At 34.6% G+C, this 72,089-nt stretch overlaps 4 protein-coding genes and 1 long non-coding RNA gene across 20 annotated transcripts; all 5 read right to left on the bottom strand.

The window, feature by feature from the left end:
- Positions 1 to 5,685: 5,685 nt before the first annotated feature.
- LOC128205627 (cell death abnormality protein 1-like) lies at positions 5,686 to 9,604 on the bottom strand. 4 transcript variants are annotated; one of them, XM_052907403.1, is made up of 7 exons: positions 9,506 to 9,604; positions 8,473 to 8,559; positions 8,181 to 8,322; positions 7,127 to 7,819; positions 6,833 to 6,971; positions 6,514 to 6,568; positions 5,686 to 5,950 (listed from the first exon to the last, which is right to left on the bottom strand). In XM_052907403.1, the coding sequence occupies exons 3-6, from the start codon at positions 8,236 to 8,238 to the stop codon at positions 6,517 to 6,519; spliced, it is 942 nt and encodes a 313-aa protein (XP_052763363.1). In that variant the 5' UTR covers positions 8,239 to 8,322; positions 8,473 to 8,559; positions 9,506 to 9,604; the 3' UTR covers positions 5,686 to 5,950; positions 6,514 to 6,516. The 4 variants fall into 4 exon arrangements, with proteins under 4 accessions (XP_052763363.1, XP_052763361.1, XP_052763362.1 ...); XM_052907401.1 differs by having other exon boundaries at positions 6,531 to 6,568; XM_052907402.1 differs by lacking the exon at positions 9,506 to 9,604 and adding an exon at positions 9,314 to 9,483 and having other exon boundaries at positions 6,531 to 6,568.
- Positions 9,605 to 21,465: 11,861 nt separating this feature from the next.
- On the bottom strand, positions 21,466 to 24,167 carry LOC128205626 (platelet endothelial aggregation receptor 1-like). Its single transcript, XM_052907400.1, has 4 exons — positions 23,230 to 24,167; positions 22,777 to 22,888; positions 22,482 to 22,519; positions 21,466 to 21,855 (listed from the first exon to the last, which is right to left on the bottom strand). The coding sequence occupies exons 1-4, from the start codon at positions 23,522 to 23,524 to the stop codon at positions 21,719 to 21,721; spliced, it is 582 nt and encodes a 193-aa protein (XP_052763360.1). The 5' UTR covers positions 23,525 to 24,167; the 3' UTR covers positions 21,466 to 21,718.
- A 110-nt stretch (positions 24,168 to 24,277) lies between these two features.
- On the bottom strand, positions 24,278 to 25,613 carry LOC128205625 (uncharacterized). Its single transcript, XR_008256296.1, has 3 exons — positions 25,475 to 25,613; positions 24,793 to 24,936; positions 24,278 to 24,410 (listed from the first exon to the last, which is right to left on the bottom strand). It is a non-coding gene; the product is annotated as an uncharacterized LOC128205625 (long non-coding RNA).
- A 4,186-nt stretch (positions 25,614 to 29,799) lies between these two features.
- On the bottom strand, positions 29,800 to 45,431 carry LOC128205624 (receptor-type tyrosine-protein phosphatase mu-like). 4 transcript variants are annotated; one of them, XM_052907395.1, is made up of 22 exons: positions 45,363 to 45,388; positions 44,003 to 44,165; positions 42,204 to 42,340; positions 40,070 to 41,836; positions 39,651 to 39,789; positions 39,297 to 39,340; positions 38,741 to 38,854; positions 38,121 to 38,419; positions 37,843 to 37,930; positions 37,443 to 37,507; positions 37,117 to 37,153; positions 35,519 to 35,622; positions 35,192 to 35,317; positions 34,646 to 34,794; positions 33,547 to 33,682; positions 33,200 to 33,331; positions 32,785 to 32,884; positions 32,462 to 32,535; positions 31,685 to 31,930; positions 31,373 to 31,521; positions 31,126 to 31,261; positions 29,800 to 30,825 (listed from the first exon to the last, which is right to left on the bottom strand). In XM_052907395.1, the coding sequence occupies exons 3-22, from the start codon at positions 42,262 to 42,264 to the stop codon at positions 30,751 to 30,753; spliced, it is 4,041 nt and encodes a 1,346-aa protein (XP_052763355.1). In that variant the 5' UTR covers positions 42,265 to 42,340; positions 44,003 to 44,165; positions 45,363 to 45,388; the 3' UTR covers positions 29,800 to 30,750. The 4 variants fall into 4 exon arrangements, with proteins under 4 accessions (XP_052763355.1, XP_052763356.1, XP_052763357.1 ...); XM_052907396.1 differs by lacking the exon at positions 44,003 to 44,165 and having other exon boundaries at positions 45,363 to 45,431; XM_052907397.1 differs by lacking the exons at positions 44,003 to 44,165; positions 45,363 to 45,388 and adding an exon at positions 43,863 to 43,877.
- Positions 45,432 to 56,396: 10,965 nt separating this feature from the next.
- Positions 56,397 to 60,374, bottom strand: LOC128205623 (cell death abnormality protein 1-like). Of its 10 annotated transcripts, none has more exons than XM_052907384.1 (6): positions 60,051 to 60,268; positions 59,172 to 59,242; positions 58,117 to 58,809; positions 57,816 to 57,954; positions 57,514 to 57,551; positions 56,447 to 56,933 (listed from the first exon to the last, which is right to left on the bottom strand). In XM_052907384.1, the coding sequence occupies exons 1-6, from the start codon at positions 60,107 to 60,109 to the stop codon at positions 56,803 to 56,805; spliced, it is 1,131 nt and encodes a 376-aa protein (XP_052763344.1). In that variant the 5' UTR covers positions 60,110 to 60,268; the 3' UTR covers positions 56,447 to 56,802. The 10 variants fall into 10 exon arrangements, with proteins under 10 accessions (XP_052763351.1, XP_052763352.1, XP_052763353.1 ...); XM_052907385.1 differs by having other exon boundaries at positions 60,087 to 60,268; XM_052907387.1 differs by having other exon boundaries at positions 56,448 to 56,933; positions 60,056 to 60,085.
- Positions 60,375 to 72,089: the final 11,715 nt, after the last annotated feature.

The raw sequence follows: 72,089 nt of genomic DNA, 5'->3' as shown, positions 1-72,089 counted from the left end.
TTATCAAAATCAGTTGCTCACTTATGATCCATTTATATAACTAGGACATAGATAGTTAAATACTGACTGGTCTATAGTTTTTTTCAATGAAGGGTCATCTTTTTTGAAAAAATGGGTAACTTATGCTAGCTTACGAATATTTTGAAATGATCCTTGGCTTATAATTTTATTGGCCATGTTTCGGATGGAGACTTGTAAAGTATCTTTGCCAGCAATGATGATTTTAGGAGGAATCAGATCTATATAAGTTGCTTTTTTGGATTTAACCGTCAATACATTTTCAAATATCTATATCGGTGACCGGGGTGAAGTGAAAGTCAGGTGACATTTGGCAGTTTTTTTCTGTATTTTGTCAAGACTAGCGTGTTTATCTTGAAACTGAGTTCCAGATATTCCAATTTTTTCGGCTAAATTGATGTAAAATGAGTTCATTTTATTCGCCACCAGCTTTTGATCTGAAACCAGTTCCTATGTAACACTTAGAAGTATAATTTTCAAAGTCTGTATCTGACATCGACGGTTTGCGATACAAGCACAGAATACTCCATTTCCGCCTCTAGAGTGACAGCTCGGAGCACAGGCACTCAAATTGATCATTTTCCAGGTCCCCGCGGCGTTTGAAGGGGAGATAAGCTCGTGTGAAGGCCATCAGTCCTCCATCATGGAAGTTGCGATCTCGTCTTTCTAACTTGTTTCTGTCTGCATTGAAGAGCTTTTGTTGAAACTCTCATTTAGTTCGGTTTCAGCAATTACGAGCATATCTGAAATTTAATCATCAAGGATTTTAAGAATTTCATGGAATTTGTACCTTATGCTGTTCAAATTTAGGTAGCTTAGCAGCGGACATTTATGGTTTTCATTTCTGAGAGCTTCAAGATTGTCAAATAAATCTGAAGATTCACTGTTTGTGCTGCAAGATAAAACAGAATCAATAGTCATATGGGTTGTGTTGTCCGTTGGTGTGTCCTCGCCAGGTTGTAGGCAGTCTTCCTCGGTATCTGGAATATGATGAAAAGAGTCATTTATATAATAATGTCGATTTTCTATCCGAAATCATTTCGTTCGAATACTCCACCACATAAGTCGGATTACCATTTGGCTGCCACAAGTCCGCCTGTCCTGGTACATTGTATTTTCGATTACTGTTGTATACAATTTACTAAAAATTGAGGTAGAATAACGACGTGGAAGACATATGATTCAGTATTCTAGCTTTACCGAGCGCAAGCACCCGTTCACAATACAAAGATGGTTGCAGTGTGCAATTTACGCTTAATATAATATCAAGGACATATACCTGGTTGGCATTACCAGTCAAATTTGTGATATTGTTGACACTGCGCTTGATAATTTGAACATTTCTCAGGCAAGTGTATGCCAAATGTTGCATCGATAATCTATAGAAACTGGCTACCCAGTTGAAACTGATTGATTTTCTTTAATTTGACTATAATTCACTTTTTAGCATTTTAGCAAAGTGTTCTAGCCACTAAAATAGTTCACATGACATGTTCGTCTTAGACCCGTATTCTATTCAATTTCAAATATCGGCCCATAATTCATTGACCTTCACTGACCAGCTAAGTTCAATATTACCCTTAATATTAGACCAATTACAGCCGAACACATATGATAGCAAGCATGCACAAAAGTTTGCAAATTCAAAAATATACAACGATAAGTCAACTTAACTTCTGTTAAATTCAGTTCAGAGTGTGAGGTTTTTCGCCAAAGACAGGGTACAAAATTTATACAAGATATGTTTAGGAAAATACTAGACTATAGGTCGAACATAGTCGAGTTAACTCGAGGTTTGTGTTGCGGAAATCGAAAGCACGTGCTCAAGTCTCAGAAGAGTCCATTTCCAAAGGTTTACTACTGTTCCGATACATCACAATCAATCGTAACATCGCCACCAAGTCCGCATATTCTTCAACAGGTACGAGGGTTGATCCAGAATTACTTGGACGTTTTTAATAATTCAAATATCGTTGCACATACCTCATAGAATCTCATATACAATACATATAACATATCCGGTATAATCTGAAACTTTCAGAACAAAACATAAAAATTGTCTGAATTACAATCCATTAACGACATATGGTTGAACCCAAACGGCGTAGTCCAATGACGTCAATGGAGTGGCGCTCATAATGCATCACTATTTTTCGAAGTATTTGTCACCAACACTGATGAAGGTGTTACGCCGAAACGTTTAAGATAATAAACTTTACGTGTATGTGTGGTTTATTTTATTCATATTCATCAACACTGACACACTTTTCATGGCGCGTTTTCCACTGCGTATAAAAATTCGAATACAACTCCCTAGAAAACGTGGATATCGCATTTCACACATTTAGTGTCAGGTTTCATCGGAAGTAATGATCCGGTTCATAAATTGTTCACCTTTCTGTGCAAATTTTTGCAGAAAAGTTTTTCTCTCTCATTTTCACGTGACAATGGGGGGACCCATCTCGAACAAACTGTTTGCATGCCTAAACCGTCCGTGAAAATCCTTTTCACACATCTGTACCCCGCCCCGACGACGCTTGCTTCATCAAGGGCTGTCAAAGGGTGACCCCCTACGATGACATTCTTCACCGACGTCACTAACGTCGTGCTGCTCGTCTTCTTCCGTTCTCTTCCCTTATCTTCTTCTATGGAATCTCGCCCTTCTCTAAAACGTTGATGCCAGTTGAATACTAATGAACGGAAGACAGGTTGCTTCATTTTCGCCTTGGCGCTCATTTTCATAGTCTGTGTCGGGTTTTCCCCCAATCCAACGCAAATCTTTATAACCGCTTGCGTTTCTTCAAAGTCCGATGACACCATGTTATATCCAAGACTGTGCTTGTAATCAATTAAAAAAAATAACGACTTTTAAATTGAAATGACGTGAGAAATTTAAACAGTTTATATGTATGACGTCAAAGTAATATTTGACGTAATTTGGCAGAAATTCATAGATAAACGTGCAAGAAAAGCATGTTGTGAAAGATACATTTTTTTTGGTAAACGTACATTTTAGATGGTGCACTGACCGTGCGTTCCTGTTATTTTTAAACCCGTATTTTTTTCAATACTCATTAAATTTACTTAAAATTCTTATCATCAATGCAGAACACTTTGAATAAGATATTCGTGAATTTTAATGATTTAGACAAAAAAAATATGTAAAAAGTCCTTGTAATTCATCAACTCTGTCTATGACGGTTACTGGATCTGGGCCGCAGACAAATTTATTAAGAGGTTCCGTCGAATGTGTCCCTGAAAATTACCGGATGTTGGCCGTATTCGAATCGATTGATAATTGTCGTCAACTCTGTCTATGAGGGTTACTGGATGTGAGCCGCAGTTTTATAGTGTAGATTGTGTTAGAAAATGTACAAAGTATGGACATTTTTACAATTTGCATTTAATAAGAACAACGTATTAAATGAGCTGAACGGAATGAGTTTTTTTAACGAAGGTAACTTGATCTGCTGACATGTGACCATACATGGGCTGTGTAACAAATGAGCAAAACCTTATACGAGTCCGTATTTTACTACTAAACACTATAGTTTTGCACTCAAAAAAATAAATACAATGTCACCTATCTCCCTACATAATTGGTTTTGAAAGTTGTTGTGCTTTTTATGAATATTTTCATAATTAATGGACGATTAACAATCATCATACCAATTGAGTGTCTAAAGTATATATATGATATATAATACTCTTAATTCAATGTCATGTATCTTCTTTCATAATTGGTTTTGAAAGTGTTATGAATTTTATTCATTTATTAATGGACGATTACGTTTAAAAACATACGAAAAAAGCGACTTTTTTTTCTTGACTCTGATAGCCAAGACAAAATGGCAATAAAACTCATACATTATCGGTGTCCGGCGGCGAAGGCCAATCAAATGGCATTCTCATTATAATTAACGTCGGCGGTTTTTACAATTTCAATTCGTTAAATCGTCGGTATTGGGATTATAACCGAATAAAGCCGGTATATACTGTTTCATATAGACTATGTAGTTATATGTATTTATAGATATTTTTAACTTTATCAAGGAGGAAAACTGGATGTTGGCCCAGACGATTTTATTAATAGGTATGGTCCAGGAAGGCTACGTGATGTCACCTGATGACCTGGATTTTCTTCAGGTACCTTAAGTTACTACATTGATCTAAATTACCATGTATTCAAATGATTACATTGTCTATGAACCTGATCGACCTAGTTGTTCGTGCCATCGCTACTATGTCTTCTATGAGTATACGTGTTTTAATCGTGCATATATTAATCACCATAGTTAGAAAATAGTCCATGTTTTTCCGCCTTCAAAACACTCTTAGCTCCTGGTCGTTGTTAACGTACACCATGTTGAATCAACTTCGATTCCTTCTGTTTTCTGCTGCGTCCCTATTCGTTGGTTTATAACAGCGTTCAAAGAACTATACGCGTGATCCCAATGAGGTTTTGATCTGATTACAACCGTTACTGTATTTAAGCATTATTTCCTAAGTCTTTTCTTAAATTGTTATATAAATTGTATTGTTTATGCTCTTTGTTTTAACATTTGGCTCTGCTGAAAAGCATAAGAAAAAATATTATATATAGTTACGGGGTTAGTTGGGTTAGTTGGTGACCCGATATAGGATAAACGGGGTCAAGGAAATCATATGGTTTCCCGCGCCCTGTATATCCCATATCGGGTACATACTAACCCTTTAACGAATATATCACGTCGGCAGCCTGTTTACCTGTTGAAATGTTTCATTTCTTAATCGGAATCTGAAAATGGACGCAATTTTGGTACGATATGAAATTGGTGACCCAATATGGAAAAATATTGGGTCACCGCGTGACCAGTCCTGGACCAATGGTGTTGCGTCATCCATGTTTGAAGGCGTGACATTATAAGTTACGGGGTTAGTAGGTGACCCGATAAGGAATATATGGGGCAAAGGTAACCATATCGGGTGAGAGCGAAGCTCGAACCCGAATATTGTTTCATGCGCCCCGTATATTCCATATCGCCGTTACGTACATATCACGACGACAACCTGTCTACATGTTTAAATGTTTCATTTATTCATCGGTATAGAAAAATAGACATTTTGGTACGATGTAAATTTGGTGACCCAATATGGAAAAATATAGGGTCACCGCGAGATCAGTTATGGACAAATGGCGTTACGTCATATATGTTGGAGGCTTGATATAGTGGAATATGCCACGTCATCGTGCACAAAGTTCCCTGCCCACATAGTTTCCTCAACTTGTGCAATCGCCTCATTTTAATTATCGTTGGCTGTGTTTACAACATCAATCGGTTGACTGTTCGGTATTGGGATTGTAACCGAATAAAGCGGGCGTACACTGTTTAATATAGACTATGTATTTATATTCTTTGAATTGAATTGATTATGCAGTTTATGCATTTACGCAAAACACTGAATGATGACGCTAGCAAACTCAGGAATAACATCAACATACAAGTATACAGGAATCTTGGAATAAGTCAAACTTACAAACAAAACAGCAGATAGCATGATTCATTCAACATAAAATTTTTTTCGAATACATTGATATCTATATGCACAGGGCAAGAAAAATTAAGATGTTTTAAAGTTTTGACACGAATTATTCATGATCTACGTTCATCATGGCATTTAAAATACTCTTGTTTTACGTTTTATTCATGTATAATTTTCATGACAGAAGCATTAATATGTCATTCAAATTTTACACTCTAATTGATTACACCTCACAAACACATACGATGTTATGTAAGTAATTCAAAAAGAAAAACGGATTAAAAATTTGTATCAGCAAACAACACCGCATAATTGTCAGTGCCATTGTCATTGGCATTCTGGTAAATTGGTTGTTCTGTCCGTTTTTGTAGCGGTTCGTATGTTCTAGCTTCTTCGTCTGCTCGAGCGTCTAAAATATACCGTGAATAACATGGATTTATGCAAATATTAACCATTATTGTATTACGATTCGGAACATTCCCAAGTGATTATAACCCGTTATTTCACATTATATAGTTTCTTTGTTCTATTCTACGGCAGTGTGTATATGCAAACTAACTCAGACCCTTCTTTTAGGAAGCATATATGAAATAAACTAGTATATGATATGTCAATTGAACTGAAACATGCCATCACTGTATCGTCAAGATCAACAACGATCTGTATTTAGTAAAACAGCGACTTAATATCGCAACAACATAGGACATAATAATTTGTAGTAAACATGCTGAGGAAACCAAATGTGATCATCCATGTCGGGTGTCACCTGTATCAACGTAACAAGATATCCATCACTATGAATTTAGTATATATCTTGTTTGATTTACATAATTTATGATTTTGTAATTAATTTATATATTTTATATATTGTTCATTTCTGCATAAAAGGATAATGCACTTTTCTTTTCGATTTAATTATTTACAGGGATATGTTATACAAGCACTTAATACTAATACAATAAGTCCGCTTACTCATTACACATACGAACCTCCTTCTATGCCGCCGTTACTGTCCTTTCTTCGTCTTCTAAAATGCAGCGATCAATGTGCAAGTATGGATAAAATTTAAATGTATCTTTAGAAACCGTTTAGTAAAACTGATGGAATATTATTAAGTTAACTACTTGATTTATGATGAAAATTTATATGAATAATTTATTTAAAAGCACCTTTGTCTTTTGCAGTGATCAAAGCAAATCAATACCAATTTGAAATATGTGTTAATTTAAACTAAACAATCCACTTAAGACATTATTTCGTAAGGTTAACCGCTTAACGTAAAATCACATACCTCCACATACGGATGAACATCCCGATGGCAAGGGCAATTGCGAGAAGGGAGACACCACCACCAACAACGCCACCTATTGCTGCTCCAAACGTTCCAGCAGCGTCACCATTGTCTTTATCGATTGGGCTTACGTCGGATGCTTCGGATAATATTCGGAAATTAAAGGTTAAATTGAATAACAAAAATGCAAGAAATTCGTGCAAGTCTACTCAGGTATTTACCACAATGAGTTCATAATGTTTTCGCTGCAAAAAAATTCCATTTAAAAACTTATATATATATCGTTTTTTTTACCATCAATACATCCTGCATTTGTCCATTGGTACCCAGTCTCACATTCAAGTATGAATTGGCCGTACGCTTGAATGCAACCAATAAATCCACCGTCAGGAGAGACACATTTCACGGCTTTAAGATGGTGTTCTGAGCATTCGTTATCTTTACACAAGCTACAGGTAAGAGAACATGAAGGCCCGAAATAACTAACATAACATCCAAAGCACCTATTGTTTCGATTGCAATTAACAGGACAATTCTTTTGTTCACATCTTGCTCCACTAAATCCTTCCTTACAGCCGTTAATACAAGTACCATCCTGAGAGCAAGTACTGTATTTGCAATTTTCTGAACAAAACATATTGCAATAATGCCCAAAGAATCCGTTCTTGCATGATTCACATATACCCGAGCTTAAACAAGCATCGTTGTAGCAATTATCAGGGCATTCCATCTTCACGGAGCACGTGAGACCATTAAACCCTTTTTTACATGAACTACATTTAGTTGCAGAATCACAAGATAAACATCTTAGCGGGCAATTTAAGTCACACTGATACCCATATTTTCCTTCAATGCATCTATCACATGTACTACCAGTGAAATTTTGGTCAGCACATTCCAGGCAATTTCCATGTAAGTCGCACATTGATTTTTTGCACTTATAACTGCAGGAGTACGGGGAATAGTCTTGGCACAACGCCTGAAAAACTAAAGGTAAAATCAATACAAATGAGCGTAGACTTAAGCGTTTGTTTGTGCAGTTAAATTTATTTTGTTTTGTCTTGAAAGTATAACTTCAAACATGATATTTGAACCTCTTTATTATATTATTGTGTGTCTTGTTTAATATGACAGTTTGTATACATGTATGTTGTGTCTTACAGTAACACATGGCATGCACAATTTTGAGTGTACATTCAATCCGATAATACAATGCAACATAATTGGTCAAGCGCATTATTCAACATTACAAAATAGAATTGATTTTAGAAAAGATAAACAATTAAACAACTTTATTAAAAAACTTATAATAAACGTAATAATTCAACTGCCAATAAAAAAGACTTACTTAATGTCAGAAGAAGTGTTCTGAATGCAATCATGGTCGTTCCACCTGTCATCTTCATAGTTCCGTCTTTCCTATAGTAATTCTTTATTGTTCATCAAATGGACCATACCATTTCCAGGATATACGTATCACCTATTCGATTCTGCAACGGTAGCAAAGTATGTGCACAAAACAGGTCGATACTCTAACCACTATGAATATATCTAATACTGTATTGTTTAACCAAAATGTATACTAAAGAAAACGATGGTTTACTTTGAAGGTGCCATTGAAGTATGATGGGGGTATTTACCTTTCTCAGCCCCGAGTAAACAACACACATGGAATCCGAAACATAGTTTGTTCAATACCGGAATCAAGAAGACCGCTCAATTTTTAACTGAAATATGCATCATATACTATATAGTTCAAATATTTATTATAATTTCCTGCACAATTAAGGCAACCAATAATCTACTATCACTACTACTACTACTACTACTACTACTACTACTACTACTACTACTACTACTACTACTACTACTACTACTACTACTACTACTACTACTACTACTACTACTACTACTACTACTACTACTACTACTACTACTACTACTACTACTACTACTACTACTACTACTACTACTACTGCTACTACTACTACTACTGCTACTACTACTACTACTACTACTACTGCTACTACTGCTACTACTGCTGCTACTGCTGCTACTGTTGCTGCTGCTGCTACTACTACTACTACTACTACTACTACTACTACTACTACTACTACTACTACTACTACTACTACTACTACTACTACTACTACTACTACTACTACTACTACTACTACTACTACTTCTACTACTGCTACTACTATTACTACTACTACTTTTACTACTAAAACTACTACTACTACTACTACTACTACTACTACTACTACTACTACTACTACTACTACTACTACTACTACTACTACTACTACTACTACTACTACTACTACTACTACTATTACTACTTCTACTACGTCTACAACTATTACTGCTGCTGCTGTCGCTTCTGCTGCTGCTACTGATGCTGCTGCTACTATTACTAGTACTACTACTACTAATCCGGCGTACCTAACCTTGGCATCCGAAAAACGAAATCTGGCGTACCAAAATGCAGATGATGTCCTCATGCCACTTTATTGTTTTCTGATTTGTTTTTGAATTCCATGATTATTATTGAAAAGCTCTAAGATAATAATTAAAATGATAAATAGATGAGGCATAATGGCACCGTCGATAATTTAATATGATTCACTTTTGATTGTAAATCAGTTCCTTAAAATTAAATAACACACTTACATATCTGTGCACGTATATAACTTTGTAACACTATCCGTCCCCTGTTTAAATGCTTAAGACATGCAACAATCGCATGCGTATGTATTTGCTAAGAAGCCCTTAGTATTATCTTAATTACCAGCTTTAAATACGGATTTCCTATTTACATGTTCAGATAACATCAGGATTTGCGATCATCCAACCTTCATGAAATATATTTATTGATCTTTTTGAAATGTTGCTTTATAACATTATAATGCAAATTGATTGACCTGAAACAATGCGAGTAATAATGTTTACAAAATCATTAAAAACGTACACAATTATCTTTTTTTTAAATAATTTAGAAGGCCGATGAACACATTATATAAATAGCTCATTAATAATCAAATACATTCATATACATTTGAACTTTTGCTGGATACATATAGAATGAATAAATTAACATAACATTATGTGAGTGAAAAAAATCAACAATAAAAGACAGTAGAAACGTAAAGAAAGCAATTGTCTTTAAAATGAAGTTGAAGAACGATAAAATATTTATTTAAGTGGAAATATTGTTGAACGCACTTTGATCGCTCTGCTGACGAAAGTCATGTCAAGTTTATACAACATGATTAAGCCTAGGGGAATATATATGTCCTTTTACTAACGCAACTACCAATAAGCGTCAATGCAGGTTGAAATTTCTCGCAGGTGCGGTGAATTTGTTCAGTGGGTATTTACTGTTATATAACACACCAGAGATTATGTGGCGAGTCTTGTTCCATCTGGGCAAGGTAATGAGTAATATTCTACAATAGAACACCAATTTAAGATGGAAGTTTAAATGCATTTTACCCTATCAAATATTTTGTCGGAATCAAAATTATTCTAATAAAAGAACTCATATGGTTTAACATCGTCTTATTTATCAATAATATTTCTTTTTATCTATAATGTCTTTATTGAGACTCATGTAAGTACGAACATATACTGCCAAACAAACATCATCCAATACGATTTAAGCTACCACACTCCATTATAATGAAATTATACATTTTTAAGCACAAATGTTCTTGTTTTGATTATAGATGTTCCTTAATAAACAGGTACAACAATCTTGTTGACTCAGCAATTTTTAACGTTTGAATAAAAAGTCTAAGACAAGATCAAACAGTTTGCACCCTGACCAATTTATAATCCGTTTATGTGAACCAATGTGTTTTGCTACAGTTAATTTTAAATTTAACAAATCCGCACACAGAAGCGGGAAACAAAGCAGGAAAAGTTGCTCGTATTCTGTGATAACAATGTAACTTTAAGTCTTATGTAAGTGCAAATTAGTGTAAGGTTACGCACATATAAACAAGTTTAAACCCCAAGTTAAGTCGCGTTTGAGTGACAGTTCATGTTTTCCTTCAATTCATTGATAAAGCTCGTTTGATTGGGTCCTTACATTGTGTTTCTCAACAAGGTTATACTAGTGTTCAGCATGCCAACTGGGCTTATACTAGTGTTCAGCATGCCAACTGGGCTTATACTAGTGTTCAACATGCCAACTGGGCTTATACTAGTGTTCAACATGCCAACTGGGCTTATACTAGTGTTCAACATGCCAACTGGGCTTATACTAGTGTTCAGCATGCCAACTGGGCTTATACTAGTGTTCAGCATGCCAACTGGGCTTATACTAGTGTTCAACATGCCAACTGGGCTTATACTAGTGTTCAACATGCCAACTGGGCTTATACTAGTGTTCAGCATGCCAACTGGGCTTATACTAGTGTTCAACATGCCAACTGGGCTTATACTAGTGTTCAGCATGCCAACTGGGCTTATACTAGTGTTCAACATGCCAACTGGGCTTATACTAGTGTTCAGCATGCCAACTGGGCTTATACTAGTGTTCAACATGCCAACTGGGCTTATACTAGTGTTCAACATGCCAACTGGGCTTATACTAGTGTTCAACATGCCAACTGGGCTTATACTAGTGTTCAACATGCCAACTGGGCTTATACTAGTGTTCAGCATGCCAACTGGGCTTATACTAGTGTTCAACATGCCAACTGGGCTTAAACTAGTGTTCAGCATGCCAACTGGGCTTATACTAGTGTTCAGCATGCCAACTGGGCTTATACTAGTGTTCAGCATGCCAACTGGGCTTATACTAGTGTTCAGCATGCCAACTGGGCTTATACTAGTGTTCAACATGCCAACTGGGCTTATACTAGTGTTCAACATGCCAACTGGGCTTATACTAGTGTTCAACATGCCAACTGGACTTATACTAGTGTTCAACATGCCAACTGGGCTTATACTAGTGTTCAGCATGCCAACTGGGCTTATACTAGTGTTCAACATGCCAACTGGGCTTATACTAGTGTTCAGCATGCCAACTGGGCTTATACTAGTGTTCAACATGCCAACTGGGCTTATACTAGTGTTCAGCATGCCAACTGGGCTTATACTAGTGTTCAGCATGCCAACTGGGCTTATTACATAATGAAAACAAATGTTTGAAAGTACCACTATATTATAGTTTAATGTCGCTACTTCTATAATGTTTTCGTAGCAATAAAAGTTATTTACCAGATAAAATGTTATGCCTGCATAAAACAAAGTTATGTATCTGCCGGTTAAACTGAATCAGGATTAAGGTAATTCTGTGCATTGAGCCGTACACAACTTAAGCATGACTTTTGAGCAAAGTTATCCAATGATAAGACGGCCAGCGGTCAGGTGGTGTGCCTAGACCAATCATGTCCATTGCCCATCATCTTACATCTTAAATCAAAACTTTAGTTTAAATGCTTTCAATTTGTATTTTTGTTATTTTCCAGTACCAAAGTATATACAAAACGCATTATTACCGATAATTTTTTCGTCTAAATTATTGTGTAATATTTAGAGGTAGCGATCATCATTATCGTGTCAATCTTATATTAGGTCACAATTATTCTGGATATGCCCACCACACGTTTGTTTGAATTCTGTAACGAAAAGAAACGATGTGTACAAAAGAAATATTTTAACGACGTTATTTATGTTTAATATTAAATAATATAACCATAATGTTCGCTAAAATCGGCGTTTCACTTTAAGTTCAATTGAAAAATGATAAAAGTCATCACCCATTCCAACCATCAATCGACCCCACACTTGAAATTTGGGACACCGTTCATTATGGACTGGAACATAGAAAACCGCTCAATTTTGAACTGAAATCCTCATTATTTTCTACTTAGTGTAAATATTATAATAAAATATTTTATACCATACTATGAAGAGTTTGGTAATATTCTCAATATATTGGTTTGGTAATATTACCAAATATTTCAAGATCAGTTTGTTTATATTACTAGAAAACCTGGACATTATATCCAGGATGAATTTAAGAATGCTAGCAGAAAATGTTCATAATTTATTTTGGGAACATTATCAAACATTTGTGGCTATTACTAGGTTTAGAATATTTTAGAAAATCCCTCTGCTTAATATCGATAATTTGGGGAATATTCCCACAAATGTTAAAAAGCCCTGCTAAAGTTTTCAATACCTTACTTGGAACTGTTTGGTAATATTCCCAGAAATAATTATAGTCCTACAGAAACACTGTTTTGAGTTTCCAAAGATTTCTGTTGGACTATTTTGTTTCAGTTCATCTGGTAATATTCCCAAAATGTTACCAAATATTTCAAAATCAAATTGGTAATATTACCAGAAAACCTGGACATTTTATCCAAGATGAATCTGATAATGCTAGCAGAAAAGAAAATGTCCATCATTTATTTTGGGAATATTACCAAATACTTGTGACTATTCTTAGTTTTAGAATTTTCTTTAGAAAATCTGTCCACATACATAATATCGATAAGTTGGGGAATGTTCCCGTAAATGTTGAAAACCCTACCATAACTTCCAAATCTACAGTATGTATTGTTTGGTAATATTTCCAAAATGTTTTGGTAATGTTACCAACTTTTACATTATAAAATTGAACATATTTCCAGAAAACCTGGACATTATATCCAAGATGATGTTTAGAATTTTAGCAGAAAATGTTCATAATTTACTCTGGGAATGTTACCAAATATTTGTGACCATTTCCTAGCTGTTTTTCTCGGCATAATTTTGATGATTATGTTTTTGTTTCAATTCATCTGGCAATACTCGCATAATGTTTTTGTAATGTTACCAACATTCCAAGATTCAGTTGGTAATATTCCAAGAGAACATGGACATCTCTTCGTATAATATTGATGACTTTGGGAATATTCTCCAATATGTAGAAAACACCACTATAACCTTCAATACTATACTATGAAGGGTTTTGGTAATATGCCCAGAAATATTTCAAGTCATACACAAACCCTTTGACGAGACTGCAAATGGTTTCTGTTGGATTAAAATGTTACCATGCTGAAAAGGGAAAGTTGCGTTTTCCCTTTTCTTTTTGCGGTTTGTTATATGCAAATCCATAATCATGTCTGTTAACCGTTTATGTGTTTTGCATATTTGCTTCCATGGTCATTTCTAATATTAATCAGCTGCTGAAATAGATGTGTAAGGCCGGCATGGTAGGGATGAGAAAAATATATATTAAAGTATGCGCGTTATCTTGAACCTCGAGCGATTTTATACACTTTACAATAATTTTGTCATAGTCTTAAATGTCTACGTTGAACTAAAAGCAAAAAGATGATAATTGTTAGTGTCTGTGAGTTAAATATTTCACTGATATTTCACTGATAAATCTCAGTTACTTCACACAATACATAAATGTCTAAGTTGAACTATAAATAAATAGAGGATAACTAGTTATCTAGTTATATCGGTGTAATACCCCAATATATTTCACAGATTGTGCGCTCACGGTGCTCATTGTGCGATTATGGCTAAATATAATATATAATCACTGCTAGTTTTAGTATCTTCAAAAAGCGCGTCAAATTGTATGTGTACCAACGTCATTTTTAAAGTGACGTCGTTGAAACTGTGTCTGAGCTCTGTGATCGCTGGCATTTTATTTGAAAGTGAGATCAGGTTAAAAGATCAAAACAGTGACTAAACGTATTCACTGATAAATCTCTATGAATTTCCGGAAATCATATAATGATTTATATTTAAAATATAAAATTTCCTTTGATTTCGAATATTATAAACATAGTTAATAAATCAAATGCATTTTTTGCAAATCACATACTTACTTAGCTATCATGCCAAATGAGTGTTTATAGCATTGATATGATATCTAATTCAATTGTGACTCAGCCACGTCGATTCTGTGCGTGCATCCATACCCTACATGTCTTCATATAATTAAACAAAAGGCGCAAGTATATTGATGCAATATCAGTTCTTAGCAGGATGGAATTAATACTGTTTTATCTTTATTTTAGATTGATGTTCACTTGAACACTTTAATGTACATTGTCCCAAATGAAACATTTCTTTCAATATTTTTTCATTTTACCAGATTTCACTTAAATATCTAGCCAACGTGAACAGCGTAGGTCCATGTATTCGACGTTGGAGCCGAAGAAGTTTTGTAGAATTCTCTCTCCAAAAGAAAAATAAAATAAATGTGCTGTTGTTGGTTCTGTATGTTATTTTACCAAATGAAGCCAGATTGAAGAACCCGACGTTCCAAACCTTGGCACTAAAACAACATTAAAATGGGCTGGAATCCGGCGTACCTTACAATGCAACAATGGGCTGAAATCAGGCGTACTTAACCTCGGCATCTGAAACAACACAATCATGGGCTGGAATCCGGTTTACCTTACATCTGGCGTGGCGTGTGATGCCCTCATAACGCTTAATGTTAGCTTATGCTAAGGGAAAAATGTCTATTCTAATTCGTTGTAACTAGTTAAAATCATAAACAACAATAAACACTTAATGAATCAGAACACGTGTGTACACTCTCTTTGACTAATTAACAGTATCCGTCTGGTTATTACGGATTTCCTATTTATTCACTTCCTTTGCTTTATACTTATTAATGTGAGAAAAGGCTTTACCATTGAACATTTTCAATAAGACAACAGGAAATAGAACCAATTTAAACTGTATTGATAAATAAAAGGTATCCATGTTTGCAGTTCTTAACTTATTAAGTATTAAAAGTCTAGAATTTCAAATATAATCAGCTTTATAAAAATATGAGCTTTTTCATAGTTTATTGCAAAATGTCAAATTAAATGATCTTAATTGAATATATTGAATTTAATTGATTCATGAAGAGAGGGATATGTTGTATTATCTACAAACAAAGCAACACCACTCAGGACATCAACAGTCAGATATTAATTGTATGCATTAATTCCCTTTAGTCATGAACGAGGTAACACGTATTGTTTACTGCTTTTGAGTAGTTTCAGACCGCTTGTTAATCGGACGCTGTTACGTTTAGTATATCTATATCCCGTACAGGCCAAGTCCTTCATTGTTATGTCAATGATGCATGTATTGGTAGTTGTCAGGTATTTTTTTCGAATTTTAGTGAATGTATTCAAGAACGTTAAAAATGGTGATAAAGGGTGTCAATTGAATATTTTACTTTTTCTGGAATAGGTACACTATCATTTATATTTAATCTGTTTATTACTCGAATATCGATTTAGAACAGAATGGCGCTGCTCGTTCCATTTGCAGGAATAACGTCATGTGGCAGACGAAAACAATGTCTTGTTGGGCTAAAACAGCGCGGTCAGATAAAACAGCGACCAATGTATATACTGATATACTCTATATGAATATATATGTGAACTGATATGCTGTAAAACAAATAAGGGATTTCATTAAGATTAATCATAATAAAGTTCAGGCCATTCTGCTTCATGTTTAAACAGCTGCGGCTGAGTATACGCTTTGTCAAGATGGCATGATGGCTGAGCACGCTCTTGTCAGGTATCCATGAAATACCTTACTATTTCTTATACGGCAATGCCTTATTGATGAATGTTGTGCACTCAAAGTGTTTTGTCTTTTATCACATATTCGTTTCGTGTATTGCATATCTTTATTATTTCACCTTCCTTATTCTGACATAAAATGTGTGTATACCTATGACAAAAAGAACTCACGCAATACTGAAATGCACCATAATTGATTGTACATTCAGGGGGAAATTTTTATTTTGAAGGATACCTATCATACTATCATGTAAATATATTAACGGTTTTGGCCGAGTATACACATTGCCCGGAACGCTCGATAGCTGAACATATCTCTTGCCATTACTTCAACGAATTTCCACATGCGGAAGCACAGGGTTGTGACTGTGTGTGGAGCAACTAATCTATAATATATCATTTCCGATTTGGTTTGAATTTGCAAAAGATGCACATGATAAATAATTTCTCAAATCGGTCAAATATATACGTATTAATTGTTGACAACGACTGATAACATAGGTTTAAAACTTCTGTAGCATAACGTAAATCATTGTCGTACTTAAAAACCGAGTAGGTTGGTTCTGATTTAACTGAAGTAATCTACTGTACAGGTTATTATGTTGAATGTGACGTCATACCCTTCACCATGAAGAAGACAGATTAACTGTAACAGTCCACATAAATGGTCTGAAGTATTGGTCATGCCTTTCTCCATGAAGAAGAAAGATTAAATATTAAAGTCCAAAGAAATTGTTATAAATCTTGGTCAGATTAGATAACGAAATGTTGTGCAAGAATCACACACCATCGGCTATTTGAAATAGTATGTGATCAGAAGAAAATATTATTTCTATCGTTGTTTTTAAGCATATATTTTTTATATTTGAATGACGCAGAATGACAGTTTTCTATTTCTTAGTAAAACAAATGTGTTAAATGTTGGTGTGCGATCAAAATACAGTTCTTTCACGTCACCGAACAATGTAGTTGTATCCTTGACTGTGTCTCGTGTAAAACTGCTTTCTCTTTTTACATGTTTAGCTATCGATCGTTTAACAGAATAATGTAAATATATGTACTATTTACTTCATTAATATATTATTATTATTTATTCTTCAGCGTGCATGTAGAGAGATTGTAGGGCTTCTTTTTTTATTGAAATTGGATGAGAATAATTTCATAATAGACAGAGTTAGATATGAACGTAAAAAAACAACAACATTTTCTATTCAAAATGTAACACACCTATTTGTTATACAGTTTTGTTACAATCAGCCCCCAAATAACGGTCATTTTTTACCACTGAAATACGAAAACGTAGAAAAACGAAATCTAGCAAAAATAAATAATAACAATAATTTCAATTGAAGATCTTAATAGAGCAGCTCGAACGCGTTTGGATTCAGATGATCGGCTTGTTTTCAAAAGAATGGAAATGTTGATGTTGTATGCCTCTGAACACTTAAACTTGATGTTGAATATACTCAATGAAATAGTATAACAAATTTACTATACCAGAAGTTAAAATCTAACTATTAAGAATGAGGCTATTATTATATATGCCTTAAATCCCACTATCTAATACATCTTGATATATACTATATGTTATTCGTAAACTACTATAGTTACGTGATTTTCCTTTAGATCCCAAGCCAAATTGGGAAAATATGTTTAGTTGACTATTTTTATGTCTATGAGGTGTAATGGTTATGGGCCCAAGACCTTTGGTCGACTATGCCTTGAAGTGGTACCTGACCTGGGCCCTACACCAATTAGTAGAAAGGTTTCGTCACCTATGCTCATTAGGGATACCGGATGTATTGATGGATAGGTTTCGTCGACTATGTCCATGGTAATATTAGATGTGGGCCCCAGACGAATTAGTAGAACGTTTTCGTAAGCTATTCTCAGGAGGGGTAACGGATGTTGGCCCCAGACGGATTGATGGATAGATTTCGTCGACTATGTCCATGGGAATACTGGATGTGGGTTTCAGTGGAATTGGTGGATAGGTTTTGCCGACTTTATCAATGCGGGTTACTGGATGTTGATCCCAGAGGAACTGATAGGCTTGACCGATTATGTCCATGGGATTACTAGGTATTGGTCTCAGTGGAATTGGTGGATAGGTTTGGCCGACTATGTTCAAGAGGGATACTGGATGTGTGCCTCAGTTGAACTGGTGGCTAGGTTCGGTCAAATTTGTCTATGAGAGTTACTGTATGTTGGCTGTATACGAATTCGTGGATAGTTTTGGTCGTCTATGTCTATGAGGGTTACTGTATGTGGGCCGCAGACGACTTTATGAATGGATTTGGTCGACTTTGTAAAGCAAGGTAACTGGATGTGGGCTGATGACCTGTCTTCTCTTTAGGAATTTGAAGGTTCTACATTGATGTATATTTCCATGTATTCCAAACATTACGTTGTCCATGAATCCGGCCGACGTAGTTGTTTGCGCCACGGCAACTATATTACTCATCCGAGTAAATGTTGTTTTAATCGTGCAGATATTTATTACCATCGTATTTATTACGACCATGCTATTTCGTTTTTAGAATAATAAGAAATGCTAAACGGCACCAGAACTAATCCCCTGACCGTTGTTCATTTGAGCTGTCGATGAATCAACTTCAATTCTTCCATCTGTTTAACTTAATACATAGTCAATGGTTTTATGACAGCATTTTACGAACTACACGCGTTTTAAATCGTTAACAAGTATCACTCTTCAATATCATTATTTCGTGTATCTTCTCTGATTCGATTCCCGGCCTGGGCGCATGTGAGTTTGGTTTGTGGTCACCAAGTCGGACAAGTGGGTTTCCTCCGGGTACTCCGGGTACTCCGGTTTTCCCCACAAACCACAATCTCGCGCAACACCGTTTCAACGAAAGTGATTAATATAAGTTGCAAAAGCTTGTTTCACAATCACTGTAAAATTAAATAAGTTTAAACTAAATGATTGCATATATGGTACGGTTTATGTTGTTGTTCCCCTTACATTCGACAAAAGAGCAAAGTGATGATTGGCTGGGATTCGAGCAGAAGCCTCGGCAGCTGGGAAACATGAGCATCATTATATTTTTGAATAAATTATTTTATAAATTGTTTAAAACATTTATACAAATGTATAACATTAAATATTTTTTAGGGATGTCATATTTTCTCGTATGAATATGATGGCGTTTTCACCTCGAATAACCTATGCGTAACTAATTCATTTTAACATGAATTATAATGAAATTGTAAGAAAGAAGTCATTCCGTCTTCTAACATTCTAAACGACAATTTATTTATCTTTCAATCGTTCAAGATCATATTTTTATAATTTGTTCAGCTGCATATTCACGTCTGTTTTAAACGTATTTATAAATACCAATGTTGGCAAATTGCAGCTTCAAAAAAATAACCAAACGTTTAATACGTCCGCAACCATCTAGTTATATATTGATTTTCGTTTTTTAAAAAATATAAAGTATGCATAGGATTTCCCAAAGTGTCACATCCGTGGTCAATATTCGTTAATGGACAATATATCATAATCATAATGTAGAGGGTGTTAGAAAATGTATAACGTATTGACATCGCTTTTACAGCTTGCATTGAATAAGTCATGTCACTTATCAGACTAATTGAACAAAGGTTACATGATCTGCTGACACGTGCCCATACCTGAGTTGCGTTACAAATGAGCAAAACGTAGTTGGTCTCAACTTAAAGGTTGACCTTATACGAGTCCGTATACAACTCATTTACACGATTATTTTGCACTCAACATGATAGAAACAATGTCACATATCTCCTTACATAATTGGTTTTTAAAGTTGCAGTGCTTTTTATGAATATTTAAAAGGACGATTCCTTGCAAAACATATGATAAAAAAATATACGAGAACTATTGGTAATTCTTTACTGTGATAGCCAAACAAATGGCTTTGCTGAAAAGCATACGACTGAAGAAATATATTCGAATCTGCCAGGTCATCGTTCGCAAAGTTCCTTGTCCATATTTTATCCTCAACGTATGCAGGCATCTCATTTTAATTAACGTCGGCGGTGTTTAAAACTTCAACCTATTGAATCGTCGGTATTGGGATTGTAACCGAATAAAGGCGGCGAATACTGTTTTATATAGACTGTGTAGTTATATTCATTGATTGATAGTTTTGCTCGACTATATCGAGAAGAAAAACTGGATATGGGCCCCTGACGTATATATTAATAGACTTGGTCAACTCTGTCTAGGAAGGCTACTGAATGTGGCCTGATCACCTAGATTCTCTTCAGCTGTCTTAAGGTACTAAATTGATCTATATTGCCATGTATTCCAATTATTACTTTGTCTATGAATCCGGTCAACCTACTTGTTCGCGCCATCGCTACTATTACTCCTCTGAGTATACGTTTTTTAATCGTGCATATATCAATCACAATATGTTTGTATGAAGACAATGTTACTCCGTCTTCAAAACAATAAAAATATACTTTACGGCATCCGAACTTAGTTTCTGGCCATTCTTCGCTTACAGCCGCCTCAGTTAATGCTGCGTCCCTAGGAGTTTGTTTATAACAGCATTTGAAAAGCTGCTCGCGTGATCTCAATGAGGATTTGATCTGATTTCAACTTTTACTGTTCTTAAGCATTATTTCGTTTGTCTTATCACAAATTATTACAAAAAGTATATTAATTGCATTGTTTATGTTGTTGTTGTTTTAACAATTGACTCTGCTGAAAAGCATACGACTGAATAAATATAGTCGAATCTGTCAGGTCATCGTTTGCACAGTTCCTTGTCCACATATTATCCTCAACGTGCGCAATCGTCTCATTTTAATTAACGGCGGCGGTTTTAACAACTTCAATTCGTTTACTCGTCGGTTCTGGAATTGAAACCGAATGAAGCCGACGTATACTGTTTTATATAGACTATGTAGATATATTCCTTGAATTAAATTGATTATGCAGTACATACTTAAACGCCAAACACTGAATGCCGACGCTAGCCAACCCAGGAATAGCAACTACTTACAAGTATATTTAAATCTTGGAATTAATCAAACTTACAAAAAAACAGCAAACAGCATGTTGTATTCAACATAAAACGATTTCCGAATACATGGAGATATATGTGCACAGGTCAAGAAGAGTTTAGATGTTTTAAAGTCGTGACAATAATTAATCATGATCTACGTTTATCATGGCATTTTAAATACTCTTGTATGTAATATACATTACAATGATTATATCATCAGAAGCAATACTATGTGATGCACCTTATACACTCTAGACTACATCTCACAAACACATGTGATTTCATGTGAATGATTGATAAAAGATAACGAATTAAATATTTGTATCTGTAAACAACACGGCATAATTGTCAGTGCCATTGTCATCGACATTCTGGTTCTGGTAGATTGGTTGTTCTGTCCGTTCTTGTAGCTGCTCGTATGTTCTTGCCTCTTCGTCTGCTCTTGCATCTGAAATATTCCGTAAATAACATGTATTTATGCAAACAATAACAATTATTGTATTACAATTTGGAACATTCACAAGTCTGATAAGCAAATAACTATAATGATGATAACCCGCATTATATAGTTTCTTTGTTCTGTTCTACTTTAGTGCGTATATGTAAACAAACTTTCTCTTAAGAAGCATATATGAAATAAACTAGTATACGATCAATTTAACTTAAACATGTCATCCCTGTATCGGCAACATCAACAACGATATTCATTAATTGTAACGGCGATTTCATATCACAACAACAGAATATAATAAAATGTAGTAAACATTCTGAGGAAACCTAATGTGATCATCCATGTATATATCGGGCTTTGTGCTGTTCTGGCCATGTTTCTTGTTTGTGATTTTATGTTCTATGTCTTTGGCGTTTACCCAGTGCCATAAAACCCAGTTTTTTTGCTACTGAGCTTATTTTTGTAACTTTTCGCATAAATATTCATTTGTATCAAAGTAACAAGATATGCAAGTTATGCATAAAAGGATAACGCATTTCTTTGTCTGATTGAATTATCTATAACGATGGGCAATAAAAGCACTTAATATTAATACAATACGTCCGCTCATTCATTTCAAATACCTGCTTCTATGCCACTGTTACTGTCCTTTCTTCGTCTTCTGAAATGCAGCGACCAATGTACCCATGTGAATAAAGTTTAAATTTATATTTAGAAACCGAACAGTGAAACTGATTGAATAGTATTTAGTTCATTACTTCATTTATATTGAACATTTGTATGAATAATTTATATAAAAGCACCTTTTTATTTTGAAGTTGTCAAAATAAATCAATACAAATTTGAACTTAATGTTCATTTAAACTAAACAATCAACCTTGTTTCAGAAGGTAAATCGCTTGACGTAAATTCGTATACCTCAATATGAAGATGAACATCCCGATGACAAGGGCAATTGCTAGAAGGGAGACAGCACCACCAACAGCGCCACCAACTGTTGCTCCGGACGTTCCAGCACCGTCATCACCAACTTTGCCAGCGACGGATGGAAATTGTTCGAAAATTAAAAGTTCAATTAAAAAAGAAAACATGACATAATTTCTTGCATTCACTTAGGCATTTGCCACAGTGAACTTATAATGTTCCCGCTGTTAAATATTCACCATTAAGCACTTCAAAAATAATTAGCATATTATAGTATAAACCATAATTTTGCTGCAAACTCAAATCCGTTTAGGCGTTAGCAATCTTGTGTTTACTTTAAAAACAGTTATTTTTTGTAAATTTGTGTATAGCACTTACAAGCGCATGTTTTTTGTTTGTTTCAATATTGTATGAGTATTCAATAACATATATAATAAGAAACTGTACCATTAATACATCCTGTGTCCGTCTGTTTGTACCCATTTGAACATCCTAATCTACACTGACCATCCATTTGGTTGCATTCAAGAGCACCATGTTCAGAAACAAGGCAATGCTTGTCACACAGAAGAGAACACTGTAATCCATGTGATTCAGGTAGGCACCCATGTTTGCAATTCCCGGAATTTATATCACAGCTGGACATTGAATCATTCCCGTGTTTACAGTTGATGTTGCAATTGATTAAGCAGTTACTACCCCAAAACTCCTCTTTGCAAAAATTGCATTGATCGTTAGGCATGATTTACAATTCGACGCACATGAAACGTTACAGAACGACCCCCTATATCCATCTTCACATGCATAACATACTCCCGTGGATGAGTTACAGCCTCCTGAACAATTCGTTTCACATGGAACGCACTTCCCCCTGGATCCTGGGTATGACCCATTAGTGCACCGTGTACAAGAACTGAATGTGTTTTCATTTGAAGTACAAACGAGACAGTTCGAGTCAACGCTTGTACATGTATAAAAACATTGAAGGCCATAATATCCGTCATCACATCCGTGAACACATGCAGCAGTGTTCCTTTGACATGTTTCGTTCAAACAATGTCTTGGGCATTTATTGATACAATAAATTCCTTCGTATCCATTCACACAACCTTGGTCACATTGACCGTACCAAGTCTCACACGTGTTGTTCAGACAGTTTTTATTGCAATGGTTATTGCATGTTAAGTACTGTCCGTCATTGCCATACCTGCCAGTTTTACAAGATGGACATTTATTAGCATTCCATTTTTGACATGTTTCACATCCTGCGTTACAATGGCTATCACAAAAATTGCCAGTGAGACCATCAGCACATACACTATAACAGTAGCCGTCACTCTTCCTACAGTTTGTTCCTGTCTTACAATGAGTACATTCATGTTCACAAGTTACACCATAATAATATGTTCCAACGCACATGTCACAGCTATCTAATGAAGTACATGTTGAGCAATTAGCTGGACAAGTACTAGGCACACATTTGTCACCATCCAATTTGTACTCTTTTTTACATGTACATGACCCATCGTCTTGGTTGCATCTACTATCCAAACAATGTTGCCCACAAGTTTCATTACAAATAGTACCATATTTTCCTTCTTCACATTCCTGGCACCGCCCCTGGAAAACTAAAAGTACGATTAATCAGATGTGCTTGCTGTTTATCATATTTTGGTGACGACATATTGATATCCATACATATACCCGGTCCATATCAGTGAGTCTTTAAACTAAAACTTGGAACTTGAAAATTGAACTCCGCCATTAGACTATGTTGTTTCATGTTAACTTTGATAGTTTGTTTACATCTATTGCGTTTTTACAGTAGCACATGACATGCATTCAACGTTATCAAAACGATTACACAATGCACCACCATAAATAGTCAACGTTTAACGTTACACAATACTATCGAATTTAATGCTCAAGTATCTTAAGTAAGTTTGAACCACATCATTTAAAGCCTTATAATACACGTATCAATCCGAATTGCTATTTAAATAAGCTTACTTAATATCAGAATAGTTGTTAATGCAATAATGGTTGATCCGCCTGTCATCTTCATCATTCTCTCTTTCTAATAGAAGTTCTGAAGAGTGTATCCAATATACCTTGCCGTCTCGTGGATATACGTATTACAAGTGCGATCCGATTCTGTAACGGTACGAAAGTATGTTAACAAACAGGTCAATTTTTTTAACAACTTTCTACTACTACTACTACTACTACTACTACTACTACTACTACTACTACTACTACTGCTGCTACTACTACTACTACTACTACTACTACTACTACTACTACTACTACTACTACTACTACTACTACTACTACTATAGTAGTAGCTTAGCTACTATAGCTAATATACTTAGCTTTTATTTCGGTATATATTTATAGATAAAATATAGATTTCGAATGATATTGCATGTCCAAATGTACTTCATTGTTTTCTTGTTAAATATGACAGTTTTTTGTATTCATCAATACATGTTGTTCATTGCATATAGTTACCAATGAAGTACATTAAACTTAAACAATTAGTTCGACCATACAATGTGCCACAATCACTCAAACGTAAGCTTAAACGTTAAACATTAATTGCATGTTACTATAATTGTATTTAAATACAATTTTATCATTTTTAACAACTTCTTTAAATAGTATATTTATGTATAAAATAAAACAAACTTACCAAATGTAAGAATAATCGCTTTAAGAGACCTATTGGTTGATCCGTCTGCCATGTATCACACAGAACATTTTTATTCAAATCTGCACATTAAATGAAAGCATGGCGATTAATATTTACTGGTATATATTATATGTTAGCATTTCAGTCCATGTCGATGGTGAAAGATATATTTTAATTCAAAACATGGCCTTGAAGAACACAACCCTGATAAATCATGATATCAAAATTGTGATCTGGCAAAAACAATTCGGAAGAGTGTTTATATTACCACATAAGTGACCTTTTAATAAGTTCCTTGACCGGTTTATAAAATGTTGATCGAAACAAAACAGCATTGTTTAAAGAAATAAAACAATAATGGGAAGTAAACTATTGTATTGACAGGAAACCATAATATTCCTCTTATTTGAAAACAATATAGCATATCAATGCATTAACGTCGTTATACTCATGGAGTGAAAGGCTTTGTCTAGTATGTACTTTCGATTTATATTTGTCCTTAACAGATGTATACCACAAAGGAAGCACAGTTGAGCATATCAAAATAACGAACAAAGTCTTATGATATACTAGTACAGCAAGATGCTATCTGGCATAATAATTTTTCAAAATGTCTTTAAATAGCAATGTGAAACTTACTTAAATGTATTAGTAAACTTGTTATGCAATAAATACTACTATAAACAAAACGGCAGATTAAAATATTTTTATCAAGCCACGTGAATCATTCCATAAGATGACCATGCACTAGTTACGGCTTCATGTTTGCCGATAGTTGTTTTAACAACTGAGCAATAACATGCCTTTGCGTATATGTATATCAAATATTATATTTGTAACCAATGAGAGCATCATTAGTCCTCTGAAGTAACTTACTACAGAAAACATTTTAATTGCATGTGTTTTACATATTAACTACAACGAAAACACCTGCTTACTTATCACAATGGTATTATCTAAGGCTGCTGTTTACGCTCCAAAAATTAATACTTTGCTAAACTCTTATTTGCAAACTTTTACGGATAAGCCTTTAGTTAGTACATTTATATAAAAGGAACTACAAAAGCAAGTGGTGACGTATATCTCCTATCACCTCTCAAACTCTGCATACTCAAAACATACTGTAAGCCTTACCTTAATGTCCATTTTATACATAGTTTCTTTTAGACGTTTAGACTGTTTATCCGATTTTGTTCGTTTTTTTTTAGCTCTCTAACAATCAGAAGAATACAGTAGCAATGTGTCTCATCTGTTAAAATGATTTCCGTTGTGGTGTTGGGTATTTTAACCACTCATTGTAATTTCAAATGCATGATTATCTGCTGTCAATGAAAATTATTTCTTGTATCAAAGTCACTGTAAACTGCATCATCCCAACGGTAGAACGGAACAGAACGGAAACATAGCATCCGTGTACAGTTGTTAAAGCGGACAATATTAGTTTGAGTAAGTTGTACATTTTATATACATAAGTATTGACACAACTTTAAATATGTAATTTATAATAGCAATCGCATACATTCTGTTATTATCGGAAACTGTAGACACTTGAATCTTGAATTCCCGACAGGCATATAGCTCCAACAGTACATAACAGGGATTTCCACTCACTATCCGCTCTAGCATTATATACATGCAGTATGAAGTATAAATAAAGATCCGTTACATGACTAATCCATGTCTGGCCAAGCTTAAACCTTCCAAAATAGCAATTTTAAATTGCTACAAATGTGTTACTTAAACGTCATTGATACAAAAACATTATTTGACTAAGAAGACTATGATAGTCCATGATATATATACCACAGGGAACGCACAGTTGTATCGTATGCAATTGTTTAAATATCAAATAAAAATTCAATAAAACTTGTTACATTGACTGTCTTAGAAATGAAATAGAATCTACAGGGACAATTCCATCATAAGTAATGTATTCTTCTACAGTACCACTAGCAGTAGCAGTAGCAGTAGAAGGGGCAGCAGCAGCAGCAGCAGCAGCAGCAGCAATAGTAGTAGTAGTAGTGGTGGTGGTGGTGGTGGTGGTGGTGGTGGTGGTGGTGGAGGTAGTAGTAGTAGTAGTAGTAGTAGTAGTAGTAGTAGTAGTAGTAGTAGGGCACGGCATATATATGCAAGTTTGTTTAATAACTGTCATTAAGTTTTAAAATTAGATTAATTCTCTATTACAAGTATTAGGGTTCCAAATATATAATTAACAAAACAATCCATATCGTCGTTTAACAGAGCTACGCCCTTATGAAAGTACCTACAAATGAGTCGTTATTTCATGACAAAGGATGTTTCGAACAAATGGCTGTCGAAAGCTGAGATTTTTAATAATATTTGCTAACGGTTTTTGTCTTCAAAGACAGCAAGAGAGTTTATAACTTTTTAAGTTCAAAAGTTTATATAATCAGTATATGTGGATGATTATTCATTATGCTTTCTTCAAGCCATAAAATTGGTGAACATTAGAAGAAGATAATAGTGTAGCTTGGTGGAGAATAATCGATCGTTTTGAGAAGTTTTAACTGTCGTTGAGTCAACATATATCAAGTTTTATCAATTTAGTATTATCTTCCTTGTCTTTGAACATTACTTAAAATGTTGCTATTTTAACGTTCGACTTTACATAACTTTCTTATCATCTCGTAATTGAAAATAATATTATCATAATATTATACCTTACAGAAATGTGTCTCTTCTTTGTATATATAAAGTCGCTCGGTCCGTATATCACTGTATTTTGATAAAAAAACAACAGTTTTATGACTTCACCGGTCCATATCATATTTTTGGCCGGTCCGGACCTCGCCAAAAATTTAATATGGACCGCTGACGTCATAAAACTGGTGAGGGCGGCATGTTGTTTTCACAACGGCGAAACTTTATCGAAAGTAAAGATTATTAGCTTTGTACAATGAAACACATCTTAAGCGCTTTATAAATATTTAATGGTAATATAAAATGTTCAGTATACTATAAGAAATATTTACACACCACTTCGGGCCATATGGCATTTTAAATATAGTCGTTATGATACCGAAGTAACGCTTTGTACCCTGAGCTAATGCAAACATGACACTATGCAATAGGTCCATATGTTCCCGTCCCCAACATCCGCCGAAATGTCCGGTACCTCAATGAGATCCCCGTCAAGAATCTTGCTGCTCAACAACACTGCCAACAGGAGTGATAAAGTATATTGATAATATGAAAAATTGTGAGTTGTACAGTTAACATAATACTAATAATTATGTTAACTATAAAACTCACGTAAGAGTCAGTGAATTAATTAAACGAGTTATCATATCTCAGTCAGAAGCATAGGATGTACGAGTTAATGTAAGAGTTTCAGCCATGTACAGCGTTACTTTATTTTCGGTGCAAAGCAAAAAGATTACCATTCATCAAATCATAAGCTGATACTGGTCTACAGAGCCTGATTGGTATAAAAAAGTCAAAGAAATATATAATGCATGATGTCATGCAAATTGCATTATACGTCCATATAATTAATCCATTGAGTTTATATCAGAACCATGGGATGCAAAAGTCAATGTTTATATTTAAAACACGTGTAGTGCTATTTTTTTGTGATCCAAAGCAGAAGGATTTTCTTTCATTGTACTTCAAAGTGAATTTTGTATACATAGCATACGTGGTATTTTACATGATACGAGTAAGGAATAATAGGTAATGTCAGTCAAATTGTATTGTTTTTATATTTAAGCAAGTCATTAAAACTAAACACCAGCATGAAACGCTAGAAGTCAAAGCTTTGATGCAGATCATGGTAAATACAATTTTGAAGTTTGAATGCTAGGAATTGAGAGAGAATTGATATCCCTTTGTATCATTGTATCTCCGTCAGATGTTGCATGTTAAATAAATACACGAAGTTTTCGTGCAAAAATCAATTGTTTAGGATCATTCAGCTTTAGGAAGCCGACAAAGACTAACGTAAATATTAAGTGTTGTTATTGCATTTTGAAATGGTCATTGCAAAATTTGCTAGATAGGACAAATTGAAGGTTTAGAGAGTTAATGATATATATGATGCAGTTTCAATTTTCTTCTTAAGGTATTGTAATATACATGTACAAACCAGTCGGTTGCCCTAGTGCTCAATACAAATTAAAATTTAGTCCGATAAGGGAGTTAAAGTGTAGACGATAATTAACATAAAATCTGAAATACTATATAATTGTACGAAATGACAGCGTAACTTCATCTCTAAATAAAAAGAGAGACAATTCTACGCGGCCTTCGTCTGATAAATCTTCTCTTGTAGCCGCCCCTTTTGCGTAGTTTTGAATTGCTGTTGCCTTGTTACTTATGACTTTTATTTTAGATTAAACATATTTTATTGCATGACGATACATTTACCCATTATATGATGATGATAACAACAAAGAAACAGAAACAGTACAATGTAACAAAGCTTGCGTTAATATAAAAAGGACATGCAAATGTATTGGGCCATTGGTTTTTCCAACATCAGTTACGGCCCTTTTGTTATAAATGGTTATGTCTGAAGTGCATAATAACGTCAAATTTTAGTAACTTTGTGTTTGAGTCTGACATCAACAAACTTATTCACAATATTTCTCGCTCACTCTGCTTGCTCTTCATTAATATAACGTATACATGAGATTAACAGTATTACCCGTAAGAGGTATTAATATCCGTTTAAACACAAGGACTTCACTTCAAATAAACTTGAAAAATTAGAAAGGGAACGGCGATAAATTATAACACTTATAAATTTCATGTTATCACCATTTGCTCTTGATATAAACAAACAGAACATCATTTACTCTTATAAATATTAATATGAAAAACATATTTATATGGAAAACTAAAGAAACAAGCTCAGTAGCCGTAAACTTAAGCATGAACTACTCTATATGGAGACAATACCACTAAATGAGAAAATATATCAAAGAAGTATAAATATATGCAAAACGTTGATATTTTATATATACTTCTTTTGGCTATATACACTGTGTATGACAAGACCACCTGCTGATTAACTTGTTCACGTAATTTGCATTATTTAATTATATACACATTTAATTTCATAACAGCAATCAAATATACATCAATCGTACAAGGTTATAGTTTGTGTTTCCGTTACAAAAGTATTAGTATGCACCATATGATTGCAAACAGAACATAATCATGACAAAAACATCTTTACAGTGAGTCATGTTCCACATACGTATGTTTCATACGATTGCATATACAAATGAACAAAATAATGGCAACTTAAATTGTTAGGAGAAATTGGAGTAGATGTCGAATGATTGCAGATACTCGCGCACACAATCGTGACAAAATGCGTACTGCTCCTGAAAAATATTTTTTTTATACTTAAATATCAACATCCTATGATGACACTCACTTCTGGCCTTAATCGGAATTAACACCAAACTAACGTATGTGCATGACCTATAATAAAAGTGAATGCAATCATGAGAGACTATTTTGATAATGATCTTATATCTTTAATTTATCAATGTCAAATAGACATTCAGACTTATACAAGAGTTATTCTAAATATATTGATCAATATCATATTATTTGAGGGTAAAGGTTGTCCTATTCTTTATACGAATTCTGCCCAATTTTTTTTTTTGTTAAGCACTCACTCTTGTCCTTACGACATTTGGCCGTCTCGCCCGCAGCTGACGAATTGTGTTAAACACCGAAACCTCATGCTCTATGCCTGTTTTCTCCAGAAGCGTCCAAACAGCCGCAAACAGGCCGCAGCGCCCTCCGCCAGTCCTAAGGAATATGTAAGATTTAAATGAATGCACTGATTATGTGTAAAGCTCCAAACTGAAAAAGAGTATGCCAAAACATTTTTAGTCTTAAAATAACGTTTCAAATACATACTTGCAATGCATAATGACTGATCCAGATGCGGCCTTTGTCTCTACTTCCTTGACAAGTTGCAAGAAGTGTGTTGCGGATTCGGGAGCTTTAACATTGTCTTGCCAGGCCGTCACTTGGTAGTGTGATACCGTATGTTCAGAAGATCCTCCCTGTAAACACAATAACTCAGGATATTTAGAAGATTCTAGGTTACATGTGAAAATGGCGAAAAATATCTCGCCTAAAAAGTGAATGCCTAATAACTTTTAATTATCATTTAACGCTTTATTTTTCAACTTTACGGCATTATATTATTTGGAAGAAATCTCTTACCAGGCCGTTGTAGCTTATTCTAAGCACCCTGTTGACACTGTATATTGTTGACTTCTGTTGCAGATTGTCTACTGTATATAAACCAAACTGCGTCTGTGTGTCAAGATCAGGAATGTACAAGGAGCGTTCTTTCTCCATATCGACGATGCAGGCGGCTTTTTCCTGCATCGTGAGGCAGAGAAAGTCAGCCACGGTGTCTTCAATCGGGGTCATCGCGAGTACTAAATGATTCCGTTGTTTGTAGCTCTGGAACAACGTATTTGGCTATATAATACTGACAAAATCCAAGTTGATATATAAATATTAAATGTTACGGGGTAGTACATGACCCTATATGGAATATACGTAGCAAAGGAAACCATATCGGTTTACTACAAACCTGTAACGTATATATCACGTCGACAACTTGTTTACATTGATAAACCTATGTGAAATAGATTCATCGGAATTGGAAATGGACGCTATTTTGGTACGATATAACATAGTGATTATGGAAAAATATGGGGTCAAAACGTGACCAATCCTACCTTAATGGCATTGCGATGTTCATGTTTGAGGCGTGTTATATATATGTATGTTTATTACCTTTATGTTGGAGGCAAAATATGTTGTCTACGGAAACATGAACAGCATTACAAAGGAATGTTTTGTTATAGCTTTTCAAAACCATAACTTGTTTGATTTATTATTAAGCGTTGAGCATCAATATTATGTTTAATATGTATAACGTACATTTTAAATTAAAATACGTTTTATATAGATCTTTGTTAAACTTACATTAACATACATGGCGTTGATATAACCATGCCCTGGTTCTTTTCCTAAATGCAACCTAGGTCTGTACAAGTTACCTGAGAAAAAGAAGCACTCATAAATAAACATAAATATTAATTTTGTGTAGCAAAACAAAATGTACAAGTGGAAATGAACATCTGAAAACGATTTAACACTTTTGAGCCGTTTTTAGATAGCATATTAGGTTACATTTCTAACTTAGTGTCAAATGATCGAATAAATAAATGCATATTGGAATGTTTCTCAAAGTTGGCCATTTTCACACAGATGCTTCATCAACATAAAAGGCAACTGAATATTGTAACCTGGAATGTCAGCGCCCTCCCTGTTGGACTTTGTTAAGGCTGAATTTCTTTCAGATGCTTGTTGCTCCTCTTCAGATCTTTCCATGGTAATCTCCAGTTGCTTTTCAAAATATAAACTTGTTTCTAATAATGCATTCCTATACTTCTTATTTCTTATGAAACAATTGACGTCAATATATATCATTAATAATATCAATTGACAACTTTAAATATGAAATAAAAACTTATCTAATTATCGCGGATAGTGTGAATGAGAAAGCTTTGGTGGCATCGTCCTTTCCAGGAAGTAGCATAAGCGGCTTGTAAGGCGATACACGTTAAAATAAACATAGTGTTCTAGATAGTTGTGCTGATCTATTTGATTTTTAATTGTTTAAGAATTTAAATCTTAAATAATATGCCAAAATATGAAAACCTTGAATTGTTTGATTAGCCTCTGTTCGTTCTCCGAATCCGACATGTAGGTCGCAAACCCCTCCGTTTGAACGGGTTTACTGTCAAACGCTAACGTGTGAACAATTGCGTGGTGCAGGAAGGCATATTGATCCTTTAAAACATGGATGTATTTACAAATACATTTTTGGCATATTTTAACATGTAAATGACCTAGAAAAAGACCGTTTTTAGTATTAAGCATCACAATTGTTGCAGTTTTGTATCTTGATACAATTTGAGTTGATGCAAAAACTTTAAATAATGTAATTAACCAAATAACATATAATTCGGGTTTTTATATGTTTATAGAAATGTGTCGGATCTTACAGCCGTTTGGACCATACGTGTACGACGATGTCTGAGATTGGTGACACAACCATGTATGTCAACGGATCCTTCCGCTTCGCCCTCTCTTGTCAACAAGTCCATAGCTATGTACGTTCCCGTCCTGCCAACGCCAGCACTGTAATGTTACTTAATATAGCTTTCTTTCCATTTTTCGTAAAGTATATCACATGATTAGTAGACTTATTGCAATAATACATACTGCAAATATTGACTCAGTCAAAGTTTCATTGTTCACACGGTGAAGTCGTGTCAGCGAAATCAACATGGTGATTTGTAGCTTAGCAATGTTCGAATATGTAAAGATTAATGTTTGTTTGGGAGTTCGATGGCAATAAAAAATATTATAAATTTTAATTTTTAAAGTAGCAACGAGTCATGTTTTTTTTCTCTTTGTGTTTACAAGGAAAATAAATTTATTTCGATCTTACAATGAAACAAAAATATTTGTATATGCCTTAATATTATACCTTACATAAACGTGTCTCTTCTTTGTATATATGAAGTCGATCGGTCCGTACATCACTGTATTTTGATAACAATTCAGTTTTATAATGTCAGCGGTCCATATCATATTTTTGGCCGGTCCGGACCTCGCCAAAAATGTAATATGGACCGCTGACGTCATACAACTGGTAAGTGCGGCTTGCTCTTTTCAAAACGACGAACATTTGTCGCAAGTAAACATTATTAGCTTTGTTCGATAAAACACATCTAAAGAGTTTTATAAATATTGAATGGTAATATAAAATGTTCGGTAAAGAGATATATTTACAGACAAATTCGGGCCCTATGGCATTATAAGGACGGGCTAGTCAGCCTCCGAGGGTAAATGGACATCGGCTAACGCCTCGGTCCATGTACACTTTCGGTGGCTGACTTGCCGGTCCTTATAATGTCATATGACCCTCAGTGGTGTGTAATATTTCTTAAAAAGTATACATTACGACAGGTAACTGTAATCATTGCAAAAATAGTGCAATTGAATTTTCTGCCCTGAGATATGCTTGATTGGTGGAATCTTTAGAATTGTTTTACGGGATTCCTTCGGTGAAACGTGTTATAAGAAGTTTACATGTACCTGCAGGGAACGATTGTAGGTCCACCAAGTGGCGATTTTGTTTGTAAAACCCTGTGACGGAAATCGACCAGGGAAGTTACATCATCGGGGACCCCTTTGTCAGGCCAGGTGGTGAAATGAAAATGTTGGACTGTCATGTCCTCTTTATCCTAGGAAGAAATCCGTAACTCGTTATAGGTTATAGTAAACTCACATAAATATAATGTTAACATGGTTATAAAGCGCAATTGAAACCTAAGGTAGCTGTCTTAAATTTCGGTAATACTCTCTCATGATCAAATAATCAGAGTTACTCCGAAACATATAAGGCTAATAGAGATAACAGACGTGAATATTTGATTATCGTTTATCTGGTCGGTCTACAGAAACACAGGAATGTTTAACATATCAAATATTTTTTTTTCAGTATTATTAAAATCGCAAAAAGCAAAACAAAACAAAAAAACAATGCATGTCAAAATCGCCATGTATTAACTAATATCTGTTGTTTAATTTTTATTCACTGAATGTATTGCAATATTAATGAAATCATGACTTGTCACGTACCATTTTCACTAAAAAGGTCCTCATCACGAAGTCGGCGTACATGTCTTCACTTAAACCCGTCACATTTATATCGCTGCATTTTTTGGTGAGTCCATGGTCAGGCCAGTATTGGTCACATTTTGGTTTCTTTGAATATAAATATCAATACATTAAGCCATTAACTTATATATAAAAAGATTATCTGAAGTTCAATCTAAATGAAAACTCATATTCATGTTTAATGACCTCTGCATTTATTAGAGATATAACATGTTGCAGTGTTTATAATTCGCTGTGTGACAAAACAGAATTATCACATCAATTGTACTGATCAGTACGAAACCCTACCCCGTCTTCCACTAAATTGGTGAGCATGACGATCTTGCCCACTTTCTGCTGCCAAACCATCCGCCAAAACACCGAGTAGTCCTGCATGGTCTTATCTGTTGGACCTGATAAATACCATACATATGTTGAACATTAGAATTGTGGAATTAAAGACAGCATTGCTCAAATTAACTTGCAAGAAAAAAAATTGTAATCGTTACGTACTAATCTAACTTACTACCACAAAACACATTTTAAACTAGAAAGAGTAATTCATCATTTGAGCATTTCAAAAAATTGGGTCGGGTCTAAATTTGAATATCTTGAAGCACATGATACAAATTAAAATTGTAGTGACTTTGACATGGCAGAAAATCTAAAATGTACATAACACAGAGAACATTTCTAAAAAAAGGCCTTGGAGAGCATTGGGGGGGGGGGCAATTTAATTGAAGCAGTATCAAACAAATCTGCAAATGTGGCACTGGTCATTATATTAAGTGCAGGTGATGAATTAAAGCTGTTTTCGTTTCAAGACCACTCCTTGACCACGAACCTGGTTTATAGGTTCGTGCCTTGAAAAAGACAAACAACTAACATGACAGCCTCCATAGCTTTAATGCCCGTAAAAAAACAGGCCACATTTATAACAGACCACTTTAAATCTAATCTATCAAATAAAATAAGTGCAATAAGAACAAAGAACTGAGAAATTTAAAACAGTCATTTTACTTATAAAAGGTTTTATTTTCTGATTTTACTGATGTTATTAAAATACTGTATGTGTAAATACAGACGTTTATCAGCAAATTAATACTGAGAAATGCAGTTTAGAATTTAAAAAATAACTCATGAAAACATGTTCAATGGTTGCACGTCGTGTGTCAATGTATTTGAATATTTGCAATCAAAATCTGATTTAGTTATAATATAGCACTAAATTTTGAGTACAAAACAATGGATAACTGAAAACACATAAATAATTATTTCTTTCGACGCTGTGAAACTGCTGTTGTTTTCTGAAGACTATAATCCATGACTATGACACTGATATTCACTTAAAACGTGTATTTTACATTACGAAAACTAAAAATAAACCCACAATTAATACCAGAAATAAATAACAACGGTGCGTCCTGCAAAATATTCCCGACAAAAAATACTGTCAACAAATATCAGCTATTTTGCGGTTACCCGGACCTGATTTTGTCCTGACACGAGGAAAGTTTGCTCGCGAATAATGTGAAGCATGGAAATGCCTCCAAAAAAGGAAGAAGTCGACGTTACAGGTTTGAATTCTAAGTAAAAGATTTTTAAGAAAATAGGGAAATTCAGAAGTAACCAAAAATATATTTAGCGGGGCCAAATAATATGTGTTTTTTTTTATTTTCGAATTTTAGGTGCGGCAAATCCGACGAACAAATGATCAAAGTGTTGTTGCCTGAGTCATATCTTAAATGTCAATAAAACGGAACATTAAATACATCTCATCCAATGAATAAGTGTAACGTGTGACGCAGTAGTATAACAAACATCATACTTTTCATTACAAACCTATGACAAATTGAATTTTGGACGTTAACGGAATTCGTTTACAGATTACCAGTCAGTATACTCACCTTGAGATGCAATGTATGCATTTTCCTGTTTGTATCCCTAGAAAACAAATGTGCGAATCGTTTTCATAAAACAAATCAAAATATTCAAAATCAATTATCACATTTACTAAAAACATCGAGCTTAGTTTTTATTATCACAACAGTATCAATACCATAAGTTTATATAATCATTTTTGCTTTGCATGAAACACCATCGCTTCTTTTAACTTTCTATTGCATCATATCAGTTTTACACTTCAACTGTTGTCCCACTATATCCAGCCTTATGTTTTAATAATCCAATAAAAAGAGATAGTCACGATAGTTATATGAAGTGTATTACTTACGTCTACAAAGCTGGCGTTGATAAAATCCGTATCTCCGCCCGTCAATTTCACTCTGGTGTCGTCATCTGCATTTGTTGACATATATGAATGGGAAATACAGAATAAATCAATACATGTAATTCATTGAACAAGCCAAAGCTTCCAACAGCAAAGGTTGCACGTATTATATCGATAAAAGGTCGCATAGATCATAATTAACATTTTAAACATAATTCGGTTTCCTAAATAACAAACAAAAACTATTAAGCAATATTGATGATCGTTTTAAATCTTTCATACAATGCCCTATAAAATGTCCAAGTTTCATTAGATTTCTACAAAAAAGTCGGGTAAAGTGATCTTTATGAACATAGCAAACTCGTATTAACAGTAAGTTTTACACATTCGACATGAAACTCACATGGGTAGATGCCTTGGTATCTATTTCTTGGACGATTTCCTGGCATCACTGCATCTTGATGGGGTTTTACCAAACCTTCAGGAAGTTTCTAAAATCAGATTCAATTACTTATAATTGTACACGTATTTAATAAGCATCAAACCAAATAAATAGTTCCTGAACAAATTATAAAGATGCTTAACTCTGTGTATGAATATAGTTAGCATACACTGATAACATAGTCCGGTTTTAGAATCAAGCGTTTACACATGTATATCTTTTGAGGCCCTATACTATACCTTAAACTCCTTAAGGTAATATGACTTGTCTTTAGCAGCCACAAAAGCTCCAAGGTTTTTGACAGCAACCTTATTCAGATTGTAATACACATCATCGGTGTCTTTGTCCTGTAATATGTCTTTGGACGCATCTTCGACAGGTGTCTTGCATTTCGCGCTGTTTTCCAAATCATCAGATTTTCCTGCTGATGGTATTAAGTTGGTTGTCTTTGGTTGTTCTGTTGAACCTCTTGTAGCCAACAAGTTTGAGTCGGAGGGACGATCCGGTTTGTTGTCATTAGTTGAAGTCGTAGGCGACTCTAGTTTAATGATAATAATCATTCAATTTAACAGAACAATACTTTATATAGTGAGAGTTATATAATCACTATATGTCAGTCATTATTGTTGACATTTACATCGAAAATATGCATTTATTTAGTTGGGATGATAAGTATTAATCATGTTAATAATTTAGTCTATTTTCAGATGATTGATAGATAGATACTTTTATTCCTCCCTAAGTGAAACAATTAAACTATTTACAAATGTAAACAAAGATTATATACACTTATCGATAGGCCTAATTCTAAAATTTAATGTAAACTCTGGTCTCATTATACTACAAATTGCATACTGACCTTTAGCATTGTTTTCATGCCCTTTGCTAGGTTTCATTTTATCCGTTTTATCGTTGAGTTCATTGTAAATATTGGCAGAAGCACTCGTGTTCTGGTAGACTACGCTGTTTTCCTCTATGAAAAAAAAACTAAGTCTGAATATATCCATTTTAAAACACGAGTTAAAATATTGTTGATTGTTCGTTTAGCAAAGTGGTTAGCGCACTCGTTTCCCACCAATGCGACCCGTGTCCGATTCCCGGCCTGGGCGCATGTAAGCTCATTTGGTCACAAAGCCGGACAAGTGGGCTTTAACATGTTTCCCCCAAAACACATGACCAAACTCTTGCGCAGCATCGTGCCAACGATAATGACTTAGTATACGTTCATGTAACCCTCTTAACAGTAGCTGTAAAATAAATAAAGTTTAAACTAAAGCTTATTAATTACAATTCGTGTACTTATTTTTTCAGTTGAACTATGTTTTAGAACATAATTATTATTCATGCGATACGTCATATTATTTTAGCACTTAATACATTTTGTGTAAGTCATTTCATTTATTTCAAGTTCAAACCTGCTGCGTCTGTCTTAGGGCCGTCGGTGCTATCCTTTCTTCTTCTAAAATCAGGCGATTATTATAAACAATTAAGCCAGTCTGATTATTAGATTTAAAGTCCCTATTTTAGAATTATATGTTGATGTTTTTCGTGAAAATTAAATTAACCACATAATTGTTATTTAGTGATAGTGATCAATCAACAAAACTATTCACATTCGATCAAAGTTCGCCATTTAAATTTACGGATACATATAGTAGCAATTATGTGAAATATGAATTTTTAATTTTCAGTTTAAATGTACCTTTACTTTACAGATCACGTAAGTGTTCAAATATAGTTCTAACGATACTTTTGTTATAATTTTTTACCGCCTTATGAAGATGGAAAGTCCGATGACAAGGGCAACTGTAAGAAGGGCGATAACACCACCTACAGCGCCACCTATAACTGATCCAGACGTCCAATCACTGGCGCCACCATTTTTGTTTAATGGGTTTACGACGGATGCTTTAAAATTGTAAAAACCAAAAGCCTTATTTGGTTCAATGAGACAACTATTTTTGAAAGTGTATACATGCTTTTTCCAATGAAGACACATTATGTTTCCTCCGACAAAAATTACCACATACAGATTAAAAGTGTGCATAGTAAAATATATCCTCCCGTTTACAATCATGTGTTTACATTACAAATTAATTAAGTTTGAAAATGTTTACGTATCATTAACAAGTGCATACTTTTGTCTGCATAAGCAATTATATGATTATTTAATAAAACCATATTGTACCCATAATGCATCCAGCGTCGGTTTGTTTGTACCCCGTCTCACAACCTGATGTACACTGGCCATCCATTTGGTTGCACTCACGAACCCCACCTTCAGAAGGGATGCAATGCTTGTCACACAGAAGAGAACACTGTAATCCATGCGATTCAGATAGGCATCCATGTATGCATTTCCCAGAATGTACATTACAGGTGAACATTGAATCATTCCCGTATTTGCAGTTTGTGCTGCAATTGTTTAAGCAGTCACTTCCCCAAAACTGTTCTTTGCATACATTGCATTCATCGTTGTACTGAAGGCATGATTTACAATTCGATGCACATGAAATATTACAGAACGATCCCCTATATCCATCTACACATACAAAGCATACTCCCGTGGATGAGTTACATCCTCCCGAACAATTTGGTTCACATGGAACGCACTTCCCGCTAGATCCTGGGTATGACCCATTAGTGCACCGTGTACAAGAACTAAATCTGTTTCCATTTGAAGAACAAACGAGGCAGTTCGATTGCACTCTCACACATGAATATGAACACCCAACGCCATAATAACCCTCATCACATCCGTGAACACATGCAGCAGTGTTTCTTTCACATGTTTCGTTCAAACAATGTCTTGGGCATGTATCGGTACAATAATACCCTTTAAATCCATTCACACAATCTTGGTCACATTTACCGTACCAAGCGTTACACGTGTTGTTCATACAGTTATTATTGCAAAGGTTTTTGCATGTTAAGTAATATGCGTCTCTGCCATACCTTCCAGTTTTACAAGATGAACATATATTAGCATTCGTTTTGTGACATGTTTTACATCCTGCGTAACAAGGGCTATCACAAATATCACCAGTAAGACCATCAGCACATGCACTCCAACAGTAGCCGTCACTTTTCCTACAGTTTGTTCCTGGCGAACAATGAGTACATTTATGTTCACAAGTTTCTCCATAATAATATCTATCAACGCACGAGTCACAGCTATCTAATGAAGTACATGTTGAGCAATTAGCGGGACAAGAACTAGGAACACATTTTCCTACTTCCAGCTTGTACTCTTTTCCACATGTACATGACCCATTGTCTTGGTCGCATCTATTATTTAAACAATGTTGCCGACAAGTTTCATTACAAAGACTACCATATGTTTCTTCTTCACATGCATCACATTTCTCGGCCATTAAACGATGTTCTGGGCATTGGTTATCTTTACACGAACTACATGTAAGACTGCACGAAGGCCCGAAATAATTGTCTTTACATCCAATGCAGCTGTTGTTTTGATCGCATTTGCAATTAACAGGACAAGTATTTTGTTCACATCTTGGTCCATAAAATCCTTCCTTACAGCCTTCAATGCAAGAACCATCCTGAGAGCAAATGCCGTTATTGCAATTTTCTGAACACGAAACATTGCAATAATCCCCAAAATATCCATTCTTACATGAACCGCATATACTCAAGCTTGAACAATTATCGTTGTAGCAATTATCCGGGCATTCCAACTTCACGGAGCACGTGATACCATTAAACCCTCTTTTACATGAACTACATTTAGTTGCAGAATCACAAGATAGACAATTTAGAGGGCAATTTAAGTCGCACTGACTGCCATATTTTCCTTTAATGCACCTATCACATGTACCACCAGTGAAATTTTGGTCAGCACATTCCAGGCAATTTCCATGTAAGTCGCACTCTGATTCCTTGCACTTATCAATGCAGGGGTACTGGAAATAGTCTTGGCACCATGCCTGGAAAACTAAAGGTAAAATCAATATAAATGGGCCTACATTTAATCGCTTGTTTCTGCAGTTTAATTAAAAGAAATTGTCTTGAAATTATACCGTAAAATCTGATAGCTGAACCTCGTCATTATACTAATATGTTGTTTCTTGTTCAATAAGACCGTTTCTTTACATGTATGTTGTGTCTTACAGTAACACATGATATGCATTGAGCGTGTACAATCAAGTCGATAACACAATGTACCATTATTAGTCAAGCTCAAGATTCAATATTACACAATAGTATTGATTGTAATGCATAACACGCTTAAGAAATACACAGCGTTATTAAAAGCCTTAAAATGAACGTACTAATTCAACAGCCTTTTAAATAAGACTTACATAATGTCAGAAGAAGTGTTGTGAATGCAATAATGGTTGATCCGCCTTTGATCTTCATCATTCTGTCGTTCTGATCGTAGTTCTTAATTGCTTATCCAATATACCATTTCCGGGAAATGTGTATTACATGTTCGATTCTGTAATGGTAGGAAAGTATGTAGATAGCACAGATAAATTATTTTAAAGACTTTGATTAAGTCTAATACTGTATAGTATAACAATAATGTATAATAAAGAAAAACGGCGATTTACTAGAGGTTCCATGGGATTAGGATGGACGTGTTCACCCTTCCCAGCCCCAACTCGACCTTTAAGTTGGAATCCAAAACACAGTTTATTAAGGATCGAAATGAATAAAACGCTCAATTTGTAACTGAAATCTGCATTATATACTATAAAGTACAACTATTTACCGTTTATGGTATATACTTGTACAACACGTAATACCCCCTATGGTAGGGATGCAGACATTTGTTTATTACAGTATGCGCGTTATTTTAAACCTTGAACGTTTCCTGCACAATTAAGACAACACTAACATATTTCCTTTCCTTTAATGTCTACGTTAAACTAAATGAAAATAGAGGATTGCTACTGTCAGTGAGTTATATAATTTCTATGCGCACTGAAACATGATTGAAACTGAAAACGGCTAAAATATAAAATCAGTAGAAAAAAGTTGTACTGATATTTCACTGATGAGTCTCAAAAGTTTCACAGAAAAGCAAATAATGAGTATTATTTAATAGTATTTTGATATTTCAATTACTTTCAAAGAGTCAAATATAGTTTATACATAGAATTAAGTTAAGGAAAATTTTAATGTACTTGTTTGCATTTTTATTTTATTGCCAATTTAATGCTTATGGCATACGTATGCTATCTATTACAATCTTGACACATTCATACAGTAACACATGACAAACTACTACTACTACTACTACTACTACTACTACTACTACTACTACTGCAGCTGCTCATACTATTTCTACTTATCCAACTTCTACTACTACTTCTTCAACTATTACTACTACTACTACTATAATTACTACTACTACTACTACTACTAATACTACTACTACTACTACTACTACTACTACTACTACTACTACTACTACTACTACTACTACTACTACTACTACTACTACTACTACTACTACTACTACTACTGCCAATACTTCTACTACCACTACTACTACTACTACTACTACTACTGCTACTACTACTACTACTACTACTACTACTACTACTACTACTACTACTGCTACTACTACTACTACTACTGCTACTACTACTACTACTACTACTAATACAACTACTACTACTACTACTACTACTACTACTACTACTACTACTACTACTACTACTACTACTGCTGCTGCTGCTGCTGCTGCTGCTGCTGCTGCTGCTGCTGCTGCTGCTGCTGCTGCTGCTGCTGCTGCTGCTGCTGCTGCTACTACTACTACTACTACTACTACTACTACTACTACTACTACTACTACTACTACTACTACTACTACTACTACTACTGCTGCTGCTACTACTACTACTACTACTACTACTACTACTTCTATTATTACTACTACTACTATCAATACTACTACTACTACTACTACTACTATTACTGCTGCTGCTGCTGCTACTACTACTCCTACTTACTGAAATATATGTTGGTACGTTTTCTTGAATCCAGTGCCACTAAACAAGGTTTATGTTTAAACTTTTTGCTACTGAGCTTGTTTCTGAAGCTTTTTGCATAAATATTCATAATTCATAGGTATGGCTAGAATCAGGCGCACCAAACATTGGCATCTGAAGTACCGCAATAAAGGACTGGAATCTGGCGTACCAAACCTTGACATCTCAAATACCGCAATAATGGGCTGGAATGTGGCGTACCAAACCTTGGCATCTGAATTACCGCAATAAAGGACTGGAATCTGGCGTACCAAACCTTGGCATCTGAAATACCGCAAAAAAGGACTGGAATCTGGCGTACCAAACCTTGGCATCTGAAATACCGCAATAAAGGACTGGAATCTGGCGTACCTAACCTTGGCATCTGAAATACCGCAATAATGGGCTGGAATGTGGCGTACCAAACCTTGGCATCTGAAATACTGCAATAATGGGCTGGAATGTGGCGTACCAATATATATGCAAAAAGCTACAGAAACATGCTCAGTTGCAAAAAGTTTAAACATAAACCCGGTTTAGTGGCAATGGGCAACACCAAAGACATAGAACACAAATTCACAAACAAGAAACATAGAACAGCACACAACCTACAAAGAGCACAGTGCATAAATACTATATATATTAATAATTGGTATGTTTATCAAGAATTGTTAGGTACCGCCTTGGAACGGTCAGTAAAATGTAAATTCACTGGCCAAACCTTGGCATCTGAAATACCGCAATAATGGGCTGGAATGTGGCGTACCTAACCTTGGCATCTAAAATACCGAAACCTTGCGAACTAAAATGCAGATGACGCCCTTATGACGCTTAAAGTGAGACTCCTATTCAAAATCAATATAAACACATGTATAACAAACATCAATTTTGACTGATAAACCTTTAACTACTAACTAAATAATGCATTTATGGAGAAAATTGTTTTACTGATAGCAAGGATGTAACACTGTATTTAATTACCGAAAACGCCAAAATATTAAATGATTGGTGAATGCTGAAATATTTACTGTGATCTTCTATAGTCCCATAAGTTAGAAATACCGTGTTGTATGCACATTTCGTTCAAATTTAACTCGGTGTCCTTCATAAGAACAATTGTGTTCGACATTTATCAATCCTTTTGGGAATATTAAAACAATAGTATTAATTGTGGTAAATCTTAGTTGTGGGGTAAGAGTGCATCTTTAATATTTGCTGAAAATGACTTAATTCTAAGCAAATTCGTTTTGAAAATTCATGATAAATGGTTAAAGGTTTTAAGATAACAATTAAAATAATAAACAGATGATGAATCATAACAGTGTTCATGATTTAATTTGATAGTAGTATATGTTGCATTGTTAATCATTTAAGTGATTCTATAATAATGACTTTGTTAAAGAAATATGTTTGTTATCGTATTCTTAAAATTAACTTACAGCACAGATAGTTCTATTTTAAACTATTAAATAACAAACTTACAGATATTGTGCAAGTATTTAAATCTCAGTGTCACAGTATCCGTCTCCTGTTAAAATGCTTAAGAATTATTCTAATTTAATGTGTATGTACTTGGTAAGAAACCCTTAAAAATTATCTTAAATATATATCTTGTAAATACGGATTTCCTATGTATTCACATTTTCCGATAACATCAGTTTTTCGATCACCAAACCTTTGTTTAACATATATAAACGTTTGAAATGCTGATTTATAACATTACACTGAAAAAATGTTGGTAATATTACAAACATAAATATTATAAAACGTACTTGCATGATCTTAATTTTAATTGATTTTGATGACCGATTAAATTATTGAGTAATAAATTCATAAATAATCAAATACACATACGTTTGAACGGTTGCCAAATACATATACAATGTAAATAAATTATCATAACAGTATGTCAGGAAAAACTCAAAACCAGTAGAAACGTAAAGAAATTAATTTGTCTTAAAAATGAGTTTGAAAAATGATCAAATCCCTATATAAAAGGGCAAAATATATTATTGTACTCAATTAGCTAGCGTTGCCGACGCATCTTATGACGTGTTTATGTGACGAGATTTACCCTAGGGACAAAAGGGTGTTTATCTATTAAAGAAATTCCAACGAGCGTTAATGCAGGGGGGAATTTGCCACGGTGGATTTTTGCATATAAACGCAAAAAAAACGATTGTGCCGGATAATTTCATTTTAGATTTGTGCAGGGTTCTGAGTATATATTTGACATTATAACATCATTTTAGGAAGGAAGTTGTTATAATTGAAAGTTCTATGCGTGACGTAATAAAGCACAGAACATATGTCTTAGCATAACGTTCGCCACAAATGTAAAGTGTGTGCGTGTTGTTGAAGCGTTTTATGTCACGTGATGTATGGGCTGTCGAGGGGAAAGGCGGGAATAAGCACGGGGTTTTATTGTATCGGTCAGTTCCAAGCTAAACTTCGATCGGTTAACTAGATTAAATTCAAATTCGAGTCGTTTTACGTGGCACATGGATGATTTTTTTTTTTGCATTTTATGTTATTATAACAATCGGAATATTGTTCATTAGGAACATGTATATAAACATGTCAATTGTTTGTTAGTAAAAACAAAGGTCACGAAATTGAAATATTTTAAAAAGTATTGACGAATAAGTTATGAAATACGGATACATTTGGTGTCATAGAAAATGAGAATAGACATTGAAGCATTATGGTATTCAGGTACAGTTTTCCAGAGTTATTTTACAAACAGTTTTAATCGCTGTTTTTTTATTTTACCCTGGCTTGGAATATCATAATTTGTACAACGTTATATTATTCGAACATTGTGTATAGATGTTGTATGGTACAACAGTTTTTGGTACATACGTATAATTGTAATTTGATTAAAGTCTGCCTCAGAAAATTAAATAGATCGCAAGTCTTGCTCAAAGCAAAAAAGTGTTTGTGTTTTAAGTTTAGTTGTGTTAAAACAAAATATTATTCTATCAAAACTATCCCAAAAACGTCAATAATATGGTGTAATACCATGTTGACGTCTGATTTATCCATACTATTTCTTTATTCTATCTATTTAGTCTTATAGAGACTCATGCGAGTATCAAAATTGAGTGCCAAACTTACAACATCCAATAAGATTGAAGCTAAATCTCTCCATCATAGAGAATATATACATTTATAAACGTACATGATTCTTTTTTTTTAATTTTAGATTATCCTAACTAAACAGGTACAACATTTATGCTTGGCTTGTCCAAGTTCTTTTTTTTTACATAATGCAAATAAATGTAAAAATATGAATACATCTTAGTTAAGTTTATTGCCTTATGAGCAAAGTTATCCAATGATAATATAGTCAGCAGTCACATGGTGTGCCTAGACCAATCATTTCCATTCCCCACCATGTTAAATGCTTTCAATTTGAAATGCTAATATTCCGTACCACAGCAAAATTATTCTTGTGAATTACTGCGTCACGTCTCTACTACAGTGTAAAATTTAGTGGTGGCAATGTTGTTGTAATTTTAAACTTTGAAAACATACTGAAAATGTGCAATAGGAGGGATTTTTAATAATCCAACATGCTTGAAAGCCTACAAAAAAATATAAGCAAACACATTAATTTATTTCGTTGCGGTAACAGCACATTTATCTATGATAAATCCATTTAGTACAATCAATATAATTGTATGATTGTTATCGTTTGTTGTGATGGAGTTTCAACCATTTGTTTACAACATTTAATTTCCGTAAGCTTTATATCCACTCAATCTACGGAAATTGCCTATTAATTACTTATTTACTTTTAACACTCAGATCCTTTGGAGTCATATCAATAAGATGTTTATTGATATATGCAAATTAGATTCAGATAATGATATATATCATTTTCACTGGAGGTTTCAACATTTACTTTCTTAAGAATGACCATTATTTGTAAGACCTATCTGATAATTTGCATCACATGGTACACGTAGCAGAATTGAGTAACATAGTTGAAAATCCCTCCTAATATGCAACAATAGTGTCAATGGATGTAGGCGTCTTTGACCTATATATAGTTTATGTGCTCCACAACAACAGCGGTGAATCAAGATGACCGCGGCCGTGAAAAGTCAACTGTTTTGGACATTCATTGATAAATGATTATGACTTTTTATTCAAGCTCAAGACTTACAAGATACAAGATACAAGGTACAAGAATCTTTATTTACAGTCAGGTATGTGTTACCAAGAACAATTAGCTCAATGAGCTATTTTCCGACATGAATAACAGACATACATAACATTTAAAAAAATAACAATAAACTTGGGACCTGGAAATAAAAGCATATAATTATGTTAAAATGAACGAATATTGAAACAAAAGTATATACAATAGCCGTTCGTTATCACATTGCATTCAATTACAGATAGTAAATTGGATAAGAGCATTGAACAGTGATAACATCCACAGGTTTTCCCAGCTGTACGGGCAATCCACACGCGCACAGTTCAACTAGTTGACATACCACTGTAAAGTGGTTAGGTCTTTCAAGAGTGTATCTTATAAGTGTAATACATTAAAGAAATAGCAAAACTGTAAGTAGCAATATACAAGGGGATATCAGAATTATACATCGATGTGTAGTTGGTAAAAAAAGTTATAACTAGTCTTGATAAGAACAATGTTTGGAAAGTATTCCTCAGAGGAGGTATTATATTTATCATGTCATTTTGATATTACACCTACCACTGTAAAATAATTTTAATTGAAAAATTAAAGTCGAAACACAAACAAAATACTTGCCGGAAGAAAAACACAAGTAGTTGTATGTGTTCGACAGATGTTGTATAAATTTGAAACAACCATAGATAGATATTAGCCCATGTTACTTAATTTCATAATTTGTTATTTTTATTCAAAATGTCCGGTAAAATATGTTCTGGTATTTAAATGCCATATCTTGTCCAGTGGGTGTAAGCCATCCCACTGAAAACAAAACTCCTTTTCCGTTAAGACAAAGGATAAAATATTTTTAGTGAAACATCTTATAAATCTTAATTTCTTCTATTTTTTTCAAGCAATAAGCTATTATTTGCACATTGAACATTTACAAGAGGGACTTGTCCAGGTGCGACTCAGTCTTCGAAATTCCAGGTAGTTTTGGGAGCACCTTATATCCTTGGGGAGGCTGTTCCATACCTGACTGGCATCAAAGTGAACGAGATTTTCCCATATTTAGTTGTTCTAACTTATGGAACATCTATACGGTTTTCATATCTGAGATTAAAATTACATGTCTTAAAGGCTACAAGGTTTTGAAAATATTCTGGTGAGATACCATACATACATTTGAAACAATGGTGTGATTAAGTATATTGAATTGTTTTATTTCCTTAACAAACTTTGAGCCAACTGAAATTGCTTGAAATTTGTTAGGGTTAGACTGCATTTGATTGCAAGTAAAGAGTGGTCTTAACAACATGAAGATGTTTATCACACACAGAAGAGTATTGTCATCTGCAAAATTATACAAAGATGCATTATTGATAAAGTAGACGATGTCGTTTAGGAAGACGTTGAAAACTAAAGGCCCTCATATTGATCCTTGTGATACGCCTTTAAGGATTGAGTCCCACTCACTGGTAATTTGACACGTTGCTTTCTGTTTGTAAGATAGCTGTGCATAAGTTTACATGCTGGGACTGAGAGACCATATCAATTAAGCTTATCTAATATTATATCATGGGGCCTCATGCTTTTGAGAGGTCTATTAGAACTGCACCAACATATTTGTTCTATATAAGTTTTTTTTATCCAGTCTTCCACCAGCCTTAACAGGGTAGTTTGACATATAAATGTTGTTCTGAATGTTGCAAGGAAGAGATAAAAAATGTTATCAAATGACTAATCAGTTGCTCACTATGATCCGTTCATATAATTTGGACATTGATGGTAAAATTCTGACTGGTCTATAGTTCTTTTCAATAAAGGGTCACCTTTCTTGAAAATAAGGGTAACTTATGCTAGCTTAAGACTATTTTGAAATTACCCTTGGCTTATAATTTCATTGGCCATGTTTTGGATGGAGACTTGTAGAGTATCTTTGCCAGCAATGATGATTTTAGGAGGAATCAGATCTATATCGTTTGCCTATTTGGATTTAACCTGTCAATATATTTCCCAATTTCTATATCGGTGACCGGGGTGAAGTGAAAGTCTGGTGACATTTGGCAGTATTCCTGTATTTTGTCAAGACTAGCGTGTTTATCTTGAAGCTGAGTTCCAGATATTCCAATTTTTACGGCTATATTGATGTAATGAGTTCATTTTATTCGCCACCAGCGTTTAATCTGAAACCAGTTCCTATGTTGTTTCTGAGTATTTTTGGGTTATTCACTTTATTTGTAGGTTTCTGTGAGTAAACAGATTTATTTGTCGGCCAGAATTCTTTAGATTATGGTCCTCCTCTACACCGTTCTTGAAAGTAAACAGCTATAGATTTCCTTTTGACCTTGGTTTTAAGATTTCTGAACTAAGTGTTGCTTAACCAGTTGGTCATGTTCTGATTTCTGTTATAGTTGTTTCTTGCTTGGCGAGCCTTGTAAAAAAAGTTCAAGGTACCTATAGTTCATATAAGGTGGTGGATTCCTTTTTGCGGTTTTCTGTTTTACTGGGCCATGCTCGTCAATGACTTGTTTCAATAGGTGTTCGGGAGCCCAATATATATCGTCAATGTCCTCAAAGATATGGGCGAGATGGAACGGTACACGGGAAAGATGTTCATTAAATGATTTGTTGTCAAAGATCTTGTATGACCTGGAAGTGACCTTCTTTTTCATAAAAGACTTTGCATTGGTGAGAATGACATCAATAAAAGTAAGCCTGCAGGTTCAGAGATGATATTTTCCAGGCTAAAGCTATCACAAATGTTATGAAGAGGTTAACATTTTTCTCTTTTTAGTAAGTCATAATTCAAGTCTCCTATGCAGATCATATGTTCAAAAGTTATCAACATTTTGTCAAAATATTTACAAGTATAATTTTCTGAATAATAGAAGTCTGTATCTGACATCAACGATTTGTGAAACAAGCACAGAATACCCCAGTTCCGCCTCTGGAGTGAAAGCTCTTAGCACAGGGACTCAAGTTGATCATTTTCCAGGTCCCTGTGGCGTTTGAAGGGGAGATCAGCTCGTGTGAAGGCAATCAGTCCTCCACCATGGAAGATGCGATCTCGTCTTTCTAACTTGTTTCCGTCTGCAGTGAAGAGGTTGTTGTTGAAACTCTCATCCAGTTTGGTTTCAGCAATTACGAGCAGATCTGAAACTTAATCATCAAGGATTTTACGAATTTCATGGAATTTGTACCGTATAATGATAAAATCTTAGATAGCTCAGCAGCGGACGTTTATGGTTTTCATTTCTGAGAGCTTCAAGATTGTCAAATAAATCTGAAGAGTCACTGTTTGTGCTGCAAGATAAAACAGAATCAATAGTCATATCGGTTGTGTTGTCCGCTGGTGTGTCCTCGCCAGGTTGTAGGCAGTCTTCTTCGGTATCTGGAATATGATGAAAAGAGTCATTTATATAATAATGTCGATTTTCTATCCGAAATCATTTCGTTCGAATACTCCACCACATAAGTCGGATTTCCATTTGGTGCCAAAAGGTCGCCTCTCCTGGTACATTTTATTTGATTTACTATTACTGTTGTATACAACTTACTAAAAATGGAGGTAGAATTACGTGGAAGACATATGATTTAGTATTCTAGCTTTACCGACGGCAAGCACCCGTTCACAATACAAAGATGGTTGCAGTGTGCAATTTTCGCCTAATATAATATCAAGGACATATACCTTGGTATTACCAGTCAAATTTGTGATATTGTTGACACTGCGCTTGAGAATTTGAACATTGCTCAGGCAATTGTATGCCAGATGTTGCATCGATAATTTATAAAAACTGGCTACCCAGTTGAAATTGATTGATTTTCTTTAATTTGACTTTTCACTTTTTAGCATTTTGAGCAAATTCCGCAGAAATAAGAAGTGCCTCGAGAAATCTGCTTCAAGGTAGTCGTTGTGTTTTGTTTGGTGCGGAACATGAAAATGCCATGTATAAGTTTTAGTCTGTGATCACCAAACCGACTGAAGTAACACTTCAGATCAACAAGAGCCAAAATAGCATTTGTTGTGTACTTTTACAGCATGATAAGCATGCAACTGAACACAACAGAACATTACGCTCATCTTATTTTGCCTTACGGATTTTTACCAAAGGTCATACGGAAGACACGTGACAGTTCAGTGAAACCACAAGCCATTGTTCAGTTTTTTGAGTTTTGTCTGCAAACAGCTGCACCACGTTTGCAAAGAATATTTTTTTCATTGTATATATGTTACTTTTACATTGTACATGTTTGTGATAAATCTATTCCAGTATCTGAAACGCTTAGTCGCCTCTACTTGCATGGCGTATATGTTAAATTTACCATCGGAATTGCACACCATGAAATGAATGATTAGGTTTCTTTGGCCTATAAAAAACACTGTGATTGTCCCAAAGCTTTATTCTATATTTGTATATGCAGGATTTAATTTCTGGAGGACAGAAATACCGACTTTGGAATGTTCTAGCCACTAACATATTTCACATGACATGTTCGTCTTAGACCCGTATTCTATTCAATATCAAATATCGGCCCATAATTCATTGACCTTCACTGACCAGCTAAGTTCAATAATACCCTTAATATTAGACCAATTACAGCCGAACACATATGATAGCAAACATGCACAAAAGTTTGCAAATTCAAAAATATATAACGATAAGTCAACTTAACTTCTGTTAAATTCAGTTCAGAGTGTGAGGTTTTTCGCCAAAGACATGGTACAAAATTTATACGAGATATGTTTAGGAAAATACTAGACTATAGGTCGAACATAGTCGAGTTAACTCGAGGTTTGTGTTGCAGAAATCGAAAGCACGTGCTCAAGTCTCAGAAGAGTCCATTTCAAAAGGTTTACTACTGTTCCGATACATCACAATCAATCGTAACATCGCCACCAAGTCCGCATATTCTTCAACAGGTACGAGGGTTGATCCAGAATTACTTGGACGTTTTTAATAATTCAAATATCGTTGCACATACCTCATAGAATCTCATATACAATACATATAACATATCCGGTATAATCTGAAACTTTCAGAACAAAGCATAAAAATTGTCTGAATTACAATCCATTCAACATATGGTTGAACCCAAACGGCGTAGTCCAATGACGTCAATGGAGTGGCGCTCATAATGCATCACTATTTTTCGAAGTATTTGTCACCAACACTGATGAAGGTGTTACGCCGAAACGTTTAAGATAATAAACTTAGTGTGTATGTGTGGTTTATTCTATTCATATTCATCAACACTGACACACTTTTCATGGCGCGTTTTCCACTGCGTATAAAAATTCGAATACAACTCCCTAGAAAACGTGGATATCGCATTTCACACATTAAGTGTCAGGTTTCATCGGAAGTAATGATCCGGTTCATAAATTGTTCACCTTTCTGTGCAAATTTTCGCAGAAATGTTTTTCTCTCTCATTTTCACGTGACAATGGGGGGACCCATCTCGAACAAACTGTTTGCATGCCTAAACCGTCCGTGAAAATCCTTTTCACACATCTGTACCCCGCCCCGATAACGCTACATCAAGGGCTGTCAAACGGTGACCCCCTACGATGACATTCTTCACCGACGTCACTAACGTCGTGCTGCTCGTCTTCTTCCGTTCTCTTCCCTTATCTTCTTCTATGGAATCTCGCCCTTCTCTAAAACGTTGATGCCAGTTGAATACTAATGAACGGAAGACAGGTTGCTTCATTTTCGCCTTGGCGCTCATTTTCATAGTCTGCGTCGGGTTTTCCCCCAATCCAACGCAAATCTTTATAACCGCTTGCGTTTCTTCAAAGTCCGATGACACCATGTTATATCCAAGACTGTGCTTGTAATCAATTAAAAAAAATAACGACTTTTAAATTGAAATGACGTGAGAAATTTAAACAGTTTATATGTATGACATCAAAGTAATATTTGACGTAATTTGGCAGAAATTCATAGATAAACGTGCAAGAAAAGCATGTTGTGAAAGATACATTTTGTTTTTGGTAAACGTACATTTTAGATGGTGCACTGACCGTGCGTTCCTGTTATTTTTAAACCCGTATTTTTTTCAATACTCATTACATTTACAGACTTAAAATTCTTATCATCAATGCAGAACACTTTGAATAAGATATTCGTGAATTTTAATGATTTAGACAAAAATAAATATGTAAGAAGTCCTTGTAATTCATCAACTCTGTCTATGACGGTTACTGGATCTGGGCCGCAGACAAATTTATTAAGAGGTTCCGTCGAATGTGTCCCTGAAAATTACCGGATGTTGGCCGTATTCGAATCGATTGATAATTGTCGTCAACTCTGTCTATGAGGGTTACTGGATGTGGGCCGCAGTTTTATAGTGTAGATTGTGTTAGAAAATGTACAAAGTATGGACATTTTTACAATTTGCATTTAATAAGAACAACGTATTAAATGAGCTGAACGGAATGAGTTTTTTTAACGAAGGTAACTTGATCTGCTGACATGTGACCATACATGGGCTGTGTAACAAATGAGCAAAACCTTATACGAGTCCGTATTTTACTACTAAACACTATAGTTTTGCACTCAAAAAAATAAATACAATGTCACCTATCTCCCTACATAATTGGTTTTGAAAGTTGTTGTGCTTTTTATGAATATTTTCATAATTAATGGACGATTAACAATCATCATACCAATTGAGTGTCTATAGTATATATATGATATATAATACTCTTAATTCAATGTCATGTATCTTCTTTCATAATTGGTTTTGAAAGTGTTATGAATTTTATTTATTTATTAATGGACGATTACGTTTAAAAACATACAAAAAAGCGACTTTTTTTTCTTGACTCTGATAGCCATGACAAAATGGCAATAAAACTCATACATTATCGGTGTCCGGCGGCGAAGGCCAATCAAATGGCATTCTCATTATAATTAACGTCGGCGGTTTTTACAATTTCAATTCGTTAAATCGTCGGTATTGGGATTATAACCGAATAAAGCCGGTATATACTGTTTCATATAGACTATGTAGTTATATGTATTTATAGATATTTTTAACTTTATCAAGGAGGAAAACTGGATGTTGGCCCAGACGATTTTATTAATAGGTATGGTCCAGGAAGGCTACGTGATGTCACCTGATGACCTGGATTTTCTTCAGGTACCTTAAGTTACTACATTGATCTAAATTACCATGTATTCAAATGATTACATTGTCTATGAACCTGGTCGACCTAGTTGTTCGTGCCATCGCTACTATGTCTTCTATGAGTATACGTGTTTTAATCGTGCATATATTAATCACCATAGTTAGAAAAAAGTCCATGTTTTTCCGCCTTCAAAACACTCTTAGCTCCTGGTCGTTGTTAACGTACACCATGTTGAATCAACTTCGATTCCTTCTGTTTTCTGCTGCGTCCCTAGTCGTTGGTTTATAACAGCATTCGAAGAACTGTACGCGTGATCTCAATGAGGTTTTGATCTGATTACAACCGTTACTGTATTTAAGCATTATTTCCTAAGTCTTTTCTTAAATTGTTATATAAATTGTATTGTTTATGCTCTTTGTTTTAACAGTTGGCTCTGCTGAAAAGCATAAGAAAAAATATTATAAGTTACGGGGTTAGTTGGGTTAGTTGGTGACCCGATATAGGATAAACGGGGTCAAGGAAATCATATGGTTTCCCGCGCCCTGTATATCCCATATCGGGTACATACTAACCCTGTAACGAATATATCACGTCGGCAGCCTGTTTACATGTTGAAATGTTTCATTTCTTAATCGGAATCTGAAAATGGACGCCATTTTGGTACGATATGAAATTGGTGACCCAAGATGGAAAAATATTGGGTCACCGCGTAACCAGTCCTGGACCAATGGTGTTGCGTCATCCATGTTTGAAGGCGTGACATTATAAGTTACGGGGTTAGTAGGTGACCCGATATGGGATATATGGGGCAAAGGTAACCATATCGGGTGAGAGAGAAGCTCGAACCCGAATATTGTTTCATGCGCCCCGTATATTCCATATCGCCGTTACGTACATATCACGACGACAACCATATTCATCGGTATAGAAAAATAGACATTTTGGTACGATGTTAATTTGGTGACCCAATATGGAAAAATATGGGGTCACCGCGAGATCAGTTATGGACAAATGGCGTTACGTCATATAAGTTGGAGGCTTGATATAGTGGAATATGCCACGTCATCGTGCACAAAGTTCCCTGCCTACATCGTATCCTCAACTGGTGCAATCGCCTCATTTTAATTATCGTTGGCTGTGTTTACAACATCAGTCGGTTGACTGTTCGGTATTGGGATTGTAACCGAATAAAGCCGGTGTACACTGTTTAATATAGACTATGTATTTATATTCTTTGAATTGAATTGATTATGCAGTTTATGCATTTACGCAAAACACTGAATGATGACGCTAGCAAACCCAGGAATAACATCAACATACAAGTATACAGGAATCTTGGAATAAGTCAAACTTACAAACAAAACAGCAGATAGCATGATTCATTCAACATAAAACAATTTTCGAATACATTGATATCTATATGCACAGGGCAAGAAAAATTAAGATGTTTTAAAGTTTTGACACGAATTATTCATGATCTACGTTCATCATGGCATTTAAAATACTTGTTTTACGTTATATTCATGTATAATTTTCATGACAGAAGCATTAATATGTCATTCAAATTTTACACTCTAATAGATTACACCTCACAAACACATACGATGTTATGTAAGTAATTCGAAAAGAAAAACGGATTAAAAATTTGTATCAGCAAACAACACCGCATAATTGTCAGTGCCATTGTCATTGGCATTCTGGTAAATTGGTTGTTCTGTCCGTTTTTGTAGCGGTTCGTATGTTCTAGCTTCTTCGTCTGCTCGAGCGTCTAAAATATACCGTCAATAACATGGATTTATGCAAATATTAACCTTTATTGTATTACGATTCGGAACATTCCCAAGTGATTATAACCCGTTATTTCACATTATATAGTTTCTTTGTTCTATTCTACGGCAGTGTGTATATGCAAACTAACTCAGACCCTTCTTTTAAGAAGCATATATGAAATAAACTAGTATATGATATGTCAATTGAACTGAAACATGCCATCACTGTATCGTCAAGATCAACAACGATCTGTATTTAGTAAAACAGCGACTTAATATCGCAATAACCTAGGACATAATAAATTGTAGTAAACATGCTGAGGAAACCAAATGTGATCATCCATGTCGGGTGTCACCTGTATCAACGTAACAAGATATCCATCACTATGAATTTAGTATATATCTTGTTTGATTTACATAATTTATGATTTTGTAATTAACTTATATATTTTATATATTGTTCATTTCTGCATAAAAGGATAATGCACCTTTCTTTTCAATTTAATTATTTACAGGGATATGTTATACAAGCACTTAATACTAATACAATAAGTCCGCTTATTCATTACAAATACGAACCTCCTTCTATGCCGCCGTTACTGTCCTTTCTTCGTCTTCTAAAATGCAGCGATCAATGTGCAAGTATTGATACAATTTAAATGAATCTTTAGAAACCGTTTAGTAAAACTGATGGAATATTATTAAGTTAACTACTTGATTTATGATGAAAATTTATATGAATAGTTTATTTAAAAGCACCTTTGTCTTTTGCAGTGATCAAAACAAATCAATACCAATTTGAAATATGTGTTAATTTAAACTAAACAATCCACTTAAGACATTATTTCGTAAGGTTAACCGCTTAACGTAAAATCACATACCTCCACATACGGATGAACATCCCGATGGCAAGGGCAATTGCGAGAAGGGAGACACCACCACCAACAACGCCACCTATTGCTGCTCCAGACGTTCCAGCAGCGTCACCATTGTCTTTATCGATTGGGCTTGCGTCGGATGCTTCGGATAATATTCGGAAATTAAAGGTTAAATTGAATAACAAAAATGCAAGAATTTCGTGCAAGTCTACTCAGGTATTTACCACAATGAGTTCATAATGTTTTCGCTGCAAAAAATTACCATTTAAAAACTTATATATATATATATATCGTTTTTTTTTACCATCAATACATCCTGCATCTGTCCATTGGTACCCAGTCTCACATTCAAGTATGAATTGGCCGTACGCTTGAATGCAACCAATAAATCCACCGTTAGGAGAGACGCATTTCACGGCTTTAAGATGGTGTTCTGAGCATTCGTTATCTTTACATAAGCTACAGGTAAGAGAACATGAAGGCCCGAAATTACTAACATAACATCCAAAGCACCTATTGTTTTGATTGCAATTAACAGGACAAGTCTTTTGTTCACATCTTGCTCCACGAAATCCTTCCTTACAGCCGTTAATACAAGTACCATCCTGAGAGCAAGTACTGTATTTGCAATTTTCTGAACAAAACATATTGCAATAATGCCCAAAGAATCCGTTCTTGCATGATTCACATATACCCGAGCTTAAACAAGCATCGTTGTAGCAATTATCAGGGCATTCCATCTTCACGGAGCACGTGAGACCATTAAACCCTTTTTTACATGAACTACATTTAGTTGCAGAATCACAAGATAAACATCTTAGCGGGCAATTTAAGTCACACTGATACCCATATTTTCCTTCAATGCATCTATCACATGTACTACCAGTGAAATTTTGGTCAGCGCATTCCATGCAATTTCCATGTAAGTCGCACATTGATTTTTTGCACTTATAACTGCAGGGGTACGGGGAAAAGTCTTGGCACCACGCCTGGAAAACTAAAGGTAAAATCAATACAAATGAGCGGAGACTTCAGCGTTTGTTTTTGCAGTTAAATTTATTTTGTTTTGTCTTGAAAGTATAACTTCAAACTTGATATTTGAACCTCTTTATTATATTATTTTGTGTCTTGTTCAATACGACAGTTTGTATACATGTATGTTGTGTCTTACAGTAACACATGGCATGCACAATTTTGAGTGTACATTCAATCCGATAATACAATGCAACATAATTGGTCAAGCGCATTATTCAACATTACAAAATAGAACTGATTTTAGAAAAGAAAAACAATTAAACAACTGTATTAAAAAAAACTTATAATGAACGTATTAATTCAACTGCCAATAAAAAGACTTACTTAATGTCAGAAGAAGTGTTGTGAATGCAATCAAGGTCGTTCCACCTGTCATCTTCATCATTCCGTCTTTCCTGTAGTAGTTCTTTATTGTTTATCAAATGGACCATACCATTTCCAGGATACACGTATCACCTATTCGATCTTGCAACGGTAGTAAAGTATGTGCACAAAACAGGTCGATACTCTAACGACTTTGAATATATCTAATACTGTATTGTTTAACCAAAATGTATACTATAGAAAACAATGGTTTACTTTGAAGGTGCCATTGAAGTATGATGGGGGTATTCACCTTTCTCAGGCCCGACTAAACAACACACATGGAATCCGAAACATAGTTTATTTAATACCGGAATCAAGAAGACCGCTCAATTTTTAACTGAAATATGCATCATATACTATATAGTTCAAATATTTTTTTATAATTTCCTGCACAATTGAGGCAACCAATAATGTACTATCACTACTACTACTACTACTACTACTACTACTACTACTACTACTACTAGTACTACTACTACTACTACTACTACTACTACTACTACTACTACTACTACTACTACTACTACTACTACTACTACTACTACTACTACTACTACTACTACTACTACTACTACTACTACTACTTCTACTACTACTACTACTACTACTACTACTACTACTACTACTACTACTACTACTACTACCACCACCACCACCACCACCACCACCACCACCACCACCACTACTACTACTACTACTATTACTACTACTACTACTACTACTACTACTACTACTACTACTACTACTACTACTACTATAACTGCTGCTGTCGTTTCTGCTGCTGCTACTGATGCTGCTACTACTATTACTAGTACTACTACTTCTAATCCGGCGTACCTAACCTTGGCATCCGAAAAACGATATCTGGCGTACCAAAATGCAGATGATGTCCTCATGCCGCTTTATTGTTTTCTGATTTGTTTTTGAATTCCATGATTATTATTGAAAAGCTCTAAGATAATAATTAAAATGATAAATAGATGAGGCATAATGGCACCGTCGATAATTTAATATGATTCACTTTTGATTGTAAATCAGTTCCTTAAAATTAAATAACACACTTACATATTTGTGCACGTATATAACTTTGTAACACTATCCGTCCCCTGTTTAAATGCTTAAGACATGCAACAATCGCATGCGTATGTATTTGCTAAGAAGCCCTTAGTATTATCTTAATTACCAGCTTTAAATACGGATTTCCTATTTACATGTTCAGATAACATCAGGATTTGCGATCATCCAACCTTCATGAAATATATTTATTGATCTTTTTGAAATGTTGCTTTATAACATTATAATGCAAATTGATTGACCTGAAACAATGCGAGTAATAATGTTTACAAAATCATTAAAAACGTACACAATTATCTTTTTTTTAAATAATTTAGAAGGCCGATGAACACATTATATAAATAGCTCATTAATAATCAAATACATTCATATACATTTGAACTTTTGCTGGATACATATAGAATGAATAAATTAACATAACATTATGTGAGTGAAAAAAATCAACAATAAAAGACAGTAGAAACGTAAAGAAAGCAATTGTCTTTAAAATGAAGTTGAAGAACGATAAAATATTTATTTAAGTGGAAATATTGTTGAACGCACTTTGATCGCTCTGCTGACGAAAGTCATGTCAAGTTTATACAACATGATTAAGCCTAGGGGAATATATATGTCCTTTTACTAACGCAACTACCAATAAGCGTCAATGCAGGTTGAAATTTCTCGCAGGTGCGGTGAATTTGTTCAGTGGGTATTTACTGTTATATAACACACCAGAGATTATGCGGCGAGTCTTGTTCCATCTGGGCAAGGTAATGAGTAATATTCTACAATAGAACACCAATTTAAGATGGAAGTTTAAATGCATTTTACCCTATCAAATATTTTGTCGGAATTAAAATTATTCTAATAAAAGAACTCATATGGTTTAACATCGTCTTATTTATCAATAATATTTCTTTTTATCTATAATGTCTTTATTGAGACTCATGTAAGTACGAACATATACTGCCAAACAAACATCATCCAATACGATTTAAGCTACCACACTCCATTATAATGAAATTATACATTTTTAAGCACAAATGTTCTTGTTTTGATTATAGATGTTCCTTAATAAACAGGTACAACAATCTTGTTGACTCAGCAATTTTTAACGTTTGAATAAAAAGTCTAAGACAAGATCAAACAGTTTGCACCCTGACCAATTTATAATCCGTTTATGTGAACCAATGTGTTTTGCTACAGTTAATTTTAAATTTAACAAATCCGCACACAGAAGCGGGAAACAAAGCAGGAAAAGTTGCTCGTATTCTGTGATAACAATGTAACTTTAAGTCTTATGTAAGTGCAAATTAGTGTAAGGTTACGCACATATAAACAAGTTTAAACCACAAGTTAAGTCGCGTTTGAGTGACAGTTCATGTTTTCCTTCAATTCATTGATAAAGCTCGTTTGATTGGGTCCTTACATTGTGTTTCTCAACAAGGTTATACTAGTGTTCAGCATGCCAACTGGGCTTATACTAGTGTTCAGCATGCCAACTGGGCTTATACTAGTGTTCAACATGCCAACTGGGCTTATACTAGTGTTCAACATGCCAACTGGGCTTATACTAGTGTTCAACATGCCAACTGGGCTTATACTAGTGTTCAGCATGCCAACTGGGCTTATACTAGTGTTCAGCATGCCAACTGGGCTTATACTAGTGTTCAACATGCCAACTGGGCTTATACTAGTGTTCAACATGCCAACTGGGCTTATACTAGTGTTCAGCATGCCAACTGGGCTTATACTAGTGTTCAACATGCCAACTTTGCTTATACTAGTGTTCAGCATGCCAACTGGGCTTATACTAGTGTTCAACATGCCAACTGGGCTTATACTAGTGTTCAGCATGCCAACTGGGCTTATACTAGTGTTCAACATGCCAACTGGGCTTATACTAGTGTTCAACATGCCAACTGGGCTTATACTAGTGTTCAACATGCCAACTGGGCTTATACTAGTGTTCAACATGCCAACTGGGCTTATACTAGTGTTCAGCATGCCAACTGGGCTTATACTAGTGTTCAACATGCCAACTGGGCTTATACTAGTGTTCAGCATGCCAACTGGGCTTATACTAGTGTTCAGCATGCCAACTGGGCTTATACTAGTGTTCAGCATGCCAACTGGGCTTATACTAGTGTTCAACATGCCAACTGGGCTTATACTAGTGTTCAACATGCCAACTGGGCTTATACTAGTGTTCAACATGCCAACTGGGCTTATACTAGTGTTCAACATGCCAACTGGACTTATACTAGTGTTCAGCATGCCAACTGGGCTTATACTAGTGTTCAGCATGCCAACTGGGCTTATACTAGTGTTCAACATGCCAACTGGGCTTATACTAGTGTTCAGCATGCCAACTGGGCTTATACTAGTGTTCAGCATGCCAACTGGGCTTATACTAGTGTTCAGCATGCCAACTGGGCTTATTACATAATGAAAACAAATGTTTGAAAGTACCACTATATTATAGTTTAATGTCGCTACTTCTATAATGTTTTCGTAGCAATAAAAGTCATTTACCAGATAAAATGTTATGCCTGCATAAAACAAAGTTATGTATCTGCCGGTTAAACTGAATCAGGATTAAGGTAATTCTGTGCATTGAGCCGTACATAACTTAAGCATGACTTTTGAGCAAAGTTATCCAATGATAAGACGGCCAGCGGTCAGGTGGTGTGCCTAGACCAATCATGTCCATTGCCCATCATCTTACATCTTAAATCAAAACTTTAGTTTAAATGCTTTCAATTTGTATTTTTGTTATTTTCCAGTACCAAAGTATATACAAAACGCATTATTACCGATAATTTTTTCGTCTAAATTATTGTGTAATATTTAGAGGCAGCGATCATCATTATCGTGTCAATCTTATATTAGGTCACAATTATTCTGGATATGCCCACCACACGTTTGTTTGAATTCTGTAACGAAAAGAAACGATGTGTACAAAAGAAATATTTTAACGACGTTATTTATGTTTAATATTAAATAATATAACCATAATGTTCGCTAAAATCGGCGTTTCACTTTAAGTTCAATTGAAAAATGATAAAAGTCATCACCCATTCCAACCATCAATCGACCCCACACTTGAAATTTGGGACACCGTTCATTATGGACTGGAACATAGAAAACCGCTCAATTTTGAACTGAAATCCTCATTATTTTCTACTTAGTGTAAATATTATAATAAAATATTTTATACCATACTATGAAGAGTTTGGTAATATTCTCAATATATTGGTTTGGTAATATTACCAAATATTTCAAGATCAGTTTGTTTATATTACTAGAAAACCTGGACATTATATCCAGGATGAATTTAAGAATGCTAGCAGAAAATGTTCATAATTTATTTTGGGAACATTATCAAACATTTGTGGCTATTATTAGGTTTAGAATATTTTAGAAAATCCCTCTGCTTAATATCGATAATTTGGGGAATATTCCCACAAATGTTATAAAGCCCTGCTAAAGTTTTCAATACCTTACTTGGAACTGTTTGGTAATATTCCCAGAAATAATTATAGTCCTACAGAAACACTGTTTTGAGTTTCCAAAGATTTCTGTTGGACTATTTTGTTTCAGTTCATCTGGTAATATTCCCAAAATGTTACCAAATATTTCAAAATCAAATTGGTAATATTACCAGAAAACCTGGACATTTTATCCAAGATGAATCTGATAATGCTAGCAGAAAAGAAAATGTCCATCATTTATTTTGGGAATATTACCAAAATACTTGTGACTATTCTTAGTTTTAGAATTTTCTTTAGAAAATCTGTCCACATACATAATATCGATAAGTTGGGGAATGTTCCCGTAAATGTTGAAAACCCTACCATAACTTCCAAATCTACAGTATGTATTGTTTGGTAATATTTCCAAAATGTTTTGGTAATGTTACCAACTTTTACATTATAAAATTGAACATATTTCCAGAAAACCTGGACATTATATCCAAGATGATGTTTAGAATTTTAGCAGAAAATGTTCATAATTTACTCTGGGAATGTTACCAAATATTTGTGACCATTTCCTAGCTTTTTTTCTCGGCATAATTTTGATGATTATGTTTTTGTTTCAATTCATCTGGCAATACTCGCATAATGTTTTTGTAATGTTACCAACATTCCAAGATTCAGTTGGTAATATTCCAAGAGAACATGGACATCTCTTCGTATAATATTGATGACTTTGGGAATATTCTCCAATATGTAGAAAACACCACTATAACCTTCAATACTATACTATGAAGGGTTTTGGTAATATGCCCAGAAATATTTCAAGTCATACACAAACCCTTTGACGAGACTGCAAATGGTTTCTGTTGGATTAAAATGTTACCATGCTGAAAAGGGAAAGTTGCGTTTTCCCTTTTCTTTTTGCGGTTTGTTATATGCAAATCCATAATCATGTCTGTTAACCGTTTATGTGTTTTGCATATTTGCTTCCATGGTCATTTCTAATATTAATCAGCTGCTGAAATAGATGTGTAAGGCCGGCATGGTAGGGATGAGAAAAATATATATTAAAGTATGCGCGTTATCTTGAACCTCGAGCGATTTTATACACTTTACAATAATTTTGTCATAGTCTTAAATGTCTACGTTGAACTAAAAGCAAAAAGATGATAATTGTTAGTGTCTGTGAGTTAAATATTTCACTGATATTTCACTGATAAATCTCAGTTACTTCACACAATACATAAATGTCTAAGTTGAACTATAAATAAATAGAGGATAACTAGTTATCTAGTTATATCGGTGTAATACCCCAATATATTTCACAGATTGTGCGCTCACGGTGCTCATTGTGCGATTATGGCTAAATATAATATATAATCACTGCTAGTTTTAGTATCTTCAAAAAGCGCGTCAAATTGTATGTGTACCAACGTCATTTTTAAAGTGACGTCGTTGAAACTGTGTCTGAGCTCTGTGATCGCTGGCATTTTATTTGAAAGTGAGATCAGGTTAAAAGATCAAAACAGTGACTAAACGTATTCACTGATAAATCTCTATGAATTTCCGGAAATCATATAATGATTTATATTTAAAATATAAAATTTCCTTTGATTTCGAATATTATAAACATAGTTAATAAATCAAATGCATTTTTTGCAAATCACATACTTACTTAGCTATCATGCCAAATGAGTGTTTATAGCATTGATATGATATCTAATTCAATTGTGACTCAGCCACGTCGATTCTGTGCGTGCATCCATACCCTACATGTCTTCATATAATTAAACAAAAGGCGCAAGTATATTGATGCAATATCAGTTCTTAGCAGGATGGAATTAATACTGTTTTATCTTTATTTTAGATTGATGTTCACTTGAACACTTTAATGTACATTGTCCCAAATGAAACATTTCTTTCAATATTTTTTCATTTTACCAGATTTCACTTAAATATCTAGCCAACGTGAACAGCGTAGGTCCATGTATTCGACGTTGGAGCCGAAGAAGTTTTGTAGAATTCTCTCTCCAAAAGAAAAATAAAATAAATGTGCTGTTGTTGGTTCTGTATGTTATTTTACCAAATGAAGCCAGATTGAAGAACCCGACGTTCCAAACCTTGGCACTAAAACAACATTAAAATGGGCTGGAATCCGGCGTACCTTACAATGCAACAATGGGCTGAAATCAGGCGTACTTAACCTCGGCATCTGAAACAACACAATCATGGGCTGGAATCCGGTTTACCTTACATCTGGTGTGGCGTGTGATGCCCTCATAACGCTTAATGTTAGCTTATGCTAAGGGAAAAATGTCTATTCTAATTCGTTGTAACTAGTTAAAATCATAAACAACAATAAACACTTAATGAATCAGAACACGTGTGTACACTCTCTTTGACTAATTAACAGTATCCGTCTGGTTATTACGGATTTCCTATTTATTCACTTCCTTTGCTTTATACTTATTAATGTGAGAAAAGGCTTTACCATTGAACATTTTCAATAAGACAACAGGAAATAGAACCAATTTAAACTGTATTGATAAATAAAAGGTATCCATGTTTGCAGTTCTTAACTTATTAAGTATTAAAAGTCTAGAATTTCAAATATAATCAGCTTTATAAAAATATGAGCTTTTTCATAGTTTATTGCAAAATGTCAAATTAAATGATCTTAATTGAATATATTGAATTTAATTGATTCATGAAGAGAGGGATATGTTGTATTATCTACAAACAAAGCAACACCACTCAGGACATCAACAGTCAGATATTAATTGTATGCATTAATTCCCTTTAGTCATGAACGAGGTAACACGTATTGTTTACTGCTTTTGAGTAGTTTCAGACCGCTTGTTAATCGGACGCTGTTACGTTTAGTATATCTATATCCCGTACAGGCCAAGTCCTTCATTGTTGTGTCAATGATGCATGTATTGGTAGTTGTCAGGTATTTTTTTCGAATTTTAGTGAATGTATTCAAGGACGTTAAAAATGGTGATAAAGGGTGTCAATTGAATATTTTACTTTTTCTGGAATAGGTACACTATCATTTATATTTAATCTGTTTATTACTCGAATATCGATTTAGAACAGAATGGCGCTGCTCGTTCCATTTGCAGGAATAACGTCATGTGGCAGACGAAAACAATGTCTTGTTGGGCTAAAACAGCGCGGTCAGATAAAACAGCGACCAATGTATATACTGATATACTCTATATGAATATATATGTGAACTGATATGCTGTAAAACAAATAAGGGATTTCATTAAGATTAATCATAATAAAGTTCAGGCCATTCTGCTTCATGTTTAAACAGCTGCGGCTGAGTATACGCTTTGTCAAGATGGCATGATGGCTGAGCACGCTCTTGTCAGGTATCCATGAAATACCTTACTATTTCTTATACGGCAATGCCTTATTGATGAATGTTGTGCACTCAAAGTGTTTTGTCTTTTATCACATATTCGTTTCGTGTATCGCATATCTTTATTATTTCACCTTCCTTATTCTGACATAAAATGTGTGTATACCTATGACAAAAAGAACTCACGCAATACTGAAATGCACCATAATTGATTGTACATTCAGGGGGAAATTTTTATTTTGAAGGATACCTATCATACTATCATGTAAATATATTAACGGTTTTGGCCGAGTATACACATTGCCCGGAACGCTCGATGGCTGAACATATATCTTGCCATTACTTCAACGAATTTCCACATGCGGAAGCACAGGGTTGTGACTGTGTGTGGAGCAACTAATCTATAATATATCATTTCCGATTTGGTTTGAATTTGCAAAAGATGCACATGATAAATAATTTCTCAAATCGGTCAAATATATACGTATTAATTGTTGACAACGACTGATAACATAGGTTTAAAACTTCTGTAGCATAACGTAAATCATTGTCGTACTTAAAAACCGAGTAGGTTGGTTCTGATTTAACTGAAGTAATCTACTGTACAGGTTATTATGTTGAATGTGACGTCATACCCTTCACCATGAATAGGACAGATTAACTGTAACAGTCCACATAAATGGTCTGAAGTATTGGTCATGCCTCCATGAAGAAGAAAGATTAAATATTAAAGTCCAAAGAAATTGTTATAAATCTTGGTCAGATTAGATAACGAAATGTTGTGCAAGAATCACACACCATCGGCTATTTGAAATAGTATGTGATCAGAAGAAAACATTATTTCTATCGTTGTTTTTAAGCATATATTTTTTATATTTGAATGACGCAGAATGACAGTTTTCTATTTCTTAGTAAAACAAATGTGTTAAATGTTGGTGTGCGATCAAAATACAGTTCTTTCACGTCACCGAAAAATGTAGTTGTATCCTTGACTGTGTCTCGTGTAAAACTGATTTCTCTGTTTACATGTTTAGCTATCGATCGTTTAACAGAATAATGTAAATATATTTACTATTTACTTCATTAATATATTATTATTATTTATTCTTCAGCGTGCATGTAGAGAGATTGTAGGGCTTCTTTTTTTATTGAAATTGGATGAGAATAATTTCATAATAGACAGAGTTAGATATGAACGTAAAAAAACAACAACATTTTCTATTCAAAATGTAACACACCTATTTGTTATACAGTTTTGTTACAATCAGCCCCCAAATAACGGTCATTTTTTACCACTGAAATACGAAAACGTAGAAAAACGAAATCTAGCAAAAATAAATAATAACAATAATTTCAATTGAAGATCTTAATAGAGCAGCTCGAACGCGTTTGGATTCAGATGATCGGCTTGTTTTCAAAAGAATGGAAATGTTGATGTTGTATGCCTCTGAACACTTAAACTTGATGTTGAATATACTCAATGAAATAGTATAACAAATTTACTATACCAGAAGTTAAAATCTAACTATTAAGAATGAGGCTATTATTATATATGCCTTAAATCCCACTATCTAATACATCTTGATATATACTATATGTTATTCGTAAACTACTATAGTTACGTGATTTTCCTTTAGATCCCAAGCCAAATTGGGAAAATATGTTTAGTTGACTATTTTTATGTCTATGAGGTGTAATGGTTATGGGCCCAAGACCTTTGGTCGACTATGCCTTGAAGTGGTACCTGACCTGGGCCCTACACCAATTAGTAGAAAGGTTTCGTCACCTATGCTCATTAGGGATACCGGATGTATTGATGGATAGGTTTCGTCGACTATGTCCATGGTAATATTAGATGTGGGCCCCAGACGAATTAGTAGAACGTTTTCGTAAGCTATGCTCAGGAGGGGTAACGGATGTTGGCCCCAGACGGATTGATGGATAGATTTCGTCGACTATGTCCATGGGAATACTGGATGTGGGTTTCAGTGGAATTGGTGGATAGGTTTTGCCGACTTTATCAATGCGGGTTACTGGATGTTGATCCCAGAGGAACTGTTGGATAGGTTTGACCGATTATGTCCATGGGATTACTAGGTATTGGTCTCAGTGGAATTGGTGGATAGGTTTGACCGATTATGTCCATGGGATTACTAGGTATTGGTCTCAGTGGAATTGGTGGATAGGTTTGACCGATTATGTCCATGGGATTACTAGGTATTGGTCTCAGTGGAATTGGTGGATAGGTTTGGCCGATTATGTTCAAGAGGGATACTAGAGGTGTGCCTCAGTTGAACTGGTGGCTAGGTTCGGTCAAATTTGTCTATGAGAGTTACTGTATGTGGGCTGTATACGAATTCGTAGATAGTTTTGGTCGTCTATGTCTATGAGGGTTACTGTATGTGGGCCGCAGACGACTTTATGAATGGATTTGGTCGACTTTGTAAAGCAAGGTAACTGGATGTGGGCTGATGACCTGTCTTCTCTTTAGGAATTTTAAGGTTCTACATTGATGTATATTTCCATGTATTCCAAACATTACGTTGTCCATGAATCCGGCCGACGTAGTTGTTTGCGCCACGGCAACTATATTACTCATCCGAGTAAATGTTGTTTTAATCGTGCAGATATTTATTACCATCGTATGTATTACGACCATGCTATTTCGTTTTTAGAATAATAAGAAATGCTAAACGGCACCAGAACTAATCCCCTGACCGTTGTTCACTTGAGCTGTCGATGAATCAACTTCAATTCTTCCATCTGTTTAACTTAATACATAGTCAATGGTTTTATGACAGCATTTTACGAACTACACGCGTTTTAAATCGTTTACAAGTATCACTCTTCAATATCATTATTTCGTTAATCTTCTCTGATTCGATTCCCGGCCTGGGCGCATGTGAGTTTGGTTTGTGGTCACCAAGTCGGACAAGTGGGTTTCCTCCGGGTACTCCGTGTACTCCGGGTACTCCGGTTTTCCCCACAAACCACAATCTCGCGCAACACCGTTTCAACGAAAGTGATTAATATAAGTTGCAAAAGCTTGTTTCACAATCACTGTAAAATTAAATAAGTTTAAACTAAATGATTGCATATATGGTACGGTTTATGTTGTTGTTCCCCTTACATTCGACAAAAGAGCAAAGTGATGATTGGCTGGGATTCGAGCAGAAGCCTCGGCAGCTGGGAAACATGAGCATCATTATATTTTTGAATAAATTATTTTATAAATTGTTTAAAACATTTATACAAATGTATAACATTAAATGTTTTTTAGAGATGTCATATTTTCTCGTATGAATATGATGGCGTTTTCACCTCGAATAACCTATGCGTAACTAATTCCTTTTAACATGAATTATAATGAAATTGTAAGAAAGATGTAATTCCGTCTTCTAACATTCTAAACGACAATTTATTTATCTTTCAATCGTTCAAGATCATATTTTTATAATTTGTTCAGCTGCATATTCACGTCTGTTTTAAACGTATTTATAAATACCAATGTTGGCAAATTGCAGCTTCAAAAAAATAACCAAACGTTTAATACGTCCGCAACCATCTAGTTATATATTGATTTTCGTTTTTTTAAAAATATAAAGTATGCATAGAATTTCCCAAAGTGTCACATCCGTGGTCAATATTCGTTAATGGACAATATATCATAATCATAATGTAGAGGGTGTTAGAAAATGTATAACGTATTGACATCGCCATTACAACTTGCATTGAATAAGTCATGTCACTTATCAGACTAATTGAGCAAAGGTTACTTGATCTGCTGACACGTGCCCATACCTGAGTTGCGTTACAAATGAGCAAAACGTAGTTGGTCTCAACTTAAAGGTTGACCTTATACGAGTCCGTATACAACTCATTTACACGATTATTTTGCACTCAACATGATAGAAACAATGTCACATATCTCCTTACATAATTGGTTTTTAAAGTTGCAGTGCTTTTTATGAATATTTAAAAGGACGATTCCTTGCAAAACATATGATAAAAAAATATACGAGAACTATTGGTAATTCTTTACTGTGATAGCCATGACAGAGTGGAAGGGAAATTCATACATTATGAGCGTCCGGCAGCGTTGACCAAACAAATGGCTTTGCTGAAAAGCATACGACTGAAGAAATATATTCGAATCTGCCAGGTCATCGTTCGCAAAGTTCCTTGTCCATGTTTTATCCTCAACGTATGCAGGCATCTCATTTTAATTAACGTCGGCGGTGTTTAAAACTTCAACCTATTGAATCGTCGGTATTGGGATTGTAACCGAATAAAGCCGGCGAATACTGTTTTATATAGACTGTGTAGTTATATTCATTGATTGATAGTTTTGCTCGACTATATCGAGAAGAAAAACTGGATATGGGCCCCTGACGAATATATTAATAGACTTGGTCAACTCTGTCCAGGAAGGCTACTGAATGTGGCCTGATCACCTAGATTCTCTTCAGCTGTCTTAAGGTACTAAATTTATCTATATTGCCATGTATTCCAATTATTACTTTGTCTATGAATCCGGTCAACCTACTTGTTCGCGCCATCGCTACTATTACTCCTCTGAGTATAAGTTTTTTAATCGTGCATATATCAATCACAATATGTTTGTATGAAGACAATGTTACTCCGTCTTCAAAACAATAAAAATATACTTTACGGCATCCGAACTTAGTTTCTGGCCATTCTTCGCTTACAGCCGCCTCAGATAATGCTGCGTCCCTAGGAGTTTGTTTATAACAGCATTTGAAAAGCTGCTCGCGTGATCTCAATGAGGATTTGATCTGATTTCAACTTTTACTGTTCTTAAGCATTATTTCGTTTGTCTTATCACAAATTATTACAAAAAGTATATTAATTGAATTGTTTATGTTGTTGTTGTTTTAACAATTGACTCTGCTGAAAAGCATACGACTGAATAAATATAGTCGAATCTGTCAGGTCATCGTTTGCACAGTT

This window comes from Mya arenaria, chromosome 10 (genome assembly GCF_026914265.1).
Source record: "Mya arenaria isolate MELC-2E11 chromosome 10, ASM2691426v1".
Taxonomy (NCBI): Eukaryota; Metazoa; Mollusca; class Bivalvia; order Myida; family Myidae; genus Mya; species Mya arenaria.
Note: the sequence above shows the minus strand (reverse complement) of the source record. Positions and strands in the feature narration are given on the sequence as shown.

What these genes read in the sequence shown, in the direction of transcription:
- LOC128205624 (XM_052907396.1), bottom strand. Translation starts at nt 42,264, where the DNA reads ATGATGAAGATCAAAGGCGGATCAACCATTATTGCATTCACAACACTT. An exon ending in GGCTAATCAAACAATTCAAG is followed by an intron (nt 32,885 to 33,199) that starts GTTTTCATATTT and finishes TATTTTGAAAAG; the next exon opens with CAACTGGAGATTACCATGGA. An exon ending in GGAGGGCGCTGACATTCCAG is followed by an intron (nt 32,536 to 32,784) that starts GTTACAATATTC and finishes TCTTTTTCTCAG; the next exon opens with GTAACTTGTACAGACCTAGG.
- LOC128205627 (XM_052907401.1), bottom strand. Translation starts at nt 8,238, where the DNA reads ATGAAGATGACAGGTGGAACGACCATGATTGCATTCAGAACACTTCTT. An exon ending in AAATGCAGGATGTATTGATG is followed by an intron (nt 6,972 to 7,126) that starts GTAAAAAAAACG and finishes TATTATCCGAAG; the next exon opens with CATCCGACGTAAGCCCAATC. An exon ending in ATGTTCATCCGTATGTGGAG is followed by an intron (nt 6,569 to 6,832) that starts GTATGTGATTTT and finishes GCTGCATTTTAG; the next exon opens with AAGACGAAGAAAGGACAGTA.
- LOC128205626 (XM_052907400.1), bottom strand. Translation starts at nt 23,524, where the DNA reads ATGCCTAACGATCAATGCAATTTTTGCAAAGAGGAGTTTTGGGGTAGT. An exon ending in GGACACAGGATGTATTAATG is followed by an intron (nt 22,889 to 23,229) that starts GTACAGTTTCTT and finishes TCGCTGGCAAAG; the next exon opens with TTGGTGATGACGGTGCTGGA. An exon ending in TAACAGTGGCATAGAAGCAG is followed by an intron (nt 21,856 to 22,481) that starts GTATTTGAAATG and finishes GGAATATTTCAG; the next exon opens with ATGCAAGAGCAGACGAAGAG.
- LOC128205623 (XM_052907384.1), bottom strand. Translation starts at nt 60,109, where the DNA reads ATGAGGACATCATCTGCATTTTGGTACGCCAGATATCGTTTTTCGGAT. An exon ending in AGATGCAGGATGTATTGATG is followed by an intron (nt 57,955 to 58,116) that starts GTAAAAAAAAAC and finishes TATTATCCGAAG; the next exon opens with CATCCGACGCAAGCCCAATC. An exon ending in TAACGGCGGCATAGAAGGAG is followed by an intron (nt 56,934 to 57,513) that starts GTTCGTATTTGT and finishes GGTATATTTTAG; the next exon opens with ACGCTCGAGCAGACGAAGAA.